Genomic DNA, 61,347 nt, shown 5'->3' on the forward strand with positions numbered 1-61,347 from the left:
CTACTATTTTGCTACGATAGCAACCATAGCTAATACCTGCAATACTCAAAAATCCAGTAATACACAATATAAATTCGAGGGGAGACCATAGGATCGACCAAAATCGTCTTCTGAACATGATGGAGCCATTGATTTTGACCAATTTCACCCCTAAACAGCCACCCCCAATTCGTGACCTCATGAACCCTAATAATGGCACAACCCTAATCTTGTACAAAAAACTCAATTAAATTGTCTAGGAACATCATGCAGGTTATCATGATCATGAATATATAAGCCAAAAATGTTTAGGATGCGTGTATTAATCGAAATCGAAAATAAAAAATCAAGGCAAACCGTTACCCCCTACGATGGTGATTCTGGATGCTGTTCACTTCGGTATTGGCGTGGATCGCTTCAGGAACTTTGTGTGAGCGTGAATACACCTTCAAAACCCTTTGGGGATGGCCACAATTTCAAAACCGAATCTCCAATTCCTTGAGTTTTTGGAGTTCTGAACAGAGCTTCTTTTGGGCGAAAATCCTTGTCCAACCACCCCTAATGCTTTGGCCTTGTTACATACTTATAGACAAATGAATTAGGGTACCAAAATTTGCATGAATCTTCTTGAATCATTGATTGGCAATTTGGAGAAAATTGATTCATAAATCTTTCTAAATTTGTCTAAAATTGATTCAATCACCCCAAATCAAATATGCACGAATTTTGTTTAATATTATGGTGTAAATGATGATTGGATTGATTGAAATTAAAAAGAAATTAAATCTTTTCAATTTTCCTTCTAAATATTTGATTAAAACATGATTTAATTGAATATTAATTCATATAAAATCAAATTTTAATCAAAAATTCGTGGCCTTCCAATTAGAGCTTCTAGATGACTTGGGGAGCAAGCTTGGGCCATAAAAATTTGGGCTCCTTTGCAAAAGAAATCAATTTGAGGTCTTTTATTTCACATTTTCCTTCTCAAATTTGTCCAACTTTGACAAGGCATATCTCCCTCAATTTTTGAGGTATGGAAGAGTTCTAAGAATTTTTAGAAACCTTAGAGAATCCTCTAACCAGTGCCTTTGGTCTCATATCAAAATGATTTTCCATGCTCCTTGTGTGTCCTTTTGAAGAAAGTGACTTTTTGTTGACTTTTGAAAAGGACCTATAGTGTTTTAGTCCATATCTCTCCAATGAAGCATTTTTAGGCTTGGCATGTGAGAGACAAATTTGTAGAGAATTCAATTTCCTTCAAAATGTGCTTTGGATGGGAAATTTCTGATGTTCCATGTGAGAGTTATGGCTGGTCAAAGTTCAGTTGACTTTTCCTATACAAAACCCTAATTTAGAAACTTTTTGAATTATTGATTTTTGATCTTTCCTTGATGAACCATGATCAATTCTTGTTCAAATGGTGAATGATACTTCACTATGAGGATCTTGACAAAAAAAAATCAGGAGCTTTGACTTTATTTTGACTACAGTTGACTTTTAGGTTAACTTAGTCGACTGTTGACTTTCTGAACAATTGGGTGACCAATTCTTTTAGGCTGAGACTTGATACTTGTCATAGAGATGATGTGAGATATATTGATCCATATGAGATGCCTTGGAGCCATTGGTTCACTGATTTTCCTTTGAATAAACCAAACCCTAGTTTCAGAGCCTTGCATAGGAGAGTGTGTCTAGGAGCTTTGTGTATTGATTTGAATTTGAATAAGAGAAATAATGTGGGCAAATTTTGGGGTATGACACTCTGTTACTGTCAAAATTATGACTCTGCTACTGCTAAGTATTTCCAATCGGTTAGTTCATAATTATTCTTCTATTTAAACTCTTAACTTATTGTCACAAGTTGTTCTGCTACAACAACATGTTCTACTACCATTAACTTTTGTTTAGTCTCAGTTTTATATTATACTGATATGTAACTACCACTTGTTACTTTACTTCCTATTACTAAATTAACTAAGTTAAACTCCTAATTATCTGTGTCAAGGAAAAGAAAATATAAGCACACGGGGTTAGGGACACCCGTCCCCAAAACAAGGGACACCCGTCCCCAAACAATTTCTTCTCCAGCAGATTTATGTTTTCAACACATTCACGGTCCACAATTATCACCAAACAAACATCATCGAACATCACATAAATATTACCAGAACACTATTGTTCACAGATTCAATTCCACGAAATCGTCACAGATATGCAATTATAATTCACAACACCAAACCACAATTTCACAACAAGATTTCGACACAGTATCACACAAAGCATATACATATAATAGAAAATTTAATTGATACATAGAGACTATAAAATTCCCCAAACCCACATACAATTCATCATGTCCCTATTTATAGAGCAAGAACCCCACCCTTACCTTTGGATCGAAGGTTGCTCTAAATCGTTCCGACTGAAAAACCCCAAGATTCCTCTTCCTCACGTTCACTGCTACGACACCAAAACCTTATTTTTCTTCTCTGCTAGCTTGCTCTTCTCCCAATTATGTTATTAACCGAATGTTTCTAAACCCTATACTTTTAACTCACAAAAATCAATTTGGGCCTCCACTCAAAACACAAATGCAACACTTTTAGCCCAATAAATTTTATTTTTATTATAACTCCCTATTTACTTAACACCTTGTATTTTACGGTCTAATTTAATTTTCTCTGAAAATTCCCAAAGTAATACACGACACTCTAATAATATTTCTAATACTAAAAATATCAAAAATCTTGATTAATTATCGATCCCCTATCCCGAACTCATTCCGACTAAACCGCCCCAAAATACGAAAATTTCACTAAATACTCCAAACGTCTAAATTAAGCGAATAATCGAATTTCCGGTGTTACATGCTCGCTTAGGCCCTGCGACCCAATGCCTACGTACCCTTTTCAGGAATCAGAGCGCCGTAGTTCGGCTCACATGTTTTTTTTTGTGTGTTTTTCAATGGACAGAGTTACATTCGCAATCTAGCATTAGGATAGCAGCTCATTGAGTGAAGTCTTACGCGTTACCTGTCTGCGATCGAAAGGAAACAACATGTCCGATTAGGAGAAAGAAAGCCCTGAAGGCAAGAGAAAGAATGCCTCGGAGGCAAGAGAGAGAAGAGAGAAAATTGGTTTGTGTCTTTTAGATGTAATTCCATGATGAACAAAACCCACTACAAGGCTTTGCACCACTTCCTTACTTTGTTTTAATTTGAACATTTATTAGATGTTTTAAGTGTTTTTGGTTAGGTGTCTTTTAAAGGGAATTTATTTGTGACTTGAATCATACCCCAAAAGTTTAAGTGTTTAGAAAAATACACCAAAGCCTACACCTCAATCATATCTCTAAATAGCGGTCAAGAAATACACCGAGGCCTACACCTCAATCATTTCTCCCACTAAGTAGAAAAGAAATACACCGGGGCCTACGCCCCAATCATTTCTTCCCCGCGATAAAAGAAGTAGTAGCATGATTCGCGTCGTCCTTTATTAAATGTTTTAAAGTTGAAAAAGGAAAAGAAATGGAATCTAGTCTAATATGAATTAACTAGCCTAAAGGTTATGTGAAGATTATAGGTCCTAAGGTTAAAGGGAATGTACAAGTGAAGTTACAAGTAGAAATCACAAGTAAGCAATGATACAAAATTACACACAAGCATGAAATAACAAGTCAAAAATATAGTACAAAAATGGACTAAAGATACTATTATTTTCATGAGATTTTTATGTGAGAAAATGAATTATAATTTGAACAAAAGAAATTAAAATGATTAGCCTAAAGAAAACTAATATTTTTTATGAACATTTTTATATGTCAAAAATATGTATTAAAGCTTAAAAACAAAGGGAGAAAAATAGTGATTTTGTTACCTAAAAAAAACATAAAAAAAACCTAAGTAAATAACTAAATTCTACTAATTTTTTATGTGAATCAGGGGGTGCATATTGAAATTAGTGGTGCGAAGAGCAATAGGGGCACATGGACCATTCAGACTTGGCCCTAAGATTAGGGGTGATCAAAACCAAACCAACCCAATAGAAAACCGCAAACCAAACCAAACCAAACCGAAACCGCAAGAAACCGCATTTGGTTCGGATTAGTTTGGGTCATCTTTTAACAAAACCGCATGGTTCGGTTTGGTTTGCGGTTTGTATTTTATAAACCGAACCAAACCGAATCAAACCGCATTATGTTACAACCTAACTTTTACTTAACTCACATCCAACCCAAACTTAAATCTATAATACCTTAACCTTATGATTACGAACAATTTTCTCATCCTTACACATGATTTTTGTCCCGATCTTCTCAAATCTCTAATAGCATTATCGCGTCTTCTTTGCCACATAAATCTTCCCTCTTTTTCTATAATCTCTACTCTCTTATATTCTTTCTTTTTCACCTTCTCATTTTTATGCAAATGTTCCCTATTTCAGTTTCGTTTTTATCGCACCTCTTCTCTAATCTCTCAACTCTTTTATTTTTTCTTTTTCACCTTCACTAATCTCTCGTATATTCTATTTTTTTGTTTCGTTCTAATAATTTTTATATTTTTTTATACTATTGTTTATTATTCCATTTTTGTCTAATTTAATTTTTACATATTAAATAGAAAGTTATTGTCAAAATATGACGGGTTTTGTTGTTATTTGATAGTGTATGACTGTCTAAATACAAAGTTATGTTATCATCTATAAGTATATGAATGGTTCAATAAAATATTTCTAAAAAACCGAACCAACCGCACCGAACCAAACCGCATTAGGTTGGTTTGGTTTGGTTCGGATTTTTTTTAAAAGCCAACCGAACCAAACCAAACCGCACGATTTTTTCTCTTGCGGTTCGGATGATTTTTTTCGTCAAAACCGCCCAAACCGCACCGCGAGCACCCCTACCTAAGATGGTTCTTTTTGTTATAGTTTTTGTGAAAAAAAAAGATGAATGACGATGGGCCTAGGGGAGATATGAATTGTGATCAGGCCCAAGCTTATTTTCGTTACAGATTGATTCAGCAAAAAAAATGGTGCATGGGCCAGGGGGAGTGTGTTTAGCGATTTGGCCCAAAGGTCTTATATGATCCAATTCACAGACTTTAATGACTCCATTATTCCCTAAACTTACAATTAATCTAAATTCAATTCATATTTAAACTATAGACTAAAATAAATAAATAAAATAAAATAGAAAAGGGGGGAAGAATTAGGGTTATGTTACTTGTGACTATTGAGCTCCCATCCCCAAACTCACCCTCTCTACCTCTCGTGAACGTAGACGGCAACCAAGCGCCGCTCGCAAACCCCTCTCTGGCTAGAAATCCGATGAACTCCACCATGAACCACCAAACCACTTCACCTTCGATTCATTCTCGAGTTGGTGACTGAAAATGGTGGAGATGATGAAGATGTGTGAAAGTGGTGAAGAAGAACCAAATGATGGAGAGTGTATGTTATATAGAGGAGAGATGAATGGAGATTGAAGATGTTAGTTATGGATTTGTTTTGGTGGTTACAGGTTAGTTAAGTTTCTGTTATTCTGTTGAAAGTTTGTTAGATAATTCTGTTACTTCTTCCCCCTTCTTTTTCTGTCGAATTTAAGTTAGAAAATCTGCTAGCATTCGGTTAGGATTGGTTAGAGATTCTCTTATGTGTTGTTAGGATTAGAACTATTAGGGAAATGTTTTGGTAGTAATTGTTAGAAATAGTTTGTTGTTTTTGTAACTGTTTTTTTTTTAAAGTTAGTTTAGGGTTATGGAGAATTGATTGTGAAGCGGTTGGAAATGGTTCAAAATGAATTTGGAATATGAATGGTTTTGTTTATGAATATGTGTGGGTTTGTGAATGTATTGAATCTGTTTTTGCAGAGCTGATTGTATCTATTTTTTCTTTTCCGAACCGATGCATTTTTTGTTGAAGTTGTAAGCTTGGTATTGGTTTTGTAGATGACAGCATGCATTGTTTACCGGCAACTTGCTGCAACTTTAACTTGAATCAGATTCGTCCTCAGATTTTCCGGGAAAGAAGACTTTGAGAAGACCTCGAATCAGAATTGGCACGAAATCCTTATACCGTTGTGGAGCTGAGAGCATATCTAAACTGCATATTTATCAGAACTTGGCAACAGGCTATTTGGTGTAATCTTTTTTTTGTAATTTCTTTTTGTGATGTACTTGTGTTGCACCCCAAAATTTGCCCTCTTTAGTTGAGCTATAAGTTATCCAAGAAGTTTGCTTCGTCGTTCGAAAAGGAAGAAAAAATAGTAAAGAGTTTTCATGGGTTTAAGAAGATACGGTGGGAAATGTGGTTTATACAGTGGAAATACGTGAAAATTTGCAAGTCCTATTTGGAAAATGATATGAGCTGAATTCCCACGTAATCTCGACTGTTTCGACGATATCTACAACTTTCGTGTTCGGTTCGGAAGCCAGTTCTTTGAGGAAAGTGGTCGAATTGGCAAATTACTTGGATTTTTATAGAGAAAAAAGGTGTTGAAAGTAGGGTTTCGGATCTCAGAAAATTCATATCTCATAATCCGCTAGTCGGATTCGCTCGAAAATTTAACTGGAGCTCCGTGCCATCATTACCAAGGTTTCATATGTTCGGACCGTCAACCAATTATGCACTGAAAATTCCCAGCATTTTGAAGAACGTCGTAATCTTTCGGTAAAAAGTGTGTTTTCGAGTATGTCGCGCCATGTTTGAAAATTCATAACTTCTTTGATTTTTATCGTATGAAGTCCATTCCGGCGGCATTTTCTCGGAAATTTCGTTAGCTTCGATTCTTCGTCACACATGCTTGTTCAGATTTTGAGCCAAAGATGAAATTTTATTGAATTCTTTGAGCGGTACGCACAAAATTCTGCACAGTCGCGCTAGATGAATCGGCGTTTCTCGTCATTCAAACGCGCGTAATTTCTTCATCGCTTATCGGATTGAGACAATTCTCGCGGCTATGATCCACAAATTTAGTCATCTTCAAGTTGACATTGGTCCCGTTTCTGAACTTCGCACCAATTCGTGTTTCCTCGAAAATGAGCCAAAAAGAGATAATTAAGGGCGTTTTGGACATTTCACCACTCATACTATATAAGCATTTTCCCTCTATTTTCTCTCATAACTTCAATTTCACCCAAAAGATCAAAAACACTTTCTCTCAATTCTCTCTCAATTTTCTTGGATCAAAACTACAAAAACTTACAAAACCTTCATCAATTCAAGATCAAATCTCAAGAACAAATGAAGATCGAAGCACGAATCAAGATCTTCTCCTCCGATTGAAGTACCGCACACCTCTCTCCCTCTCCTAGTTCCTTGTGCCCCACTCTAGTCCTCTCATCTTTCGGATTTCGTTCTTGTTCGCGTCGTGTTCGCGTTCGTGTTCATCCGATCTCATTCTCTTCGTTTGATCCGGTAAATTCACTACAAACCTTGCTAGATCATCGATTTTGTTGCTTAATTCAACATTGATCATGATGATTTTTGATTGTGGATGATAGATCTATGATAATTGATGATGATAATTGCTTGTTGATTGAATGATTTGTGTTGATCTTAATTATTTGATTGAATTCGAGATTTACCGGTGGATTGTCGTCAATGATACACGCATGTTGCTTACGATACAAGAAATGCATGCTAAGTGTTCGATCATTTGAGTGTTTGAAGCATTTGTGTTTAATTTTGAGTTTTTTGCATGATAAGTGTTTGTTGAAATGCTTATTGAGATTTTTGAGTGGGAATTCACGGAGCCTTGTGGTTTTTGAACCTTAATTGTTGCTACTTGTTGATAATGATCAAGTCTGGAATTGGTCGAAATCTCTTTATCACTTGCACCATACTTGTTCATGTTTTGTAGCATGTCGCATGTCGACTTGTTGCTATTGTTTACTTTTGCTAAAGCATGAAATGTTTGTTAACAAGGTGTTTAAATTGTGCACTCATTGATATGTGAAGTCATGGTTAATCGTGAATGCTTGATCTTGCTTTCGATGCTCATACATGCTAATTCATGCTCTTGGTGCGACACCGACACGTCGATTGTTGGCATATCTCTTGGAGTTTAATTTCCGACTTGTTCCGCTGTACCTTGAGACGTGAGAAGCTACCTACTTAAGGATTGGTAGAACGAGTGGAAGTGGGGGTCTTCATTTGGGGAAGTCTTTGGTACCTATTTTGGTGGGAGGAACTACTATGTCTCCATGCTCATTCTAAAATGTGTGATTTCTAGAACTACGTTAGGCGGCGGCTGAGTGGATGGATATGCAGAGTGCAGTAATCCATGTTCCCTACTAGTTGCGATTTATCTAAATCCGAGTGAAGCCGTAGAACTAGTGGTTGTCGACAAAATCGGCGGGCTGACCGCAGTAAGCAATTGTTGTTTTAACCATGGTATCTCTATATGGTGGGAGTTATCTTTGGGATTCTCTCGTGTGTGTTTTGTGTGAACGAGTACACACCTGTAAAGAACTCTGACTAGATCCTTATCGAGTCAGATCTAGCTTGTTGTGAGCAGAGTAAGTCAACACTAGATGTGTGACACTCTTAGGTTTCGTTATATGCTACTGAGTCAGTTACTTGAATGCATGGCCTCGGAGTTGGACCACCATGTTAGTTCTACCAGACAGGTATGACGCCACAGTATCACTGTCGTGCACGGGATACGTGAGTCATCTTTTCCGACAGATATGGGGCAGTGTTGATCTGAAACTCGAGGTGGGATTTTGACTTGGTACTCGTGAGACACGAACCCGAAATTCTCATAAGGTAGGTGGGATAAGGATCCATATGTCGCGCTCGACGACTGAGGATCATGCGAACGGCTGACAGTGAGATGGATTAGGTTCTAACGCTGCGCTTATGAGGAGACCTTGGGTGGTCGTGACCACGTGGGGAATTAGGTTCTATATCGTAGACGCTCCTTGTTTCGTTGGAATTGGTGTCCTGAATATAATATATATTAAGTACAAAAATATGACAATAATTTAAAGGTGAATAACAATTATAATAAGTTGATGGAAGCAGTAAAAATATCACACAAAAGAAAAGCATAAATATGAAAGAAAATAAATAATTTTAAAAAACTAAAATAAAACTAAGGATATTTTAGTAAAATAATAATTTTAAAATATCAAAATTCATAGTCCCTCCCTTCCTTTTCAAATCCCTCCAATATGGAGAGATAAAAAAAAAGGTGTTTTGGAGGGGTTATTCTCCCCTCCCCTCCTAAAATTTGAACCAAACATATTTCAATAGAAATATCCCCACTACCCTACCCTCCATCTACTCAAACCAAACATACCTTTAAATGCGAAAAATAATGATAAAGTCCAAGAACATTGTATAAACATCAACTCATTATGAAAAAAATTCAACATCTTACCTTTGAATTAGAAGCTTAAATATGTCAACAAAACTTCTTATTTCGAGTGGTTAGTTGTGTCAGATTACAAGATGATTGGATCACTTTGCAATTTTCTATTTTCTTATATTCCAGTATCTTTCCATTAGATTTAATTGCAATATTCTATTTTCTTATATTCCAATTTTCTATTTTCTATTTTCTAATATAAAATAGTGTTCTTAAAAAGTAACTTAAAAAAAGGTTGATGAAGAACTTGGACTCCACTCTCCTTCTATCTCCAATCTTACGTGCTCTCCCTACTTCTCTAAGCTTCCTCAAAAACTGATTTTTCTGGCAAGGTTGTTAATGAGAAGTTATAACCAAACAAGTCCTTAAGTTCCTCATTTAAATGGTGCAAGGACCATAGTGCCCTCCAAATATGCAATATTTATTCCTTTGCCATCTTGTCCCATTCTAACTAAGTCTTTAATATCTCTACTATTATTCTCATTAATCAACATTGGGTGATAGTTATTGTGTTATAAGATAGGGATATTACATTTCCATTATTTTAAATAGACTTAGGCAAGTTAGAGCAAAAGCTTAGGATCTGTATGGTTCAAATGAAGTGAGGGAGGGGAGAGTTTTTGTTTGAGGGAAGGGGATGAGAGGGGATATGAGAGATTTTCTTAATTAAATGTATGTTTGGTTCAAAAGAGGAAACAGGTGGAGAAGGTAGGGATTTTAATTAAAAGTATGTTTTGTTCCTGGGGGAGAGAATTATTAATAAGTTGCATTTTTATCCTTATAATCTTATATAATTGATATGAGATTCAAAGGTAAATATTTCATAAATATGTTTTAGTAAATATTTTTTAATAATGAATGATTAAAAAAAATGTATAGTTTTACACATAACATTAAAAAAATTGAGTACACTTTATTCATATTATAATTCTGCGACACAATTTAAACTATGTACAACTTTTAAATATATGAAATAACTTATTATTAAATATTATATATTACAATGTAATAAATAAATAAATAATGAATGGTTTAAATTTGATATAAAATAAAATATAAGAGAATACATAACTAAATTAAGAAAATAAAAATAAATAAACATAAAAATAAAAATTATTAAAAAACGAAGAATGTGCCGTGAATATAATTTATATTAGGGTTAATGAACATTTTGGTCCCTCTAAATATTGCAGATTTCGTTTTTAGTCCCTCTAAAATTTTCCTTTAAGAAATCGTCCCTTCAAAATTTTTCGTCTAAACTATAGGTCCCTTACGTCAAATTTGCTAGAGATTAGCTACGACTTTAGCCACCGATTAGCTACAAAATTTGACGTTAGGGGCCAATAGTTCAGAAGAAAAATTTTGAAGGGACGATTTCTTGAAGGAAAATTTTGGAGGGTGTTGCACCCCAAAATTTGCCCATCTATTTTTATTTCTAACTGGTTTTTCTTTAGCATCATTTTGCATCTTAGGTCATCAATAAAATCAAGCATCAATTCTATATCATTCCATCACCGTTTGCAAGAAAAGAAATTCAAATTTTTTATTACGTTTTCACCACACATTCATCAACCAATAAAACATGCATTCATTAACCAATTACATAGGATCAGGGATCTTGGAAATGTAGGTTCTGCTTATATGCTCGAATGTATTGCAATCGAAGCCGATTTATACTGGCATCTGGAATCCCTTCGACATATGGTCAAGATGTGGTGTGTCCAGGCGTCATCAATTCAAGTTACTTCTTTATATCAATTGGCTCACTTGTAGGTTTGACCATTCATTTAATTATGGATCCTCGAATCTTTGAAGCTCAAGTCATCATGGGAATTAAGTTTAAATTGGAGGAGGGCTCATTCTCTCATCATATGCTATACGATTAGAAGATTCATCAAGTCGTTTGAATAATGATTAGGTTCAAATTCCCTTATGGTGTGCCATGACATGAAGCATTTGTTCATTGGTTTATTTGTGTTATAAGTATTGATACAAATTGAACAAGTTGGAAATGTGAGCGCAAGGCAACATGAAATTTGAATACTTATGATAATGTCACTTTGTGTCAAATGGAAAAAGAGGTTACGTGAACGTGGTTCACAAAACACAAACATCATGATTTCAAAGCCCATTATTTAATATTCAAGCTTCTATCCATTACAAATCCAAATCCAAGTGTACATTACAAGAAAAATTACAACAAAAAGGCTCCTGCAAATAAACTGAGACATGGAGCCATCCTGCAAACAAGAAGCATAAACCGGTCCGAACCAAAAGGCTGCCACCACCACGATTCCGTCTTCATCATCTTGCTTCCATGGTCATCTTGTCTTCACATATAATACATTGCCAAGCCATGCTTCAATTTCATTTGCAGCCAGCCACAATTTCTAGCCTGCATCTGTTCAAAAAAAAGAATCCAGAATAAATAAATAAGCTCCAAAACCAAACTGATTCAACCATGAAAAGCCATTTAAACAAGCACACTGTTTTGAATCAGTCTACACTTATTTTTCCATTCCAAATAGCCTTTCCTAATGACTAACAGCCAGCACAAAGCATAATTATGCAGAAAATTCAAACTATTTCATATTCTACTAAACCAATACAATACCTCCATACACAATTCAGCATCATCATAAAATAAACCTACACATGCCCATTCAAACCTTAACTAACTTAACTAGCCTTAACAGTTTTCTAACACATAATTTCTTATACCAGTATTCAACCAAAACAGAATTTAAACTTCCCATCCTAACTTCATATCTTACAAACTAACTCTGTTTTCAAACTAACAATCTTTAACTAACTTTCCCAAACCTCTCTAACAGATTTACCAACCATCTAACAGGATTTCTAACCACCCTAACAACTAACCGAATCTGTTAGCTTATAACAGAATGTAACCACTTACAACTAACTCTCTCAAAGCATAACCAACATATAACAGTTTTCTAACTACCCTGCATCTAACATATAACAGCTTGATAACTGTCCATAACAGAATCCAACAGAAAGAAACTAACTTGAGAACCAATTCAATCCTCACCCTTCAATTCCTAACAGAATCTCTAAGATCTAACGGCCCATGTATTCCCTTCTCAATCTATTTAAACCGTGCTTCCCTCCACAATTCAGTCTCTCCACCATTTTTATCCTCTTCACTTTCACTCTCCCTTCACTTCCATAACCATCTTCAATTCACCATTCTCCACCATTTCTCTGCTTCAGACCATCTCCTTCTCTTCACTCTCTTGACACACACAATCATACAACAATCTCCTTCATCTCCAATCTTCATCATCATCGCTACCGATTCAAGAATTCTGCAAAAAATCAGAAAATCAGAGTACAGAAGAATCATCAATCGCGCTTCATAATCTGAGGGATTCGTACCTTTAGTTCTTCATATCACCACCACCATTCTTCATCTGTTCGTCGACAAGAACACTCCAAATCCCGCCGCCACAGAACCTTCAACCTTGCTTCAATCTTCATCATAACCTTCATCTTCAATCACCAACCTAAGTCACCTTCATCGCAACGATTCTGCTATCCAACGCAACAACAACAATCATTCAAAAGAGAGAACTCATAGAGACGAAGAGAAAGATTCAGAATCAACGGGATCAAAGAAGAAGGAAGAACGTATCACCTGAACCTCAATCCAAGAAACACGACGGTCTCAGGAGAACAACGTGAGGTCGCAGCGAAGGAGTTTTGATCGGAGAACAGATTGGGGGAGATCCGCGAAAGTAGAGACCGAGAGAAATCGAGACAAGATCGGAACTGAGGGAGTGGCGGAGTACTCATCGTAGAAGATAGTGACGCCGTCGCGCTGTTAACCGAAAAGGAAGGATGATACAATGTCATGGCCGAGGGAGATCGCACCGTCGACGTTTCGCGAAGGAGAAGAGAGTTTCTCTTGAAGCTGAAGCTGAATTGAACGGTCACAACTTTACCCTAATCCTCTTTTAATTTTTTGTGTAATTTTATGAGTATTGAATGTGAATTAATTAGGTTTAATGTGAGTTTAATGTGAATAATTTGAGTTAATTGTTAATTTGATTATTAAAGTTTGAATTGAATAATAACATAATAATCATTTGGATCAACTCAATAAGTCTAGGGCCATTAATTGTTATTCATCATCTCTGAGCCCGTTATCATCTTTTTTGGCATTTTTGTCTGTAACAGAAAAACTATTCTTGGGCCATTCTGTGTTATGCACCCCTTGTGGCCCATTGTCCCTTTTTGGCATGAGAAAACTGTAACAATAAAACTCTGTTGGGCCTACTCAGACTGGGCCCTGCGCCCCTTTGCTCTTTACGCCTATTCTTAAGTTTGCACCCTCCTGTTTCCTTCTTAGTTAACTAGCAATTTAGTATTTTTACTTAGATTTTTTCATGTTTCTTTTAGGTAACAAAATCTAATTTTCATCTCTTATTTTAGACCATTAATCCAATTTTGACATATAAAAATGTTCATATAATATTAGTTTTAGGCTATTTGTTTTAGTCTTTTACTTGACTTGTAATTCAATTTCTCTCATAAAAATCAACATAAAAATAATAGTACTTTTAATTCACTTTTGTGCTATACTTTGACTTGTTCTATTTCATGTTCTTGTACTATTTTCATGTATCCTACTTGTTGACTTCTAATTGTGATCTTTATTTTCATATTCTTTTATTCCTAACCTTAGGTAGAAACCACGATAACATTAGGTAGAAATTCCCTTCATACTTAGGCTAGTTTCTTTTCCTTTTCAACATTAAAACATCTAATAAATATCAAAATAAAACCCCCTTTAAAAAATACAAAGAAAACACTTAATAAAACATTAATAAAAAAGTGAAAATCATTAAAAAGGGAATGGAAGCTTGAATCTCCCTTGCTTTAGGGAATCATTCGAGTGCTTGGATCTCCCTTGCTTTAGGGAACCATTCGAGCGTAAGCTCCCAATTTCTAAAAAACACAAACCAAAGAGCAACTCGAGTCTCCCTTGCTTTAGGGTGCCACTTGAACGCTCAAACTCTTTTCTCTATCTCGCCTCCGAGGCATTCTTTAATCGGACACGTTATTTCCGCTCCATTCCCAGCTTAAGACTCCAGAGGTCGAGCAGCGGAGTGCGAATGTAACTTCGCCCACTAAAAAACACAAAAACAAACAAAAACTAAAGCGCCAAACTACGGCGTCTGATTCCTGAAGAGGATACGTAGGCATTAGGTCGCGGGGCCTAAGCGAGCACAACTATTTAAAAACCTTATTTTCCCCGTGTTTCTTCTTATTTCATTTGCACGCATTCCCTTATTAATTAAGCTTTAGATTTATACACCCTTTAGATAGCAACAAACATAAGTGGATACCTTCGAGTACGATGGGCGTGAGGGGTGCTAGCACCTTCCCCTTGCGTAACCGACTTCCGTACCCTATCTCTGGTCGAAAGACCTCGTTCTTATTCATCTTAGGTTTTCTGATATTCCTTTCCCTCCTTGGGATAAATATATTGGTGGCGACTCTGTTCACATTTCGCGAGCGTGCGACAGCTGGCGACTCTACTGGGGACCCAAAGCAAGTCGATCCTAGCCTTTGTTTGTTGTTTGTTTATTGGGTGTGCTTATATATTGTTTATGTCTTGCATCGTTTACTTTATGCTTGCATATCATGTCTATTTTATGCTTGCATATCATGTTTATTTCCTCGCATTCTGGACTATATTATGGGCCCCCGTGGGGGCCACATATTTTTTCTGCTTTGTTTTGCAGGTGGGGGGTTTTTGTGAGGTAAAAGGCCCACTACCCAGGCCAGTGACACATAGGATTAGTGTGGATGCTCATGTTGACTCCCGTAGCGCTTGCTATGATCGAGCTTGACATGGGGTACCACAACTGGGCGAGGTTCTTTCATGGAACACTGTGTCTGGCACGCTTGTTGCCTCAAACACTTTGTACCCCATGGGAGCTGTAGACCCTGGTGACCATTAGGGACCACTTGTCCGTGTCTAGACTACATACCCGTGAGATTGGGATGGGACAGGAAACCTGACCTTCATCATACCCGAATTTCTGCAATTCAATAAAAGGTGTCGAACCTTTGATCCTGGGACATTTGACTTATACAGAAGTTCTACATCAGTTATATATCAGAATCAACGTCTGTCGCGGGCGAAAAATCGTTTTGTTCCTCTTTTTTGTGGATGAGACACCTGATGCCTTCTTTGGGCTCGAGTGCTCAAAAAAATGATTTTTCTTTTGTACCGACCAAACTTTTTATTGTTTCCAAAGTAGGAAAAGGAAAAAAGCTGCAATAACCTAAAAAGTGGGGGAGAGATTCCGGGTAAGAGGGTTGGTTATACGAAGGGAAGGTATTAGCACCCAACGTATCTATAGTACTCTATAGGTTTCTTTATTTTGTTTTATTCCATTCTTGTTGTGGTGGAGGTTCTTGTGAAATAGGTGGGACCTAAGGTGTTTGTTTGATTATGCTCGCAAAGATCATCGCGATCCTCTGCATACATATCCCTTAGAGGGAATCAGAGCATTTGTAGCTCGGGGTCTACGGGTGCTAAGGTTTGAATGGTTTTTTTTTTGTTTTGTTTTGCTCGCCAAGGATCGACCTTGTGCCTACGTATTCTCAAAGGGATGTTGAGAAAGTCAGAGCAATCGTAGTTCCCACTTATGCTAGTGGAAGCAAAGGAAAATAGACAAATGTCGTCTAAATGCTAGATGTATCTAATCTATATCATCACATACATCTGTTTGTTTTTTTGTTTGAAAATCTTTTCATTATAAGCCCGGGGCCATGCCGCTTAGGGTGCTTAGAATGATAAAGATGTTTTTGTTTAACCAGCCTTGTGGCAAAAGTTTCAATGAAGTCAGCCTTGTGACAAAAACTTTGATTAATCAGCCAGCCTTGTGGCAAAAGTTTCAATGAAGTCAGCCTTGTGACAAAAACTTTGATTAATCATCCAGTACGGTGGTAAAACAGTTTGATTGATTAGCCAGCCTTGTGGCAAAAAAGTTTGATTGATTGATTGTTTGTGATGATATATAAGAGATACTCCTAGCATAGAGATGAAAAATGTCTAATCTCCTAGGGTATTTGATTTGGATATTGGGGATGCTTATAAGAAGCCCGTGGGTCCTTGTACGAAGCCCAAGAGGAGGCTATCAGAGGGTCCTTGCATTGTAAGCCCAAGAGGAGGCTATGGGAGGGACAATCCAGGGTCCTTGCATTGTAAGCCCAAGAGGAGGCTATGGGAGGGACACTCGTTTGTACAAAGCCCAAGGGGAGGCATGGTATAGTTGGTTTGAGCTCTTAGAGCGATTTCACCGGGAAACCATACTCTATGTCCTAACCTAAACTAGGTAGATTCTTTGCACGAAGCCCAATAGGAGGCTATGGGGAACCTAGTGTTGTACTAAGTTGAACAAGCACACATATCACACATATGAACAAACATGAACAAGTATGAACAAACATGAACAGGTATGAACAATTATATATGTATATGACAAAGTGTGTGTATATAATGGAGTTTATGAAGGAAATATACCTGTAAGCATGATCCATTTGTATACACAGGGCTCGGGACTTTATATTCGGGGAGAGGCCCTCTTGAGTTTATTCAAAGCTATGTAAACAGGTATTTACAAAAGGGCTTGGGACTTATACCTACATGGAGGCCCATGGTATATTTTTGGGAAGATTTAAAGAAACCTTCATTTTTGGTTTGTTATTCAAAGTTAAAAATCAAACTGATCGAGATATGTACAAAAGGCGTACAATGAAATACCTAATTTCATGTACTTGAGTGGGTATGTACAAAAGGGGCTTGGGACTTATACCTACATGGAGGCCCGTGGTATTTTTACAAAACATGGTTGATTGTTTTATTTACAGACGCGTTGTTTGAAAAACTGTTTGAAAGTTATTGTTTTGAAAGAGTTTTCTGTACAAAGAAAAACTGTAGAAAAAAGGAAAAAGGAGTGGGTCTTATACTCTCTAATATTCGAGAGGCCCCACATCGTTTTGAAAACCAATTGATCAATTAAAAGATTTAATCAAAAGTTTCAAAAAGAAATGGTTTATTGTTTTTGAAAAGAATCGCGATCGCTCGTTTTAAAACGATTTGAATTTCGAAAGAAGTCAATTTAATCAAAAGATCATCCTCAATTAACACTTAGATAATTAGGATTTGCTTCAAAAAATATTTACAAGTTACTAAGCTTGAAAATCAAATGAAAAATAGTATTTAAAAGTATTAAAATTACTTAAAAACAAGTCATTTTAAAACTATTTAAAAATGTATCAAATAAATATTTTTTGATGATTTTTTTTTGATATTCTTAAAATATATATATTAAATGAGAGGTGTGTAAAAAATGAATGAAAAATGAATTGATTTGGTTAGTTAAATAATTAATTGAAGTTTGTTAAAAAATGAAAGAAAAATAGTTGTAAAAAAAAATGGTTTTGGTCCCTAGAGGTGTTGAACCCACGCCCTTGTGTTTACCAGCCAAAACACTTGCCAACCCAGCTGCGCGCGCGGCTTGTTATTATAACAACTTCGTTTAATTATATTTGAAAACTGATATTTGAAATTTATGAACAGAAAATGGCGCCAAGAACACCATCCCCATTTGATTTTGAAAATTCTTGAAACTGAACCAAATTGATCAAGTGAAGGGTCTATCTTGCTCGGTTTTGGACGAGGAACATGATGATAGCATTTAATTTCATTTATTTCCACTCTAAGACTATCAATTTTCTGATGAACACGAAGAACCCTAGAATTGAAATTCAATGTGAAATCGTGTATGATCATGTTATGATGCAATTGATTGAGGGTTAATGATCCTCATAGGTGCAGAAACAAGATGGTATGCTCATATTTCATTTATGATGCGTGCAAGTATGAGTTTGAAGTTCAAGTGCACTTACCTCAAAAACGGCCAAACTGAGAATTGGATTTTGATCTGGAGATGTTACAGATGCTTTGTATCAATCTGAATAGCTTCAATGATGATTATGGAAGGTGTCTGGATGCTTGGAACCATATGAATTCATCTGTGCTAAGCTGTGGTACCCGATCTGCATAACCTTGGAGTGTGAATCGAATCTGAAGATTATGAGGTTACAGATCATATGTGAGTGTTTGGATAGTTCATATGTGATATATGTGAGGTGTTAGAAGTGTTATTTTGGACAGAAATGATCTTGAATGGATTTTGGCATGATAAGGCTTAGATTATGCATATTTGAGAAGTGAGGTAGTGATTTTGAGTTTGAGATGTTTTTGGAGTGTGTGAGTGGATCAAACACATCCCATATGATGTTTGTGGTTTGTGGGAAGCATCACTTTGGTCAGAAATTCAAAGGTTTAGAGGTTGAGCATTTTACCTCTTTGAAACTTAAGAAACTTGCATTCTAAGAAAGAAAGAGAAAGCCTATAATTTGTGTGACTTTGGTGTGAATTGAAGAGTGGAAATGACCTCTATTTATAGGCCATGAGTTCTGAATGCAAATCTTTGCAACTTGCTCAAGAATTGGTGATTTGGCATTTGGAGATAAAGTGGAATCTTTACATTTAATGCAAATGGTTAAAGTAACTAAACCATGGTTATTTTGGCCAAGCTTCTTATCCTCTTCCATTCTGATCTCAAATCAGAAAATATCTCCCAATTATTGCTTCTATGCATCATTGCTTGGATTATAGGTCATGTAGTATAGAAACTTAGTGAAAAATGGTGCAAATCCAAGTGAAAATGATCACTAATGTCAAAATTCAAAACCATGGCTACACTCCATATTTTTTCATGCTCTTGGAAATTTTGGAAAGCTCATATTACACACTTCAAAACCCTAGTTGAAAGTTTCTTCAAGACCTTTAAGGAAATGGGTGAAAAAGATCCATGAACTTTGAAGAAAATGAAGTTTTAAGTGAAATTTTCAAAAGATACCAACTTTGAAGCTTCATATCTCTTAAATGGTTGATCTTATGGAAAAAAATTATATGTGTCAAAGTTGTTTATTGGATCAAAATCTACAACTTTCATGTTGGAAGTTTTTTTCAGTTTGTAGGTGAAATTTTGAGAAATTCCCTTTCAAAGTTTGGAAAAAAACCATGAAAAACACTTAGAAATTTTTCTAAGTATGGAAAGTCAAACTTTGACTTTTTGATTCTTGATTGATTTTCTTGATTTTTCTTGATCAAATGACTTCATATATCATATATTGATGATTTAAAACTTCAAAAGTCATGGTTGACCCAATTTCCCCAAAAGTCAATGGTGATCTTGTACAGTTGACTTTTTCAGACGAATCGCGTTTCTGGAGTTTTCAAATGAACCAAGCTATCCTCACCAAATGAATGGTATGAATGGATCATATTGAGGCATTAGAGGATATTGAGCCATGGTTTGAGTTGTGGCACCATGTCCTGATAAAAAAGTCAGTTGTTCAGTGAATTAGGTCAAAAACCCTAATTGTCGACCTGATGAAATTGATGACTGTGGATCTTGAATTGAGATGTAATTTCCATTGGATGTTGTCATAGGGATTATTTGAAGATGATTGAAACCTTTGATTGACTCCCTGGGGATTTTTAGGGTTTCCCAAATGTGATCCCTGATTTTAGTCCCTGATAGTTCAAAACCCTGATCTGAGGATTTGTCTGATCAATCTTTGTGTAGGAGATGTTATGAGCCAATGGATTAGGTCAAAATGATGCACTTGAGGTCTCGATATCATGTCCCAAGCCATTAGGTCAAATTCTGAGCAAAAGTCAGGAGTGTGCTGTCTTCAGTCAAAACCCTAATTCAGTCGATTCAAAGCTGTTGAGCTTGTTGAAATGAATCTCTGAGGACCAAATGTTGATTATTGATGAAGATGATTCATTTGAGATGAAGGGAGAACAAAACCCTAATTGAGTGTTATTTGCACTGATGAGTGATTTCCTGATTAAATCCTGCTGAGTCACAAGTAGCAAACACAAGCTATGCAATTTGTTAGAGATGCAAATGATGCATATGCAAATGATATGAGGTGGTATCTTAGGTCAACAATTGGGGTATGACAGATGCCCCTATTTAAGTTTCTTCAACCTGAGACATGAAGATTGAAAATCTTCGTTTTGATAGGGTGGAAGAGACTTAAATATCAGAAGACGCGAATTTTGGACCTAAGATACCAAAATTGCGAATGATGCAAGGATATCTTTACCGAGGGGATATCAAGAACTGACTCCACTGGGGAAAAGTGATCGGGAAGGATGTCTCAATCCGTTTTAGGAAGAGAATCCGTTTTATCTTTTCGGGAAAGCAAGTGTATGCTTCACTGGGGAATGATAGCTTTGTAAGAAAAGCTTACCTATTGACATTATCGACTATCAGCATGGGGATAGACTTGTTTAATAATGCGAAGGTGAAAGGTATGAAACTGTGTTACCGACTATCAGCATGGTGATAGACTTGACAAGGTAAAAAAAAGTTTCAAAGGTTCGGTTAATATTACCGACTATCAGCCTTGTGATAGACATGTTAAATAATATAACCAAAACAAAAGGTTACCGACTACCAGCCTTGTGATAGTGGTTTTGAAGACATGATCAATTATCAGCCGAGTGATAAAATGATCCTGGAGACTTTGCTAGGGAAATTACTGGATATTCAGCCTTGTGAACAGTAATAAGGCCCTGATCGTCAAATGGTCTTCATGATTGATTTCCTTGAGAGGAAAAATCTTTTGAAAGAAACATAAACTGCTCAGATGATGAGGCTATCGTTTATGGTTCGTTTTTCTCACGACTCTGTTTGGTGGAATCGGAATTTGAATTTCTGGCAAAGACAAGGTTCTAACCAAGAATGAATTGGAAAGAAACGGTCAAACAAGACTTTGTACCCAATGAGGAATGAACTCAAATGGGATTTTCTCCTTCGTTTTGAGAGGAGAAAACTAAAGCAACCTTCTTCCACGAGGAATGATCTCAGTGGGGAACTGGAGAAAGAAGATGTTCTTTCTGCTTATGGGTGACAACCTACTTGGAGAGATGACACGCCCATATCCTGAACAAGTGATTTCGAAGCAAACATTGAAAAATGTAATGATGCATAAATGATGCAAATATGTATGAATGATGAATGTCATGAATGTAGCATGCATACTGACAATACTGACAGACAATGAAGTGTATACTGGAGAGGGACCGACGTCGCAATACAACCAGATACTCGGCAAATGTTCTTCAACACGGTGTAGATAACACAGGTGATGAATGATGCTGTGTGCTTTAAACTTCTCTGGGGAAGATGAGTATCTTTTCTTACTGAGATGGAAGAACTTCTTCACTGGAGATGGGAAATCTTCGACACTGGGGATAGAAGACCTTCTTCACTGGGGATAGAAGAGCTTTTCCTATCATAATCCTTGATTCGTCCTATGGAGATAGCTGTTGATGTTCCTTCTGTTGTTCACAACTCAAAGGAAAATTTCGCTTTTATTTTGAAAAAGGAAAGTAAATTCATTTAAAAACTTTTTTCTTTTTTTTCAAAAATGAATAACACAATTAAAGCGTCATTTTGCGAGCTAAAAGAAATTAGAGATTGCAAACAAGTGGGCACAAGGCTCAAATTTATTTAATAGGATGGTAATCAGCTAAAGGCGTGATTCCATAGAGTATTTACAAAAGTTGGAAATGGTAATTATGCGGAAAAGGCTACATTGAAAGCAATAACCACTATTCCCCCCAACAACTTTGAGTTCCAACTGTGCTTGTTGCTTCAGATTGGCAATGATTTGTTTGAAGATCCTTTGATGAAGTACAGACTCCTCAGGTGACGAAGTACAGACTGATGCAGTTACTTTGTCATAAATCCCTAATTTTTGCCTAGATTGCCTTTTCAGGTTTTCAATCTACCAGGATGAATTTTTTCTGTTTATTGTCTCTAATTTTTGCCTGGACCGCCCTTTCAGGTTTTCAGTCCACCGAGACGCTCATTTTTGCCTAAGTCGCCCTTTGCGGGTTTTCGACTTACCGAGCTGTTCTTTTGTATTTTTTAGACAAAGTATTTCTTGACTGCATCAGCATTCACAGGATGTGGGAGTTCATCACCATCCATGGTTGTAAGAATCATGGCGCCGCCAGAAAATGTTCTTTTGACAACATACGGGCCTTCGTAATTAGGAGACCATTTGCCCCTAGAATCTGGTTGAAAAGACAAGATCTTTTTAAGCACGAGGTCGCCTTCTTGAAATTCACGAGGTCGAACCTTTTTGTTGAAAGCTTGTTTCATCCTTGCTTGGTATAACTGTCCATGGCATAGAGCAGTCATACGTTTTTCTTCGATTAAGTTCAACTGATCGTATCTGCTTTGACACCATTCAGCCTCTGATAACTTGGTCTCCATGAGGACTCTCATTGATGGAATTTCAACTTCTACAGGGAGCACAACTTCCATGCCGTATACTAGAGAAAAGGGAGTTGCCCCTGTTGAAGTACGCATTGAAGTACGGTACCCATGTAAAGCAAATGGCAGCATCTCATGCCAGTCTTTGTAAGTGACGACCATTTTCTGGACGATCTTCTTAATGTTCTTGTTAGCGGCTTCAACAGCGCCATTCATTTTTGGTCTGTAAGGAGAAGAGTTATGATGCTCAATCTTGAATTCCTCACACAATTCTTTCATCATTTTGTTGTTCAAGTTTGAACCATTGTCAGTAATGATCTTGCTGGGAACACCATATCGGCAAATGATGTTATTCTTGATAAACCTCACAACCACTTGTCTTGTAACATTGGCGTAAGATGCTGCTTCGACCCATTTGGTGAAGTAATCAATTGCTACCAAGATGAAACGATGACCGTTTGAAGCTTTCGGCTCGATCATTCCAATCATGTCAATACCCCACATGGAGAAAGGCCATGGAGATGAGAGAACATTGAGTAGAGTCGGTGGCACATGGATCTTATCTGCGTAGATCTGGCACTTGTGACATCTCTTCACGTGTTTACAACAATCAGATTCCATTGTCAACCAATAGTATCCTGCTCTTAAGATCTTTTTGGACATTGCATGCCCATTTGAATGAGTTCCAAAGGACCCTTCATGCACTTCATGCATTAACATATCTGCTTCGTGTCTATCCACGCATCTGAGCAAAACCATGTCGAAATTTCTTTTGTATAGCACATCTCCGTTCAGGAAGAAACTGCCAGAAAGCCTCCTTAGAGTTTTCTTATCTTTGTTTGATGCCCCAAGTGGGTACTCTTGAGTTTGAAGGAAGCGTTTGATGTCGTGGAACCACGGTTTATCATCGATGACTGCTTCAGTTGCAAACACATAGGCGGGCCTTTCAAGGCGTGTAATTCTGACTGTAGGCATATCATTCCAGTGACTGACTTTGAACATGGAAGATAGAGTAGCCAAGGCGTCTGCCATTCGATTCTGATCTCGAGGTATATGATGCAATTCAACTTTGTTGAAGAAAGTCAACAGACGTCTTGCATAATCTCTGTAGGGGATCAAGCCAGGGTGGTAAGTTTCCCACTTGTCTTTGATTTGGTTGATCACAAGGGCTGAATCTCCATATATGTCTAGGATCTTGATCCTTAAGTCAATGGCTTCTTCTAGACCCATGATACAAGCTTCATATTCTGCGATGTTGTTGGTACAATCAAATAGCAGTCTGGCGGAGAACGGGATATGAGTACCCTTGGGAGTAATGATGATTATTGCCCCAATTCCATTGCCAAAAGCGTTTACTGCTCCATCAAAAATTAGGCCCCATCTCGATCCGGGCTCAGGACCTTCTTCGGGTAATGGTTCGTCACAATCTTTCATCTTCAAGTACATGACATCTTCATCAGGAAAGTCAAACTTGAGAGATTGATATTCATTAATTGGTTGATGCGCCAAATGATCGGCGAGAATGCTTCCTTTGACCGCTTTTTGAGCACGGTACTCAATGTCATATTCAGATAACAGCATTTGCCATCGGGCAATTCTTCCTGTTAAGGCGGGCTTTTCAAAGACATACTTGATCGGATCCATTTTGGAGATTAACCAAGTAGTATTGTTGATCATGTATTGGCGGAGACGTTTTGAAGCCCAAGCCAAAGCACAACATGTTTTTTCGAGTATGGAGTAACGAGACTCACAGTCTGTGAATTTCTTACTCAAGTAATAGATGGCATGCTCCTTCTTACCGGTCTCATCTTGCTGTCCAAGCATACAGCCCATGGATTCTTCTAACACGGTAAGGTACATGATTAATGGTCTTCCTTCAACTGGAGGAATCAATATCGGTGGTTCTAACAGGTATTCCTTGATACTGTCAAACGCTTTCTGGCAATCTTCAGTCCATACAACCCCTTGATCTTTGCGGAGAAGCTTGAAAATTGGCCCACATGTAGCAGTCATTTGAGAGATAAATCTGGAGATATAGTTCAATCGTCCGAGAAATCCTCTTACTTGCTTTTCAGTCTTTGGTGCAGGCATCTCTTGAATAGCTCTGACTTTGTCGGGATCTACTTCAATACCTCTTTGGCTGACAATGAACCCCAAGAGTTTTCCAGATCTAACCCCAAAAGTACATTTGTTAGGATTCAAGCGAAGCTGATATTTCCTTAGTCGTTGAAACAACTTCAAAAGGTATTCAATATGTTCTTCTTCTGTGCTGGACTTGGCTATCATGTCGTCCACATAGACTTCAATTTCTTTATGCATCATGTCATGAAAGAGAGTAGTCATTGCCCTTTGGTAAGTTGCGCCTGCATTCTTCAATCCAAACGGCATCACTTTGTAGCAAAAGGTACCCCATGGGGTGATGAAAGATGTCTTCTCCATGTCTTCAGGAGCCATCTTGATTTGATTATAACCAGAGAACCCGTCCATGAAGGAAAAGACGTTGAACTTAGCGGTGTTATCGACCAGCATGTCGATATGTGGTAATGGAAAGTCATCTTTTGGACTGGCCTTGTTCAAGTCACGGTAGTCAACACACATTCTGACTTTGCCATCTTTCTTCGGAACTGGCACTATGTTAGCCAACCATTGAGGATATTCTGAGGTGACAAGAAAACCTGCGTCGAGTTGCTTTTGAACTTCTGTTTTGATCTTGTTAGCCATGTCAGGGTGAGTCCTTCGCAATTTCTGCTTAACCGGCGGACATTCTGGCTTCAATGGCAAGTAATGCTGAACAATATTGGTATCCAACCCAGGCATGTCTTGGTAGGACCAGGCAAACACGTCAACATATTCTTTGAGAAGGTCTGTCAACTTACTCTTGATATCAGCATCAAGCAGCGATCCAATGGTCACTTCTTTTTTGTCTTCTTCAGAACCCAAGTTGATTTTTTCTAAAGGCTCTTTGTGAGGCAGAATGGCTCTTTCCTCGTGCTTAAGTAATCGAGAGATCTCGTCCGGGATCTCCTCTTCTTCCTCTTCTTCGGCTTCGAACACAGGAAACTCAAAGTTGGGAGAGGGCATAGGGTTATTGCATTCAATGGGTTTATCAATAGTAAATCTGCACATGTGATTTATATTTATTTCAGAAAATTTATGAATGCAGGAGTGTATGCAGATTTTTTTTTGAAAAAGTTTTTTTTATTTTATTTTGGTTTTTTAGGATTACCATTTCCAGAAAAAAGCAAAAAATAAAAACATATAATGTAGGGAATTCAAAATGACACTTTATTTATGATTCATTTTTGAAACAAAGCCCTAACACAAACTCATTTGCCTTGGGCAGGACAAAGAGGAAAACTTTTAAAACAAAGCCCTATACACAAAGTTATTTGGGCGGAACATTTAAAAGCAAAGCCCTATAAAACATCTCTCTGCTTTGGGCAAGGCAGGAGGTCAAAATAACAGCGAGGTGATTACTTTGAGCGGCGAACAACATTCGGAACGTCGACAGCCTTCCAGTAGCAACAAACTCCTCTGTGTATTATGTATTCAGGAAAATCCTCCCCAGAGTGATCTTCAGTATTGACATTGACCGCTGGTCGAGCAGGATTTGAAGGTCCTGGTTTGTCAACCTTGTTCTTTGTAGAGTTGAAATGGTCTTCTTCCACCTCTTGAAGAGCATAAGACGAGTCACAATCTTCAGAATTTTCAGGATGTATTTCCCAGTCTTCAGGATGAAGAGACTCATTGTCAGCGACACTTTCTGAGTCAGTTGCGGGACCATCTTCCCCTTCATCTTAAAAAATGGCATTTATGTGATAATAACCATCTTCAGGATTATAAACCTTGGCAGGTGCGTTGAAGCCGAAACCTTCAGTAATTTCAGGCTGCTGAGAAAATTGACAGGGCTGATAAGCCTCTTCTGGTTGACTATCATATTCAAAGGAATCTCCCCATCCAGTTGGTCGGATATCTTCAATCGCGATCTTTGAACTTTCAGGTGCAGTATATTTCACCATATAATCAAATTTTCCACTTGGTTGTCCCAAGGTGTCCCAGATCTCTGCAGGAACAGGCTCAGTTTCTTTGCCTTTGGGTTTCTCCGAAGGAGGATATGGTTCTTCCTGAGATATGTATCCTGAGTCATTGAGATAACATTTCCATTCTTCTTCAGGATCAGGTAGACCTTCTTCGATGCATTCTTCGATAAGGACATTAACCTCTTGAGGAATTGGGTTAAGGAATCCTCCACTAATGAATGTTTCTTTGATTGGACGAAGGGTTTCATCCTTCTTGGTGCAGTTTGAGAATGTTGGTGAACATCCGAGACCTGCTCTGGTTTCATTCTTGGTCGGGATCACAACTTGCCCCCAGCCAGTGGTAGTTCCATCTTTCACTACTTTTACTGCCTCTTTGTAAGAAGAGATCGATGCTTTCTTTTTGGAAGATTCGTCTTCTAAAGAGAGACCTTGGAACTGAGTTCCTTCCACATCATCAGCACTAATGAAAGAGAAATTGGACAAATGGCTCACCATCAAGGCTTGTTCTCCACTTATTGTTACCAATTTTCCATTTGTTACAAATTTTAACTTTTGATGGAGCGTAGAAGTTACTGCCCCTGCTTCATGGATCCATGGTCGTCCTAACAGACAGCTATAAGCAGCTTGAATGTCCATGACCTGGAAAGTGATTTGAAATGTATGTGGACCAATTGTCATGGGAAGGTTGACTTCGCCGATAACAGATTTTCGCGATCCATCAAATGCTTTGACAACTACACCACTGAACTTCATAGGCATTCCTTGGTAAGACAAGCGAGCAAGAGTCGTCTTTGGCATCACATTCAAGGAAGATCCGGTGTCTACCAACACATTGGACAAAGAGTCTGACTGACAGTTCATAGAAATGTGTAAAGCAAGATTGTGATTTCTGCCCTCCTCGGGGAGTTCTTCATCACAGAAGCTTAAATTGTTGCAAGCAGTTATGTTGGCTATTATCCTATCAAAGTGATTAATAGTCACATCATGATCTACAAAAGCTTGATCTAAGACCTTCATCAGGGCTTCCCTGTGGGCTTCTGAATTCAACAGCAATGAAAGTATTGAGATTTTTGAAGGAGTCTGCATAAGCTGATCCACAATCTTGTATTCACTTCTTTTGATAAGCTTCAAAATTTCATCAAAGTCAGGATTGACATTGGTTCCACTGGATTGACCAACATCAGCGTTTGTATTACTAACAGGAGTTTCCTCAGGATTCCCCACTGGTATATTAACAGGATTTTGCCCAGTTACAGGAGCAACAGGCTGCTTTGGAGGTAGTGGAGTATACACACGTCCACTTCTTGTTACTCGACTCACATCAGCGATGTTCACGACAGATGAAAGAGTTGGTAAAGGAACTTCTTGTCCATCCTTTATCATTGTTGCATTGTAGTTGTATGGAACTGCCTTGTCAGAGCCATAAGGAACAGGTCCAGGTAGACAAATGATCAAAGGAGCAATAGGAACCTTTGGCTTGTTGTAAGTAACTTCTATGCGTTCGGGCATGTTGAAATGAGGAACGATGATGTTAACTGTAGGCATTTCCGAGTTGATATCTGAGACTAAAAGCTCATGCGGATAACATCCTATCATGTTAACTTCATTTTCATCCCTATTTCTGTAAATCTCAATAGTACCATTATCTAGCAAAACTTGGAGATCTCTTCTCACAATCGAACACCCGTGAGGATCCACACAACATATTCTACAGGAACCGTATTGATGCTGGCGAAAATTCTGCCCCCGACAAAGAGTAGCGTGCATTTGTACCAAATCTGCTCTTGAGAAGTTGATATTATAGACTCGGTATTGGCCAGGACATCCATACACCATGTTTACAACATGCCCTCCATGATTGGGCAGCGGATTTGCTTGCACATTAGGATTCAAATTTCTGAAAGAGAGGAGATTAGACCTAACCAACCTCTGAACTTCATATTTCAAGGCTATGCAATGCTCAAGATCATGGCCAGGTGCTCCTTGATGATAAGGGCATGAGACCTCAGCTTTGTACCACCATGGGAGTCTCTCAGGTACTGGTGGTGGTGCTCTAGTTTGAACGAGACCTTTTTCAATCAAAGCAGGGTACAATTCTGTATAGGTCATTGGAATCGGATCAAACTGTGGAGCTCTTTGCACACGATTCTGATTGTTGTTAAGTTGTTGAGCCTGTTGTCGAGACTGTTGTTGTTGAAACTGCGGGGTAAATCCCGGATTTGGCGCTGTATTAACGACTGGCGCAATAGCAGAAACCTGTTGTTGACGACTGACATTTCCTCTTGGCCTCCCTTGGGATACCATGTCAACACTTTGTTCTTTCTTCTTTGGGAAACCACTTCCGAACTTTTTGGTTCCGCTTGAAGATCCACCTTCTTTAGTTAGACGTCCGGTTCGGACCCCTTCTTCTAGACGCATTCCCATGTTTACCATTTCGGTGAAATCACTTGGAGCACTAGCAATCATGCGTTCATAATAAAACGGGCTGAGAGTATTCAAGAAGATTTTTGTCATCTCTTTCTCTTTTAACGGTGGATTAATCTGAGCAGCAGTTTCTCTCCATCGTTGGGCATATTCTTTGAAAGCTTCATGATCTTTCTGAGCCATGGATCGAAGCTGATCTCTGTCGGGAGCCATATCCGAGTTATACTTGTATTGTCGGACAAAGGCCTCACCTAGATCGTTGAAAGTTCGAATATTGGTGCTATCCAAACCTGTGTACCACTTCAGTGCGGCACCAGTCAAACTGTCTTGAAAGTAATGGATAAGCAACTGATGGTTATCTGCATAAGTAGACATCTTTCTGGCATACATCACAAGATGGCTTTGTGGACAAGAACTACCTTTGTACTTCTCAAAGTCTGGGACCTTGAACTTAGCCGGTATTTGTACACTGGGAACCAAACATAGCTCCTGGGCATTCTTTCCAAACAAATCTTTTCCACGGATAGCTTTAACTTCCAACTGCATCTTGTTAAACTGCTCTTGGAGATCTTCCACAAGATTACGCTGATTTGTGCTATCACCTTGATCATGATAAATCTCATTACCATCATAAGGAACAGTGTGAACCGTAGGGGTCGGAACTGTCATAGTGGGTTGAGAAAGTGCCATAGTGATTTGGGAAAAAGTTACCCCTGAATGTGGAATAAATGCTGAACCTTGTGCAGCAGGTGCTTCAGTTGTAGCTGTTTGAACCCCAGAGAAATTATGGCGGAAACCTGTACCAAAGCTGAAAGGCGGGCCCCAACCTTCTGGCATGGAGAAAGATGGAATGTTGAATGCAACTGTAGAAACTGGAGTAGTGACTTCAGATGTTACCGTTGCTTGACTGTTAGGTGGCGGCTGCTGATTCTGTGCGGCCATTAAGGAGTCAACCAGAGTAGTGAGACTTTCCAATTTTTCCTGAAGGGTGGTCACTGTACCACGGAGCTCAATATTCTCTTGTTCAGAGTGTTCCATTACTCTTCTTCTGCTTGAACGAGTATTGTATCTGTGATCTGATTGCGAACGCGGTCGAGAAACTTTGAGACGCGACAGCTTGACGATCTATTGGAGAAAGATCCAAAAGATGAGACTCTATACAACAGACTCGACATGCAGAATGATGTATGCAAAAAGAAATTTATGATTTTTCCAAACATTTTAAAGATTATTTCCTTGCAAACATTTGAACACAAACAATTCTTTTATTGAATAAATGGGAAATGTTACAACATTGGAGCGTAGCTCCTTACAGAATCAAATGATACATGAAAATCTAAACAAATCCTAAACATCTTCATCAGACGAAGAACCAAATGCGTTGTGCAGCTTGAGCTTCATGATTTCTTTCCCATAGTAAGCTTTCAACTCGGCCTTTTCAACTCTCAGCTTGTCAACAACATTCTTCCAATTGTCAGGCATCAGAGCGTTGCTTGTCGAGGCTTCAGGATTTTTCTTGCTTTCTTTGATGTATCTTCTGATTGCGGCGTCTTTCCGACGGATCTTCTCATCTTTGCTCATGAGCCATCCATCCTGATAATAGAGAGTTTCTTCGTGATCTTTCACCCTTTTCTTCAACTTTCTATTTTCCTCATCAGTTTTACGAAACTTTTCTTCCCAAGAGTCCTTTTCTAACCTTATCTTGGCTAAGATTTCCTGGTACTCTTCTACAGTGTTAATGGGAACATTGGGTAGTTGAGACACTACAGGGAACATGGGTTTTTCATAATCATAAGGCATTCGAAACTCCTTTGCTCTTTTCTTCACCCAGCTGGTGTAGGCGTTCGTAGCAATGCAGTTCCTTATCTCACCTTTTCCTTTCCATCGGACGTCGTACCAAGCTCTCACCATTCTTGTTTTCAACCCTTGAGGATCCTCCCCTTCTTGGTAGAAGTAGCTTTCCACTGCGAGACCAACAGGTTTAACTGAATTTGCATACCCGAGTTGTCGTCGGGCTAGGACCGGATTGTAGTTAATTCCTCCTTGTGTACCAATGAGGGGTACATTGGCGAATTCTCCACAACTATCAATGATTTCTGTGCCGCAGCGAGCCAGAGCATACCAATGGATATCATTATTAGTAAGGGACATAAGTCTTCGAGGCCAATGCAAACCTTCTCGGTTTTCCGTGAAAATAGGAGACTTAGGTAAGTGTGAAACAATCCATTTGTACAAAAGAGGTGCACAACATACAATGATTCCACCACCTTGGCGATTTTTGTGATGAATAGAGAAATACATGTCACCAAGCAAAGTCGGAACAGGATTTCCATTCAGAAAGATCTTTATGGCGTTGATATCAACAAAGTCGTTGATGTTGGGAAACAGAACCAACCCATAGATGAGCAAGGCTAATACAGCTTCAAAAGCTATCATGCTACCAGTGTCAATGAAATCAAAAGCTTTCTTTATTAGAAACTGCGAAGTCAAACCCGGAAGGTTTCCTTTGGTAGTCCAATTACTTTCTATTTCAGATTTCTTCAAGTGGATACCTGCTGCAATGGCTGGTGACTTAGGAATGGCTTCCAAACCATTGAAAGGTATTTTGTCAGACACAGGAATACCCAAAAGATTGGCATATTCTTCCAAGGTTGGTACCAACTGATAGTCTGGAAAGGTGAAACACCGGTAGACGGGATCATAGAACTGAACCAGAGTTTTGAGAAGTCCTTCATCAACATGAGTGTTCAAGATAGGCAAAAGCTTTCCATGGCTTTTCCTAAAATCGGAAGGATCTTGTACAAAAGATGCTAACTCTTTCAGTCTTTCTACATTAGGAGCTTTGAAACCGTACTTCTTGGTATGCCTTTTTACCCACTCCATAACTTAATCCTATAATGTTTGCAAGGAAAATTTCTAAATTTTTTTTTGGAAAAATCATGTTTTTTATGGGAAAAGATGGATTTTTTAATGGATGTATGAATGCATGGACGCATGGATGCCACATATTCAAACATGGTAAAGCAAACATGGTGCGACAAACATGGTAGCGCAAACATGGTAATTCAAACATAGTTCTACAAACATGGTAATTCAAACATAGTACACACAGGTTCAAAGGTCCAGCGTCACGAGCATGAGGTCAGAGAACCAAACATGGGATAGTACTAGGGTTTATCACCTGCAAAACATGTTCTACTGATACGTCAGAGTCCACATTTTTCTTTCGGATATTACCGGCTTGCACAACTGAACTTGTGAGCCAGCAATATTCTCAAGAAAAACTCGTCTGAGTGTGGTTCTCCGCATGACAACTAATCCAAGTCTACACCTGAATAGTTTCTGCACCACAACCTAATAAGGCCAGGATGGGTTGGGGTTCTACAGCCAACTCAGCTTCTACAGTTCAATGAAAGCAATAATGTCTTCGCAACTGAACTTGCTAAACATATACTACCAACAAGGAACCTCCACTGAGCGGAAGGATTCTCATGCTGACTTTTTAAGGACTGAACTCCTTGTATGCCATACATGACTATACCCTCCACCTAATTCTTATGTGTACTTAATCCGGGTTAGGATTTGTCCATAATGTATCACTTGTAACAAAACCACACAAGTAACAGAACCAAGGAACCACACATGTAACAAAAATAAAATAAAAACAAAATAAATAGAAATAACCCTTTCTTTGGAAACAATAAAAAGTTTTTTTTTTCTCCCCAGTGAAGTCGCCATTTTTCTGTCGCGGGCGGAAAATCGTTTTGTTCCTCTTTTTTGTGGATGAGACACCTGATGCCTTCTTTGGGCTCGAGTGCTCAAAAAAATGATTTTTCTTTTGTACCGACCAAACTTTTTATTGTTTCCAAAGTAGGAAAAGGAAAAAAGCTGCAATAACCTAAAAAGTGGGGGAGATATTCCGGGTAAGAGGGTTGGTTATACGAAGGGAAGGTATTAGCACCCAACGTATCTATAGTACTCTATAGGTTTCTTTATTTTGTTTTATTCCATTCTTGTTGTGGTGGAGGTTCTTGTGAAATAGGTGGGACCTAAGGTGTTTGTTTGATTATGCTCGCAAAGATCATCGCGATCCTCTGCATACATATCCCTTAGAGGGAATCAGAGCATCTGTAGCTCGGGGTCTACGGGTGCTAAGGTTTGAATGGTTTTTTTTTTGTTTTGTTTTGCTCGCCAAGGATCGACCTTGTGCCTACGTATTCTCAAAGGGATGTTGAGAAAGTCAGAGCAATCGTAGTTCCCACTTATGCTAGTGGAAGCAAAGGAAAATAGACAAATGTCGTCTAAATGCTAGATGTATCTAATCTATATCATCACATACATCTGTTTGTTTTTTTGTTTGAAAATCTTTTCATTATAAGCCCGGGGCCATGCCGCTTAGGGTGCTTAGAATGATAAAGATGTTTTTGTTTAACCAGCCTTGTGGCAAAAGTTTCAATGAAGTCAGCCTTGTGACAAAAACTTTGATTAATCAGCCAGCCTTGTGGCAAAAGTTTCAATGAAGTCAGCCTTGTGACAAAAACTTTGATTAATCATCCAGTACGGTGGTAAAACAGTTTGATTGATTAGCCAGCCTTGTGGCAAAAAAGTTTGATTGATTGATTGTTTGTGATGATATATAAGAGATACTCCTAGCATAGAGATGAAAAATGTCTAATCTCCTAGGGTATTTGATTTGGATATTGGGGATGCTTATAAGAAGCCCGTGGGTCCTTGTACGAAGCCCAAGAGGAGGCTATCAGAGGGTCCTTGCATTGTAAGCCCAAGAGGAGGCTATGGGAGGGACAATCCAGGGTCCTTGCATTGTAAGCCCAAGAGGAGGCTATGGGAGGGACACTCGTTTGTACAAAGCCCAAGGGGAGGCATGGTATAGTTGGTTTGAGCTCTTAGAGCGATTTCACCGGGAAACCATACTCTATGTCCTAACCTAAACTAGGGAGATTCTTTGCACGAAGCCCAATAGGAGGCTATGGGGAACCTAGTGTTGTACTAAGTTGAACAAGCACACATATCACACATATGAACAAACATGAACAAGTATGAACAAACATGAACAGGTATGAACAATTATATATGTATATGACAAAGTGTGTGTATATAATGGAGTTTATGAAGGAAATATACCTGTAAGCATGATCCATTTGTATACACAGGGCTCGGGACTTTATATTCGGGGAGAGGCCCTCTTGAGTTTATTCAAAGCTATGTAAACAGGTATTTACAAAAGGGCTTGGGACTTATACCTACATGGAGGCCCATGGTATATTTTTGGGAAGATTTAAAGAAACCTTCATTTTTGGTTTGTTATTCAAAGTTAAAAATCAAACTGATCGAGATATGTACAAAAGGCGTACAATGAAATACCTAATTTCATGTACTTGAGTGGGTATGTACAAAAGGGGCTTGGGACTTATACCTACATGGAGGCCCGTGGTATTTTTACAAAACATGGTTGATTGTTTTATTTACAGACGCGTTGTTTGAAAAACTGTTTGAAAGTTATTGTTTTGAAAGAGTTTTCTGTACAAAGAAAAACTGTAGAAAAAAGGAAAAAGGAGTGGGTCTTATACTCTCTAATATTCGAGAGGCCCCACATCGTTTTGAAAACCAATTGATCAATTAAAAGATTTAATCAAAAGTTTCAAAAAGAAATGGTTTATTGTTTTTGAAAAGAATCGCGATCGCTCGTTTTAAAACGATTTGAATTTCGAAAGAAGTCAATTTAATCAAAAGATCATCCTCAATTAACACTTAGATAATTAGGATTTGCTTCAAAAAATATTTACAAGTTACTAAGCTTGAAAATCAAATGAAAAATAGTATTTAAAAGTATTAAAATTACTTAAAAACAAGTCATTTTAAAACTATTTAAAAATGTATCAAATAAATATTTTTTGATGATTTTTTTTTGATATTCTTAAAATATATATATTAAATGAGAGGTGTGTAAAAAATGAATGAAAAATGAATTGATTTGGTTAGTTAAATAATTAATTGAAGTTTGTTAAAAAATGAAAGAAAAATAGTTGTAAAAAAAAATGGTTTTGGTCCCTAGAGGTGTTGAACCCACGCCCTTGTGTTTACCAGCCAAAACACTTGCCAACCCAGCTGCGCGCGCAGCTTGTTATTATAACAACTTCGTTTAATTATATTTGAAAACTGATATTTGAAATTTATGAACAGAAAATGGCGCCAAGAACACCATCCCCATTTGATTTTGAAAATTCTTGAAACTGAACCAAATTGATCAAGTGAAGGGTCTATCTTGCTCGGTTTTGGACGAGGAACATGATGATAGCATTTAATTTCATTTATTTCCACTCTAAGACTATCAATTTTCTGATGAACACGAAGAACCCTAGAATTGAAATTCAATGTGAAATCGTGTATGATCATGTTATGATGCAATTGATTGAGGGTTAATGATCCTCATAGGTGCAGAAACAAGATGGTATGCTCATATTTCATTTATGATGCGTGCAAGTATGAGTTTGAAGTTCAAGTGCACTTACCTCAAAAACGGCCAAACTGAGAATTGGATTTTGATCTGGAGATGTTACAGATGCTTTGTATCAATCTGAATAGCTTCAATGATGATTATGGAAGGTGTCTGGATGCTTGGAACCATATGAATTCATCTGTGCTAAGCTGTGGTACCCGATCTGCATAACCTTGGAGTGTGAATCGAATCTGAAGATTATGAGGTTACAGATCATATGTGAGTGTTTGGATAGTTCATATGTGATATATGTGAGGTGTTAGAAGTGTTATTTTGGACAGAAATGATCTTGAATGGATTTTGGCATGATAAGGCTTAGATTATGCATATTTGAGAAGTGAGGTAGTGATTTTGAGTTTGAGATGTTTTTGGAGTGTGTGAGTGGATCAAACACATCCCATATGATGTTTGTGGTTTGTGGGAAGCATCACTTTGGTCAGAAATTCAAAGGTTTAGAGGTTGAGCATTTTACCTCTTTGAAACTTAAGAAACTTGCATTCTAAGAAAGAAAGAGAAAGCCTATAATTTGTGTGACTTTGGTGTGAATTGAAGAGTGGAAATGACCTCTATTTATAGGCCATGAGTTCTGAATGCAGATCTTTGCAACTTGCTCAAGAATTGGTGATTTGGCATTTGGAGATAAAGTGGAATCTTTACATTTAATGCAAATGGTTAAAGTAACTAAACCATGGTTATTTTGGCCAAGCTTCTTATCCTCTTCCATTCTGATCTCAAATCAGAAAATATCTCCCAATTATTGCTTCTATGCATCATTGCTTGGATTATAGGTCATGTAGTATAGAAACTTAGTGAAAAATGGTGCAAATCCAAGTGAAAATGATCACTAATGTCAAAATTCAAAACCATGGCTACACTCCATATTTTTTCATGCTCTTGGACATTTTGGAAAGCTCATATTACACACTTCAAAACCCTAGTTGAAAGTTTCTTCAAGACCTTTAAGGAAATGGGTGAAAAAGATCCATGAACTTTGAAGAAAATGAAGTTTTAAGTGAAATTTTCAAAAGATACCAACTTTGAAGCTTCATATCTCTTAAATGGTTGATCTTATGGAAAAAAATTATATGTGTCAAAGTTGTTTATTGGATCAAAATCTACAACTTTCATGTTGGAAGTTTTTTTCAGTTTGTAGGTGAAATTTTGAGAAATTCCCTTTCAAAGTTTGGAAAAAAACCATGAAAAACACTTAGAAATTTTTCTAAGTATGGAAAGTCAAACTTTGACTTTTTGATTCTTGATTGATTTTCTTGATTTTTCTTGATCAAATGACTTCATATATCATATATTGATGATTTAAAACTTCAAAAGTCATGGTTGACCCAATTTCCCCAAAAGTCAATGGTGATCTTGTACAGTTGACTTTTTCAGACGAATCGCGTTTCTGGAGTTTTCAAATGAACCAAGCTATCCTCACCAAATGAATGGTATGAATGGATCATATTGAGGCATTAGAGGATATTGAGCCATGGTTTGAGTTGTGGCACCATGTCCTGATAAAAAAGTCAGTTGTTCAGTGAATTAGGTCAAAAACCCTAATTGTCGACCTGATGAAATTGATGACTGTGGATCTTGAATTGAGATGTAATTTCCATTGGATGTTGTCATAGGGATTATTTGAAGATGATTGAAACCTTTGATTGACTCCCTGGGGATTTTTAGGGTTTCCCAAATGTGATCCCTGATTTCAGTCCCTGATAGTTCAAAACCCTGATCTGAGGATTTGTCTGATCAATCTTTGTGTAGGAGATGTTATGAGCCAATGGATTAGGTCAAAATGATGCACTTGAGGTCTCGATATCATGTCCCAAGCCATTAGGTCAAATTCTGAGCAAAAGTCAGGAGTGTGCTGTCTTCAGTCAAAACCCTAATTCAGTCAATTCAAAGCTGTTGAGCTTGTTGAAATGAATCTCTGAGGACCAAATGTTGATTATTGATGAAGATGATTCATTTGAGATGAAGGGAGAACAAAACCCTAATTGAGTGTTATTTGCACTGATGAGTGATTTCCTGATTAAATCCTGCTGAGTCACAAGTAGCAAACACAAGCTATGCAATTTGTTAGAGATGCAAATGATGCATATGCAAATGATATGAGGTGGTATCTTAGGTCAAAAATTGGGGTATGACAACGTCGAACCTCTGAATCTAGAGGATTCGAACTTATTTGACTTATGCACAAGCTATTTATCCAGAAAGCAACGTCGAACCTCTGAATCTAGAGGATTCGACCATATCTTATTAACCATGAGAAGCTGTTATCCAAGAGGCCTTGATCCTTGATCCTGATTTATGCTGCATTTGCATCATCATTAACATTTTGCATTCATGCATATGCATCCATGGTTACCAAGACTCTTACCACTCTTCCTCTCCACCAGATCAGTCAAGACGATTCCTCCACACCGATATCTAACAAGAGCTCACAGAAAAAGAATCATGGGGAATTACAAATAAGATCAAGCTACCATCAGAAAACTCCATGCCCCCTAAAGGGGGCACCTTCCACCACTAGAGCCTGAAGACTTTGTGTTTGTCAGAGAACATTTCATTTGCATAAGGCCAAGCTTGCCATTGTCTAGATTACTTCAAAGTATTTTCAAGTGTATTACTTTCGTTGTTATCAAGTACTTCTCATTGTAAGAAACTCATTCTGTTTGAATAAATAAAAATAATGCAATATACATGTTTTTCTCAAATCATTTCATCTTTGTCATTATGTTCATTGATATTCAACTCATTTGTCTTAAGCAACTAAAAAAGGAGAATGATGAAAATCAAAAACACATGAACTACTAACTGTATGCTTTTGGAACAAAGATCCTGCTGACGATGTACAGGCATTGTTTCAATTCCTAAACACCGGAGTTATAAGGGAGTGAAACCTTCGTCAACCCCTTTGAGCCTAAGGAGTAGTAGTTTCTTTTCAAAAAATACAAAACCCTCAATCTTAACCAGGGGCAGGGTAGTCTTCAGTTAGTGTGACCGAGCGCTCAACTTTCAGGTATTCCATCAGAGGATCAATCATATTCCATCTCTCACCACAAAAAAGGAAGAGCACAATCCACAATGGATGTCTCCCATTCACTAAGAAGAAGGCAGTCACAACCTTTTCATCAAGTCAATCACCAAAGTCATACAACTTGTTCCCGAACGAGACAAAAAAAAGAATGAAAAGAAAGTTATGAATCATGATAAAAAAAAGAGAAACAATAGCCCGCTAAGTCAAAAGAAAAAAGAAAAGCTTTGAAGCAATTGACTTAGGCAAAAATTAGGGCATATCCCGCTGGACAACGAAAACCAACATCAAAAGAAACTTTTTGTCCAGGCAAAAATTAGGGAAAGCAAAAGCAAAAGAAGAACCCTCCGAGGGACAAGTTGTTATAATCATCAACGAAAGCACCGAAGGGTGACTTCCACCTCCATCAAAGTTATAAAGGATCCTCATCCATCACAATCCTTCCTGAAAGGCGAACACTCGTATCAAACTGACTGAACGTAGGACTGGAGAACATCACGAAGAAGGGGTGGGTTAAGTAGAACTTGAGCCTTTATCCTTTGTTTCTTAAACCGTGAACCCGGCCACGTTACAACCCTCAAAAGTCCTAATTGAAGTAGGGTTCGTTCCGAAAGCATACAAACTGTAAAATCATGTCAAACTGACTCCTATTGTTGCTGTGTCATTTGTGTTAGTATTAGTACAACATTTTGACAAATAAAACTTTTCTTTGAGATTAACATGTGCATTGCATTCTCATTATCTTTTTTAAAACAAAATTGTCTCTAATCAGAAAGTGAGTACTTGATACCAAGGAAAGTTCAACATCGAAATTCCATTGAGTAATCTTACAAAAGCAAAGGTTGGTCATCTGCAAAGCAAATATCTGAAGCATCCATCTGGTGGAGGAGTTCCTTTCAATCTGGGGCATTCATTCCATGATCAACATTGGGGTAGACCATCGCAATCTCCATGACTCAAGCATTACCAAAGTTTTATCTCAAAAGATCATACAAGCTGGGGCAAGCCTGAAACAAGTCATGTCTTCATCTTCAATCAAATGTCAGATATCGAGACGAATGTCGAGGAGTCAAGCCAAACACCTCGCCTCCACAAATTCTATCCTTCAAGCTATGACCCTTCCATAAAGGCATTTGTATCTTGGAAGCAATCATTCCATTCATCATCATACATGCATCATGCATATCATCGCATCCTCATTGGCATTTATCCCTCAATGACCCAATCATCAATAAAGCAGGGGCATCCACCCTATCTTGAATCAAGCAGAGTTCAGAACTCCACCTAATCTATACCACATAAGCAGAAACCCTGAACAATCAATCAGTACATTGCATATAGAATTCATTGCATTGCATCTCCAGAAGTGCATAAGACAGATCAAACATTCGCATGTGAAGCATAAGCCAAGTTACTCATCAGATGAGGTCAATACAAGCAATCAATTGATATTCCACTGGATCACTCAGAGTTACCATTGTGGTGTCATCCCCCAAAGTCAATCCTGTCCATCTTTCTTCAACCCAGAGTTGATGTTTTTGTGTTCAACCCAGAGTTGATTTTCCCTTCATCTTTTAACTCTGAGTTAATTATCTTTTCCCTCTCACCCGGAGTTGATGGATATCTTTTTCCTGTTCCCCTCTCAACCCAGAGTTGAAGGTTATCTTTTCTTTATTCAACCCAGAGTTGATCTTTTATTATTCCCCTCTCAACCCAGAGTTGGAGGTCATCTTTTCTTTTATTCAACCCAGAGTTGATCTTTTTCTTGTTTCCCTTTCAACCTAGAGTTGAAGGTTATCTTTCCTTTTACTCAACCCAGAGTTGATCTTTTTCTTGTTCCTCTATCAACCCAGAGTTGAAGGTTATCTTTTCTTTTATTAAACCCAGAGTTGATGTCTATCCATTGTTTTCAACCCAGAGTTGATTTTCTTTTCTTCTTCCCACTCAGCCCAGAGTTGACGGTTACTCCTAATTGTCTATCTTCCCTCTTTCAACCCAGAGTTGAATTACCTTCTCCCAACCCAGAGTTGATGTCTATCCATTGTTTTCAACCCAGAGTTGATTTTCTTTTCTTCTTCCCACTCAGCCCAGAGTTGACGGTTACTCCTAATTGTCTATCTTCCCTCTTTCAACCCAGAGTTGAATTACCTTCTCCCAACCCAGAGTTGATGTCTATCCATTGTTTTCAACCCAGAGTTGATTTTCTTTTCTTCTTCCCACTCAACCCAGAGTTGACGGTTATTTCTAATTGTTCATCTTTCCCCTTTCAACCCATGGTTATTATCCAATTCATCCTTCGACCCAGAGTTGAATTACCTTTCCCTTAACCCAGAGTTGATATCTACCTGCTGTCTTCAACCCAGAGTTGATTCTCTTTCTTCCTTTCTCAACCCAGAGTTGACTCCCTTTTCTTCTTCAACCCAGAGTTGATTCTCTTGCTCAACCCAGAGTTGATGCCTATATCTCATCCCATTAATATTGATTTCCTTTTCCATCCTCAATCCAGAATTGATGTTTACCTCTTATTCAACCCAGAGTTGAATTCCCTTTATTCTTCGACCCAGAGTTGATCTACTTTTCTTTCTCAACCCAGAGTTGAAGTTTATGTCATTTCTAACCCAGAGTTAATCCATTCAACCGAGAGTTGATGTTTATTTCATTTCTAACCCAGAGTTAATTTGTTCAACCCAGAGTTGACATTCCTCAATAAAATGACACCATCTTTTCCCCAGTGGATCCTATCTCTCATCAGACAAATTTTCAGGTTCACTTGGTATTTAATCTTCTTCTACCTTGAATACTCGAAATGCCAACGCCAATCTCACCTTCAGGTTTAAGGCGATTAAATAGGGGCAGCTGTTGCACCCCAAAATTTGCCCATCTATTTTTATTTCTAACTGGCTTTTCTTTAGCATCATTTTGCATCTTAGGTCATCAATAAAATCAAGCATCAATTCTATATCATTCCATCACCGTTTGCAAGAAAAGAAATTCAAATTTTTTATTACGTTTTCACCACACATTCATCAACCAATAAAACATGCATTCATTAACCAATTGCATAGGATCAGGGATCTTGGAAATGTAGGTTCTACTTATATGCTCGAATGTATTGCAATCGAAGCCGATTTATACTGGCATCTGGAATCCCTTCGACATATGGTCAAGATGTGGTGTGTCCAGGCGTCATCAATTCAAGTTACTTCTTTAGATCAATTGGCTCACTTGTAGGTTTGACCATTCATTTAATTATGGATCCTCGAATCTTTGAAGCTCAAGTCATCATGGGAATTAAGTTTAAATTGGAGGAGGGCTCATTCTCTCATCATATGCTATACGATTAGAAGATTCATCAAGTCGTTTGAATAATGATTAGGTTCAAATTCCCTTATGGTGTGCCATGACATGAAGCATTTGTTCATTGGTTTATTTGTGTTATAAGTATTGATACAAATTGAACAAGTTGGAAATGTGAGCGCAAGGCAACATGAAATTTGAATACTTATGATAATGTCACTTTGTGTCAAATGGAAAAAGAGGTTACGTGAACGTGGTTCACAAAACACAAACATCATGATTTCAAAGCCCATTATTTAATATTCAAGCTTCTATCCATTACAAATCCAAATCCAAGTGTACATTACAAGAAAAATTACAACAAAAAGGCTCCTGCAAATAAACTGAGACATGGAGCCATCCTGCAAACAAGAAGCATAAACCGGTCCGAACCAAAAGGCTGCCACCACCACGATTCCGTCTTCATCATCTTGCTTCCATGGTCATCTTGTCTTCACATATAATACATTGCCAAGCCATGCTTCAATTTCATTTGCAGCCAGCCACAATTTCTAGCCTGCATCTGTTCAAAACAAAAAGAATCCAGAATAAATAAATAAGCTCCAAAACCAAACTGATTCAACCATGAAAAGCCATTTAAACAAGCACACTGTTTTGAATCAGTCTACACTTATTTTTCCATTCCAAATAGCCTTTCCTAATGACTAACAGCCAGCACAAAGCATAATTATGCAGAAAATTCAAACTATTTCATATTCTACTAAACCAATACAATACCTCCATACACAATTCAGCATCATCATAAAATAAACCTACACATGCCCATTCAAACCTTAACTAACTTAACTAGCCTTAACAGTTTTCTAACACATAATTTCTTATACCAGTATTCAACCAAAACAGAATTTAAACTTCCCATCCTAACTTCATATCTTACAAACTAACTCTGTTTTCAAACTAACAATCTTTAACTAACTTTCCCAAACCTCTCTAACAGATTTACCAACCATCTAACAGGATTTCTAACCACCCTAACAACTAACCGAATCTGTTAGCTTATAACAGAATGTAACCACTTACAACTAACTCTCTCAAAGCATAACCAACATATAACAGTTTTCTAACTACCCTGCATCTAACATATAACAGCTTCATAACTGTCCATAACAGAATCCAACAGAAAGAAACTAACTTGAGAACCAATTCAATCCTCACCCTTCAATTCCTAACAGAATCTCTAAGATCTAACGGCCCATGTATTCCCTTCTCAATCTATTTAAACCGTGCTTCCCTCCACAATTCAGTCTCTCCACCATTTTTATCCTCTTCACTTTCACTCTCCCTTCACTTCCATAACCATCTTCAATTCACCATTCTCCACCATTTCTCTGCTTCAGACCATCTCCTTCTCTTCACTCTCTTGACACACACAATCATACAACAATCTCCTTCATCTCCAATCTTCATCATCATCGCTACCGATTCAAGAATTCTGCAAAAAATCAGAAAATCAGAGTACAGAAGAATCATCAATCGCGCTTCATAATCTGAGGGATTCGTACCTTTAGTTCTTCATATCACCACCACCATTCTTCATCTGTTCGTCGACAAGAACACTCCAAATCCCGCCGCCACAGAACATTCAACCTTGCTTCAATCTTCATCATAACCTTCATCTTCAATCACCAACCTCAGTCACCTTCATCGCAACGATTCTGCTATCCAACGCAACAACAACAATCATTCAAAAGAGAGAACTCATAGAGACGAAGAGAAAGATTCAGAATCAACGGGATCAAAGAAGAAGGAAGAACGTATCACCTGAACCTCAATCCAAGAAACACGACGGTCTCAGGAGAACAACGTGAGGTCACAGCGAAGGATTTTTGATCGAAGAATAGATTGGGGGAGATCCGCGAAAGTAGAGACCGAGAGAAATCGAGACAAGATCGGAACTGAGGGAGTGGCGGAGTACTCATCGTAGAAGATAGTGACGCCGTCGCGCTGTTAACCGAAAGGGAAGGATGATACAATGTCATGGCCGAGGGAGATCGCGCCGTCGACGTTTCGCGAAGGAGAAGAGAGTTTCTCTTGAAGCTGAAGCTGAATTGAACGGTCACAACTTTACCCTAATCCTCTTTTAATTTTTTGTGTAATTTTATGAGTATTGAATGTGAATTAATTAGGTTTAATGTGAGTTTAATGTGAATAATTTGAGTTAATTGTTAATTTGATTATTAAAGTTTGAATTGAATAATAACATAATAATCATTTGGATCAACTCAATAAGTCTAGGGCCATTAATTGTTATTCATCATCTCTGAGCCCGTTATCATCTTTTTTGGCATTTTTGTCTGTAACAGAAAAACTATTCTTGGGCCATTCTGTGTTATGCACCCCTTGTGGCCCATTGTCCCTTTTTGGCATGAGAAAACTGTAACAATAAAACTCTGTTGGGCCTACTCAGACTGGGCCCTGCGCCCCTTTGCTCTTTACGCCTATTCTTAAGTTTGCACCCTCCTGTTTCCTTCTTAGTTAACTAGCAATTTAGTATTTTTACTTAGATTTTTTCATGTTTCTTTTAGGTAACAAAATCTAATTTTCATCTCTTATTTTAGACCATTAATCCAATTTTGACATATAAAAATGTTCATATAATATTAGTTTTAGGCTATTTGTTTTAGTCTTTTACTTGACTTGTAATTCAATTTCTCTCATAAAAATCAACATAAAAATAATAGTACTTTTAATTCACTTTTGTGCTATACTTTGACTTGTTCTATTTCATGTTCTTGTACTATTTTCATGTATCCTACTTGTTGACTTCTAATTGTGATCTTTATTTTCATATTCTTTTATTCCTAACCTTAGGTAGAAACCACGATAACATTAGGTAGAAATTCCCTTCATACTTAGGCTAGTTTCTTTTCCTTTTCAACATTAAAACATCTAATAAATATCAAAATAAAACCCCCTTTAAAAAATACAAAGAAAACACTTAATAAAACATTAATAAAAAAGTGAAAATCATTAAAAAGGGAATGGAAGCTTGAATCTCCCTTGCTTTAGGGAATCATTCGAGTGCTTGGATCTCCCTTGCTTTAGGGAACCATTCGAGCGTAAGCTCCCAATTTCTAAAAAACACAAACCAAAGAGCAACTCGAGTCTCCCTTGCTTTAGGGTGCCACTTGAACGCTCAAACTCTTTTCTCTATCTCGCCTCCGAGGCATTCTTTAATCGGACACGTTATTTCCGCTCCATTCCCAGCTTAAGACTCCAGAGGTCGAGCAGCGGAGTGCGAATGTAACTTCGCCCACTAAAAAACACAAAAACAAACAAAAACTAAAGCGCCGAACTACGGCGTCTGATTCCTGAAGAGGATACGTAGGCATTAGGTCGCGGGGCCTAAGCGAGCACAACTATTTAAAAACCTTATTTTCCCCGTGTTTCTTCTTATTTCATTTGCACGCATTCCCTTAGTAATTAAGCTTTAGATTTATACACCCTTTAGATAGCAACAAACATAGGTGGATACCTTCGAGTACGATGGGCGTGAGGGGTGCTAGCACCTTCCCCTTGCGTAACCGACTTCCGTACCCTATCTCTGGTCGAAAGACCTCGTTCTTATTCATCTTAGGTTTTCTGATATTCCTTTCCCTCCTTGGGATAAATATATTGGTGGCGACTCTGTTCACATTTCGCGAGCGTGCGACAGAGGGACTAAAAACGAAATTTGAAATACTTAAAGGGACGAAAAAGTTCATTAACCCTTTATATTTAGTACAAAACTATGACGATAATTTAAAGGTGAAGAAAAATTATAATAAGTTGATGGAAGCAGTAAAATATAACACACAAAAGAAAAGCATAGGTACGAAAGAAAATAAATAATTTTAAAATACTAAAATAGAAATAAGGATATTTTAGTAAAATAGTAATTTTAAAATATCAAAATTCATATTCCCTCCCTTCCATTCAAATCCCCCAATATGGAGAGATAAAAAAAGTGTGTTTTGGTGGGGTTATTCTCCCATCCCCTCCCCTTCTCTCCCACCCCCTCCTAAAATTTGAACCAAACATATTTTAATAGAAATATCCCCACTACCCTACCCTCCATCAACTCAAACCAAACATACCTTTAAATTCAAAAAATAATGATAAAGTCCAAGAACATTGTATAAACATCAACTCATTATGAAAAAAATTCAACATCTTACCTTTGAATTAGAAGCTTAAATATGTCAACAAAAATTCTTATTTAGAGTGGTTAGTTGTGTCAGATTACTAGATGATTGGATCACTTTGCAATTTCCTATTTTCTTATATTCCAATATCTTTCCATTAGATTTAATTGTGGACATACGATGATTTTATTAAATAACAGTTACATGTTTTTATTGTTTATCATTGTTTGTTGGAAATTAATTTAGTTGAGAGTTATGATAAGTTCTTAATAATAAGAATACAATCATATGTGACCTAAAAAATAGGTTATAATATTTATTTGTTTATTTAGTTGTATTGACTCATAATATTTTGTTTCTAACCTTTTAGAAATTATTTGGTTTATCATTATCCATAATCAATCCCTAAGTCTGAAAATAATTCTTTATAGTTGTGGATATATTTATTTAAAGAATTTGAAAAATTCATAAATTTTAAGCATGAATATTTACTTAATATATTAAATTAGATTATATTACTAACAAAATAAGTAACCGTGATATTTCTTTCAAATAAAAAATGGTGTGTCTTAATTTAAAATTTTACAATGTCTCTATTATAACGTAACATAAATTTTAGCAAGTTATTATAAACAAATTCTAATATAAAAAAGTGTTCTTAAAAAATAACTTAAAAAAAATCTTAGGTTTTATGAGAGTTACAACCATATATTAAATTCATTTTAACGTTAAGATAATATTTCATATATTATAAATAAGACTATGTTGATCACCGACTAAGCAACCCAAATCTCCATTAAGACTCTGATTAAAATATCACAGTAAAATGGCCATGACATCATTCAATGGCTTTAACGTAATTGTGATCTTTATGATAAGCCTTACTTTGGTTTTGAGAATATCATTCTGCTCTGAGATCCCACAGCCACCTTCGAAAGCTCCTTCAAATGATATTGGTAATGCACCTAGGCCATTGTCATCATATGAGAAATATTTAACTACTTGTTCAAGCAAATTAAAGAAGGAATGTGGTAAAGAGATATTCTCTAGTGTATTTGTTGGAAATGGAACGGTTAGTGATTATTGTTGTCATAGCCTTGTGAATGACGTTGGAAAATCATGCCACTTTGAAATGACAATGTATGCAGCACAATTGCCAGTATATGTGAAAAACAAAAGAGAAATTTTAAAGAGGTGTTTGAATGTTTGGAATCATTGCAACATAGTTCGTTAACTGTAAGCTCACTGCTAACTTTAGTGACGAATGAATAAATGATAGACACGTGATGTATCAAATGAAAATTTAATTTTATATTAAATAAATTATTCTTATCTCGTGTATTTCATTTATAGATGGTCTAGTTCATGTTTTTAGCCTTCATTTAAATATAAACATATAATCATAAACCCTAAACCCTGTTTACTAAACCAAGCTTAATTCATGAGGCCAAAACCTTGCTATCTTCAAACATCTTGCACATGCATCCATGGAAATAGCTTGAATCCACAACTCCTTTCCTCCTTTATGTCTGTCGCCACCCTCCTTTTCTTCTCTCATATACATTCTGATTTTTGTAAAGTGGAAGGATGAGAAGAATGGTGATTAGGGCTGAATCGAAGTCTCTTCAAGGATTCAAAGCTTGACTACACATTCAAGAGGTTGATGAAGAACTTGGACTCCACTCTCCTTCTATCTCCAATCTTACGTGCTCTCCCTACTTCTCTAAGCTTCCTCAAAAACTGATTTTTCTGGCAAGGTTGTTAATGAGAAGTTATAACCAAACAAGTCCTTAAGTTCCTCATTTAAATGGTGCAAGGACCATAGTGCCCTCCAAATATGCAATATTTATTCCTTTGCCATCTTGTCCCATTCTAACTAAGTCTTTAAGATCTCTACTAGTATTCTCATTAATCAACATTGGGTGATAGTTATTGTGTTATAAGATAGGGATATTACATTTCCATTATTTTAAATAGACTTAGGCAAGTTAGAGCAAAAGCTTAGGATCTGTATGGTTCAAATGAAGTGAGGGAGGGGAGAGTTTTTGTTTGAGGGAAGGGGATGAGAGGGGATATGAGAGATTTTATTAATTAAATGTATGTTTGATTCAAAAGAGGAAACAGGTGGAGAAGGTAGGGATTTTAATTAAAAGTATGTTTTGTTCATGGGGGAGAGAATTATTAATAAGTTGCATTTTTATCCTTATAATCTTATATAATTGATATGAGATTCAAAGGTAAATATTTCATAAATATGTTTTAGTAAATATTTTTTAATAATGAATGATTACAAAATTTATAGTTTTACACATAACATTAAAAAAATTGAATACACTTTATTCATATTATAATTCTGCGACACAATTTAAACTATATACAACTTTTAAATATATGAAATAACTTATTATTAAATATTATATATTACAATGTAATAAATAAATAAATAATGAATGGTTTAAATTTGATATAAAATAAAATATAAGAGAATACATAACTAAATTAAGAAAACAAAAATAAATAGACATAAAAATAAAAATAATTAAAAAATGAAGAATGTTCCGTGAATATAATTTATATTAAGTACAAAACTATGACGATAATTTAAAGGTGAAGAAAAATTATAATAAGTTGATGGAAGCAGTAAAATATATCACACAAAAGAAAAGCATAGGTACGAAAGAAAATAAATAATTTTAAAATACTAAAATAAAAATAAGGATATTTTAGTAAAATAATAATTTTAAAATATCAAAATTCATATTCCCTCCCTTCCATTCAAATCCTCCAATATGGAGAGATAAAAAAAGTGTGTTTTGGTGGGGTTATTCTCCCATCCACTCCCCTTCTCTCCCACCCCCTCCTAAAATTTGAACCAAACATATTTTAATAGAAATATCCCCACTACCCTACCCTCCATCTACTCAAACCAAACATACCTTTAAATTCAAAAAATAATAATAAAGTCCAAGAACATTGTATAAACACCAACTCATTATGAAAAAAATTCAACATCTTACCTTTGAATTAGAAGCTTAAATATGTCAACAAAACTTCTTATTTCGAGTGGTTAGTTGTGTCAGATTACTAGATGATTGGATCACTTTGCAATTTTCTATTTTCTTATATTCCAATATCTTTCCATTAGATTTAATTGTGGACATACGATGATTTTATTAAGTAACAGTTTCATGTTTTTATTGTTTATCATTGTTTGTTAGAAATTAATTTAGTTGAGAGTTATGATAAGTTCTTAATAATAAGAATACAATCATATGTGACCTAAAAAATAGGTTATAATATTTATTTGTTTATTTAGTTGTATTGACTCATAATATTTTGTTTCTAACCTTTTAGAAATTATTTGGTTTATCATTATCCATAATCAATCCCTAAGTCTGAAAATAATTCTTTATAGTTGTGGATATATTTATTTAAAGAATTTGAAAAATTAATAAATGTTAAGCATGAATACTTACTTAATATATTAAATTAGATTAGATTACTAAAAAAATAAGTAACAGTGATATTTCTTTCAAATAAAAAATGGTGTGTCTTAATTTAAAATTTTACAATGTCTCTATTATAACGTAACATAAATTTTAGCAAGTTATTATAAAGAAATTCTAATATAAAAAAGTGTTCTTAAAAAATAACTTAAAAAATAACTTAAAAAAAATCTTAGGTTTTATGAGAGTTACAACCATATATTAAATTCATTTTAACGTTAAGATAATATTTCATATATTATAAATAAGACTATGTTGATCACCGACTAAGCAACCCAAATCTCCATTAAGACTCTGATTAAAATATCACAGTAAAATGGCCATGACATCATTCAATGGCTTTAACGTAATTGTGATCTTTATGATAAGCCTTACTTTGGTTTTGAGAATATCATTCTGCTCTGAGATCCCACAGCCACCTTCGGAAGCTCCTTCAAATGATATTGGTAATGCACCTAGGCCATTGTCATCATATGAGAAATATTTAACTACTTGTTCAAGCAAATTAAAGAAGGAATGTGGTAAAGAGATATTCTCTAGTGTATTTGTTGGAAATGGAATGGTTAGTGATTATTGTTGTCATAGCCTTGTGAATGACGTTGGAAAATCATGCCACTTTGAAATGACAATGTATGCAGCACAGTTGCCAGTATATGTGAAAAACAAAAGAGAAATTTTAAAGAGGTGTTTGAATGTTTGGAATCATTGCAACATAGTTCGTTAACTGTAAGCTCACTGCTAACTTTAGTGACGAATGAATAAATGATAGACACGTGATGTATCAAATGAAAATTTAATTTTATATTAAATAAATTATTCTTATCTCGTGTATTTCATTTATAGATGGTCTAGTTCATGTTTTTAGCCTTCATTTAAATATAAACATATAATCATAAACCCTAAACCCTGTTTACTAAACCAAGCTTAATTCATGAGGCCAAAACCTTGCTATCTTCAAACATCTTGCACATGCATCCATGGAAATAGCTTGAATCCACAACTCCTTTCCTCCTTTATGTCTGTCGCCACCCTCCTTTTCTTCTCTCATATACATTCTGATTTTTGTAAAGTGGAAGGATGAGAAGAATGGTGATTAGGGCTGAATCGAAGTCTCTTCAAGGATTCAAAGCTTGACTACACATTCAAGAGGTTGATGAAGAACTTGGACTCCACTCTCCTTCTATCTCCAATCTTACGTGCTCTCCCTACTTCTCTAAGCTTCCTCAAAAACTGATTTTTCTGGCAAGGTTGTTAATGAGAAGTTATAACCAAACAAGTCCTTAAGTTCCTCATTTAAATGGTGCAAGGACCATAGTGCCCTCCAAATATGCAATATTTATTCCTTTGCCATCTTGTCCCATTCTAACTAAGTCTTTAAGATCTCTACTAGTATTCTCATTAATCAACATTGGGTGATAGTTATTGTGTTATAAGATAGGGATATTACATTTCCATTATTTTAAATAGACTTAGGCAAGTTAGAGCAAAAGCTTAGGATCTGTATGGTTCAAATGAAGTGAGGGAGGGGAGAGTTTTTGTTTGAGGGAAGGGGATGAGAGGGGATATGAGAGATTTTATTAATTAAATGTATGTTTGATTCAAAAGAGGAAACAGGTGGAGAAGGTAGGGATTTTAATTAAAAGTATGTTTTGTTCATGGGGGAGAGAATTATTAATAAGTTGCATTTTTATCCTTATAATCTTATATAATTGATATGAGATTCAAAGGTAAATATTTCATAAATATGTTTTAGTAAATATTTTTTAATAATGAATGATTACAAAATTTATAGTTTTACACATAACATTAAAAAAATTGAATACACTTTATTCATATTATAATTCTGCGACACAATTTAAACTATATACAACTTTTAAATATATGAAATAACTTATTATTAAATATTATATATTACAATGTAATAAATAAATAAATAATGAATGGTTTAAATTTGATATAAAATAAAATATAAGAGAATACATAACTAAATTAAGAAAACAAAAATAAATAGACATAAAAATAAAAATAATTAAAAAATGAAGAATGTTCCGTGAATATAATTTATATTAAGTACAAAACTATGACGATAATTTAAAGGTGAAGAAAAATTATAATAAGTTGATGGAAGCAGTAAAATATATCACACAAAAGAAAAGCATAGGTACGAAAGAAAATAAATAATTTTAAAATACTAAAATAAAAATAAGGATATTTTAGTAAAATAATAATTTTAAAATATCAAAATTCATATTCCCTCCCTTCCATTCAAATCCTCCAATATGGAGAGATAAAAAAAGTGTGTTTTGGTGGGGTTATTCTCCCATCCACTCCCCTTCTCTCCCACCCCCTCCTAAAATTTGAACCAAACATATTTTAATAGAAATATCCCCACTACCCTACCCTCCATCTACTCAAACCAAACATACCTTTAAATTCAAAAAATAATAATAAAGTCCAAGAACATTGTATAAACACCAACTCATTATGAAAAAAATTCAACATCTTACCTTTGAATTAGAAGCTTAAATATGTCAACAAAACTTCTTATTTCGAGTGGTTAGTTGTGTCAGATTACTAGATGATTGGATCACTTTGCAATTTTCTATTTTCTTATATTCCAATATCTTTCCATTAGATTTAATTGTGGACATACGATGATTTTATTAAGTAACAGTTTCATGTTTTTATTGTTTATCATTGTTTGTTAGAAATTAATTTAGTTGAGAGTTATGATAAGTTCTTAATAATAAGAATACAATCATATGTGACCTAAAAAATAGGTTATAATATTTATTTGTTTATTTAGTTGTATTGACTCATAATATTTTGTTTCTAACCTTTTAGAAATTATTTGGTTTATCATTATCCATAATCAATCCCTAAGTCTGAAAATAATTCTTTATAGTTGTGGATATATTTATTTAAAGAATTTGAAAAATTAATAAATGTTAAGCATGAATACTTACTTAATATATTAAATTAGATTAGATTACTAAAAAAATAAGTAACAGTGATATTTCTTTCAAATAAAAAATGGTGTGTCTTAATTTAAAATTTTACAATGTCTCTATTATAACGTAACATAAATTTTAGCAAGTTATTATAAAGAAATTCTAATATAAAAAAGTGTTCTTAAAAAATAACTTAAAAAATAACTTAAAAAAAATCTTAGGTTTTATGAGAGTTACAACCATATATTAAATTCATTTTAACGTTAAGATAATATTTCATATATTATAAATAAGACTATGTTGATCACCGACTAAGCAACCCAAATCTCCATTAAGACTCTGATTAAAATATCACAGTAAAATGGCCATGACATCATTCAATGGCTTTAACGTAATTGTGATCTTTATGATAAGCCTTACTTTGGTTTTGAGAATATCATTCTGCTCTGAGATCCCACAGCCACCTTCGGAAGCTCCTTCAAATGATATTGGTAATGCACCTAGGCCATTGTCATCATATGAGAAATATTTAACTACTTGTTCAAGCAAATTAAAGAAGGAATGTGGTAAAGAGATATTCTCTAGTGTATTTGTTGGAAATGGAATGGTTAGTGATTATTGTTGTCATAGCCTTGTGAATGACGTTGGAAAATCATGCCACTTTGAAATGACAATGTATGCAGCACAGTTGCCAGTATATGTGAAAAACAAAAGAGAAATTTTAAACAGGTGTTTGAATGTTTGGAATCATTGCAACATAGTTCGTTAAATGTAAGCTCACTGCTAACTTTAGTGACGAATGAATAAATGATAGACACGTGATGTATCAAATGAAAATTTAATTTTATATTAAATAAATTATTCTTATCTCGTGTATTTCATTTATATATGGTCTAGTTCATGTTTTTAGCCTTCATTTAAATATAAACATATAATCATAAACCCTAAACCCTGTTTACTAAACCAAGCTTAATTCATGAGGCCAAAACCTTGCTATCTTCAAACATCTTGCACATGCATCCATGGAAATAGCTTGAATCCACAACTCCTTTCCTCCTTTATGTCTGTCGCCACCCTCCTTTTCTTCTCTCATATACATTCTGATTTTTGTAAAGTGGAAGGATGAGAAGAATGGTGATTAGGGCTGAATCGAAGTCTCTTCAAGGATTCAAAGCTTGACTACACATTCAAGAGGTTGATGAAGAACTTGGACTCCACTCTCCTTCTATCTCCAATCTTACGTGCTCTCCCTACTTCTCTAAGCTTCCTCAAAAACTGATTTTTCTGGCAAGGTTGTTAATGAGAAGTTATAACCAAACAAGTCCTTAAGTTCCTCATTTAAATGGTGCAAGGACCATAGTGCCCTCCAAATATGCAATATTTATTCCTTTGCCATCTTGTCCCATTCTAACTAAGTCTTTAAGATCTCTACTAGTATTCTCATTAATCAACATTGGGTGATAGTTATTGTGTTATAAGATAGGGATATTACATTTCCATTATTTTAAATAGACTTAGGCAAGTTAGAGCAAAAGCTTAGGATCTGTATGGTTCAAATGAAGTGAGGGAGGGGAGAGTTTTTGTTTGAGGGAAGGGGATGAGAGGGGATATGAGAGATTTTATTAATTAAATGTATGTTTGATTCAAAAGAGGAAACAGGTGGAGAAGGTAGGGATTTTAATTAAAAGTATGTTTTGTTCATGGGGGAGAGAATTATTAATAAGTTGCATTTTTATCCTTATAATCTTATATAATTGATATGAGATTCAAAGGTAAATATTTCATAAATATGTTTTAGTAAATATTTTTTAATAATGAATGATTACAAAATTTATAGTTTTACACATAACATTAAAAAAATTGAATACACTTTATTCATATTATAATTCTGCGACACAATTTAAACTATATACAACTTTTAAATATATGAAATAACTTATTATTAAATATTATATATTACAATGTAATAAATAAATAAATAATGAATGGTTTAAATTTGATATAAAATAAAATATAAGAGAATACATAACTAAATTAAGAAAACAAAAATAAATAGACATAAAAATAAAAATAATTAAAAAATGAAGAATGTTCCGTGAATATAATTTATATTAAGTACAAAACTATGACGATAATTTAAAGGTGAAGAAAAATTATAATAAGTTGATGGAAGCAGTAAAATATATCACACAAAAGAAAAGCATAGGTACGAAAGAAAATAAATAATTTTAAAATACTAAAATAAAAATAAGGATATTTTAGTAAAATAATAATTTTAAAATATCAAAATTCATATTCCCTCCCTTCCATTCAAATCCTCCAATATGGAGAGATAAAAAAAGTGTGTTTTGGTGGGGTTATTCTCCCATCCACTCCCCTTCTCTCCCACCCCCTCCTAAAATTTGAACCAAACATATTTTAATAGAAATATCCCCACTACCCTACCCTCCATCTACTCAAACCAAACATACCTTTAAATTCAAAAAATAATAATAAAGTCCAAGAACATTGTATAAACACCAACTCATTATGAAAAAAATTCAACATCTTACCTTTGAATTAGAAGCTTAAATATGTCAACAAAACTTCTTATTTCGAGTGGTTAGTTGTGTCAGATTACTAGATGATTGGATCACTTTGCAATTTTCTATTTTCTTATATTCCAATATCTTTCCATTAGATTTAATTGTGGACATACGATGATTTTATTAAGTAACAGTTTCATGTTTTTATTGTTTATCATTGTTTGTTGGAAATTAATTTAGTTGAGAGTTATGATAAGTTCTTAATAATAAGAATACAATCATATGTGACCTAAAAAATAGGTTATAATATTTATTTGTTTATTTAGTTGTATTGACTCATAATATTTTGTTTCTAACCTTTTAGAAATTATTTGGTTTATCATTATCCATAATCAATCCCTAAGTCTGAAAATAATTCTTTATAGTTGTGGATATATTTATTTAAAGAATTTGAAAAATTAATAAATGTTAAGCATGAATACTTACTTAATATATTAAATTAGATTAGATTACTAACAAAATAAGTAACAGTGATATTTCTTTCAAATAAAAAATGGTGTGTCTTAATTTAAAATTTTACAATGTCTCTATTATAACGTAACATAAATTTTAGCAAGTTATTATAAAGAAATTCTAATATAAAAAAGTGTTCTTAAAAAATAACTTAAAAAAAATCTTAGGTTTTATGAGAGTTACAACCATATATTAAATTCATTTTAACGTTAAGATAACATTTCATATATTATAAATAAGACTATGTTGATCACCGACTAAGCAACCCAAATCTCCATTAAGACTCTGATTAAAATATCACAGTAAAATGGCCATGACATCATTCAATGGCTTTAACGTAATTGTGATCTTTATGATAAGCCTTACTTTGGTTTTGAGAATATCATTCTGCTCTGAGATCCCACAACCACCTTCGGAAGCTCCTTCAAATGATATTGGTAATGCACCTAGGCCATTGTCATCATATGAGAAATATTTAACTACTTGTTCAAGCAAATTAAAGAAGGAATGTGGTAAAGAGATATTCTCTAGTGTATTTGTTGGAAATGGAATGGTTAGTGATTATTGTTGTCATAGCCTTGTGAATGACGTTGGAAAATCATGCCACTTTGAAATGACAATGTATGCAGCACAGTTGCCAGTATATGTGAAAAACAAAAGAGAAATTTTAAACAGGTGTTTGAATGTTTGGAATCATTGCAACATAGTTCGTTAAATGTAAGCTCACTGCTAACTTTAGTGACGAATGAATAAATGATAGACACGTGATGTATCAAATGAAAATTTAATTTTATATTAAATAAATTATTCTTATCTCGTGTATTTCATTTATAGATGGTCTAGTTCATGTTTTTAGCCTTCATTTAAATATAAACATATAATCATAAACCCTAAACCCTGTTTACTAAACCAAGCTTAATTCATGAGGCCAAAACCTTGCTATCTTCAAACATCTTGCACATGCATCCATGGAAATAGCTTGAATCCACAACTCCTTTCCTCCTTTATGTCTGTCGCCACCCTCCTTTTCTTCTCTCATATACATTCTGATTTTTGTAAAGTGGAAGGATGAGAAGAATGGTGATTAGGGCTGAATCGAAGTCTCTTCAAGGATTCAAAGCTTGACTACACATTCAAGAGGTTGATGAAGAACTTGGACTCCACTCTCCTTCTATCTCCAATCTTACGTGCTCTCCCTACTTCTCTAAGCTTCCTCAAAAACTGATTTTTCTGGCAAGGTTGTTAATGAGAAGTTATAACCAAACAAGTCCTTAAGTTCCTCATTTAAATGGTGCAAGGACCATAGTGCCCTCCAAATATGCAATATTTATTCCTTTGCCATCTTGTCCCATTCTAACTAAGTCTTTAAGATCTCTACTAGTATTCTCATTAATCAACATTGGGTGATAGTTATTGTGTTATAAGATAGGGATATTACATTTCCATTATTTTAAATAGACTTAGGCAAGTTAGAGCAAAAGCTTAGGATCTGTATGGTTCAAATGAAGTGAGGGAGGGGAGAGTTTTTGTTTGAGGGAAGGGGATGAGAGGGGATATGAGAGATTTTATTAATTAAATGTATGTTTGATTCAAAAGAGGAAACAGGTGGAGAAGGTAGGGATTTTAATTAAAAGTATGTTTTGTTCATGGGGGAGAGAATTATTAATAAGTTGCATTTTTATCCTTATAATCTTATATAATTGATATGAGATTCAAAGGTAAATATTTCATAAATATGTTTTAGTAAATATTTTTTAATAATGAATGATTACAAAATTTATAGTTTTACACATAACATTAAAAAAATTGAATACACTTTATTCATATTATAATTCTGCGACACAATTTAAACTATATACAACTTTTAAATATATGAAATAACTTATTATTAAATATTATATATTACAATGTAATAAATAAATAAATAATGAATGGTTTAAATTTGATATAAAATAAAATATAAGAGAATACATAACTAAATTAAGAAAACAAAAATAAATAGACATAAAAATAAAAATATTAAAAAATGAAGAATGTTTCGTGAATATAATTTATATTAAGTACAAAACTATGACGATAATTTAAAGGTGAAGAAAAATTATAATAAGTTGATGGAAGCAGTAAAATATATCACACAAAAGAAAAGCATAGGTACGAAAGAAAATAAATAATTTTAAAATACTAAAATAAAAATAAGGATATTTTAGTAAAATAATAATTTTAAAATATCAAAATTCATATTCCCTCCCTTCCATTCAAATCCTCCAATATGGAGAGATAAAAAAAGTGTGTTTTGGTGGGGTTATTCTCCCATCCACTCCCCTTCTCTCCCACCCCCTCCTAAAATTTGAACCAAACATATTTTAATAGAAATATCCCCACTACCCTACCCTCCATCTACTCAAACCAAACATACCTTTAAATTCAAAAAATAATGATAAAGTCCAAGAACATTGTATAAACACCAACTCATTATGAAAAAAATTCAACATCTTACCTTTGAATTAGAAGCTTAAATATGTCAACAAAACTTCTTATTTCGAGTGGTTAGTTGTGTCAGATTACTAGATGATTGGATCACTTTGCAATTTTCTATTTTCTTATATTCCAATATCTTTCCATTAGATTTAATTGTGGACATACGATGATTTTATTAAGTAACAGTTTCATGTTTTTATTGTTTATCATTGTTTGTTGGAAATTAATTTAGTTGAGAGTTATGATAAGTTCTTAATAATAAGAATACAATCATATGTGACCTAAAAAATAGGTTATAATATTTATTTGTTTATTTAGTTGTATTGACTCATAATATTTTGTTTCTAACCTTTTAGAAATTATTTGGTTTATCATTATCCATAATCAATCCCTAAGTCTGAAAATAATTCTTTATAGTTGTGGATATATTTATTTAAAGAATTTGAAAAATTAATAAATGTTAAGCATGAATACTTACTTAATATATTAAATTAGATTAGATTACTAACAAAATAAGTAACAGTGATATTTCTTTCAAATAAAAAATGGTGTGTCTTAATTTAAAATTTTACAATGTCTCTATTATAACGTAACATAAATTTTAGCAAGTTATTATAAAGAAATTCTAATATAAAAAAGTGTTCTTAAAAAATAACTTAAAAAAAATCTTAGGTTTTATGAGAGTTACAACCATATATTAAATTCATTTTAACGTTAAGATAATATTTCATATATTATAAATAAGACTTTGTTGATCACCGACTAAGCAACCCAAATCTCCATTAAGACTCTGATTAAAATATCACAGTAAAATGGCCATGACATCATTCAATGGCTTTAACGTAATTGTGATCTTTATGATAAGCCTTACTTTGGTTTTGAGAATATCATTCTGCTCTGAGATCCCACAGCCACCTTCGGAAGCTCCTTCAAATGATATTGGTAATGCACCTAGGCCATTGTCATCATATGAGAAATATTTAACTACTTGTTCAAGCAAATTAAAGAAGGAATGTGGTAAAGAGATATTCTCTAGTGTATTTGTTGGAAATGGAATGGTTAGTGATTATTGTTGTCATAGCCTTGTGAATGACGTTGGAAAATCATGCCACTTTGAAATGACAATGTATGCAGCACAGTTGCCAGTATATGTGAAAAACAAAAGAGAAATTTTAAACAGGTGTTTGAATGTTTGGAATCATTGCAACATAGTTCGTTAAATGTAAGCTCACTGCTAACTTTAGTGACGAATGAATAAATGATAGACACGTGATGTATCAAATGAAAATTTAATTTTATATTAAATAAATTATTCTTATCTCGTGTATTTCATTTATAGATGGTCTAGTTCATGTTTTTAGCCTTCATTTAAATATAAACATATAATCATAAACCCTAAACCCTGTTTACTAAACCAAGCTTAATTCATGAGGCCAAAACCTTGCTATCTTCAAACATCTTGCACATGCATCCATGGAAATAGCTTGAATCCACAACTCCTTTCCTCCTTTATGTCTGTCGCCACCCTCCTTTTCTTCTCTCATATACATTCTGATTTTTGTAAAGTGGAAGGATGAGAAGAATGGTGATTAGGGCTGAATCGAAGTCTCTTCAAGGATTCAAAGCTTGACTACACATTCAAGAGGTTGATGAAGAACTTGGACTCCACTCTCCTTCTATCTCCAATCTTACGTGCTCTCCCTACTTCTCTAAGCTTCCTCAAAAACTGATTTTTCTGGCAAGGTTGTTAATGAGAAGTTATAACCAAACAAGTCCTTAAGTTCCTCATTTAAATGGTGCAAGGACCATAGTGCCCTCCAAATATGCAATATTTATTCCTTTGCCATCTTGTCCCATTCTAACTAAGTCTTTAAGATCTCTACTAGTATTCTCATTAATCAACATTGGGTGATAGTTATTGTGTTATAAGATAGGGATATTACATTTCCATTATTTTAAATAGACTTAGGCAAGTTAGAGCAAAAGCTTAGGATCTGTATGGTTCAAATGAAGTGAGGGAGGGGAGAGTTTTTGTTTGAGGGAAGGGGATGAGAGGGGATATGAGAGATTTTATTAATTAAATGTATGTTTGATTCAAAAGAGGAAACAGGTGGAGAAGGTAGGGATTTTAATTAAAAGTATGTTTTGTTCATGGGGGAGAGAATTATTAATAAGTTGCATTTTTATCCTTATAATCTTATATAATTGATATGAGATTCAAAGGTAAATATTTCATAAATATGTTTTAGTAAATATTTTTTAATAATGAATGATTACAAAATTTATAGTTTTACACATAACATTAAAAAAATTGAATACACTTTATTCATATTATAATTCTGCGACACAATTTAAACTATATACAACTTTTAAATATATGAAATAACTTATTATTAAATATTATATATTACAATGTAATAAATAAATAAATAATGAATGGTTTAAATTTGATATAAAATAAAATATAAGAGAATACATAACTAAATTAAGAAAACAAAAATAAATAGACATAAAAATAAAAATTATTAAAAAACGAAGAATGTTTCGTGAATATAATTTATATTAAGTACAAAACTATGACGATAATTTAAAGGTGAAGAAAAATTATAATAAGTTGATGGAAGCAGTAAAAAATATCACACAAAAGAAAAGCATAGGTACGAAAGAAAATAAATAATTTTAAAATACTAAAATAAAAATAAGGATATTTTAGTAAAATAATAATTTTAAAATATCAAAATTCATATTCCCTCCCTTCCATTCAAATCCCCCAATATGGAGAGATAAAAAAAGTGTGTTTTGGTGGGGTTATTCTCCCATCCACTCCCCTTCTCTCCCATCCCCTCCTAAAATTTGAACCAAACATATTTCAATAGAAATATCCCCACTACCCTACCCTCCATCTACTCAAACCAAACATACCTTTAAATTCAAAAAATAATGATAAAGTCCAAGAACATTGTATAAACACCAACTCATTATGAAAAAAATTCAACATCTTACCTTTGAATTAGAAGCTTAAATATGTCAACAAAACTTCTTATTTCGAGTGGTTAGTTGTGTCAGATTACTAGATGATTGGATCACTTTGCAATTTTCTATTTTCTTATAT

The 61,347-nt window shown here is 35.3% G+C and overlaps 5 protein-coding genes and 2 long non-coding RNA genes across 7 annotated transcripts; 5 read left to right on the top strand and 2 right to left on the bottom strand.

Annotated features, from left to right (window-relative positions):
• Nucleotides 1–11,466: 11,466 nt before the first annotated feature.
• Nucleotides 11,467–13,271, bottom strand: LOC131618366 (uncharacterized). The gene is made up of 4 exons (XR_009288814.1): nt 13,010–13,271; nt 12,751–12,903; nt 12,404–12,680; nt 11,467–11,752 (listed from the first exon to the last, which is right to left on the bottom strand). It is a non-coding gene; the product is annotated as an uncharacterized LOC131618366 (long non-coding RNA).
• A 29,083-nt stretch (nt 13,272–42,354) lies between these two features.
• Nucleotides 42,355–43,672, bottom strand: LOC131618367 (uncharacterized). The gene is made up of 2 exons (XR_009288815.1): nt 43,294–43,672; nt 42,355–42,640 (listed from the first exon to the last, which is right to left on the bottom strand). It is a non-coding gene; the product is annotated as an uncharacterized LOC131618367 (long non-coding RNA).
• Nucleotides 43,673–47,088: 3,416 nt separating this feature from the next.
• On the top strand, nt 47,089–47,496 carry LOC131620045 (uncharacterized). Its single transcript, XM_058891069.1, has one exon. The coding sequence runs from the start codon at nt 47,089–47,091 to the stop codon at nt 47,494–47,496; it is 408 nt and encodes a 135-aa protein (XP_058747052.1).
• Nucleotides 47,497–50,084: 2,588 nt separating this feature from the next.
• On the top strand, nt 50,085–50,492 carry LOC131620046 (uncharacterized). Its single transcript, XM_058891070.1, has one exon. The coding sequence runs from the start codon at nt 50,085–50,087 to the stop codon at nt 50,490–50,492; it is 408 nt and encodes a 135-aa protein (XP_058747053.1).
• A 2,588-nt stretch (nt 50,493–53,080) lies between these two features.
• On the top strand, nt 53,081–53,488 carry LOC131620047 (uncharacterized). The gene has a single exon (XM_058891071.1). The coding sequence runs from the start codon at nt 53,081–53,083 to the stop codon at nt 53,486–53,488; it is 408 nt and encodes a 135-aa protein (XP_058747054.1).
• Nucleotides 53,489–56,064: 2,576 nt separating this feature from the next.
• Nucleotides 56,065–56,472, top strand: LOC131620048 (uncharacterized). The gene has a single exon (XM_058891072.1). It carries the CDS (start codon nt 56,065–56,067, stop codon nt 56,470–56,472), a length of 408 nt encoding a protein of 135 aa, XP_058747055.1.
• A 2,575-nt stretch (nt 56,473–59,047) lies between these two features.
• On the top strand, nt 59,048–59,455 carry LOC131620050 (uncharacterized). Its single transcript, XM_058891073.1, has one exon. The coding sequence runs from the start codon at nt 59,048–59,050 to the stop codon at nt 59,453–59,455; it is 408 nt and encodes a 135-aa protein (XP_058747056.1).
• Nucleotides 59,456–61,347: the final 1,892 nt, after the last annotated feature.

The sequence above is a fragment of the Vicia villosa genome, linkage group LG7 (assembly GCF_029867415.1).
Source record: "Vicia villosa cultivar HV-30 ecotype Madison, WI linkage group LG7, Vvil1.0, whole genome shotgun sequence".
Lineage (NCBI taxonomy): Eukaryota > Viridiplantae > Streptophyta > Magnoliopsida > Fabales > Fabaceae > Vicia > Vicia villosa.

Coding starts and splice junctions, on each gene's coding strand:
- LOC131620048 (XM_058891072.1), top strand. CDS start 56,065: ATGGCCATGACATCATTCAATGGCTTTAACGTAATTGTGATCTTTATG.
- LOC131620045 (XM_058891069.1), top strand. CDS start 47,089: ATGGCCATGACATCATTCAATGGCTTTAACGTAATTGTGATCTTTATG.
- LOC131620046 (XM_058891070.1), top strand. CDS start 50,085: ATGGCCATGACATCATTCAATGGCTTTAACGTAATTGTGATCTTTATG.
- LOC131620050 (XM_058891073.1), top strand. CDS start 59,048: ATGGCCATGACATCATTCAATGGCTTTAACGTAATTGTGATCTTTATG.
- LOC131620047 (XM_058891071.1), top strand. CDS start 53,081: ATGGCCATGACATCATTCAATGGCTTTAACGTAATTGTGATCTTTATG.